This window comes from Gracilinanus agilis, chromosome 4 (assembly GCF_016433145.1).
Source record: "Gracilinanus agilis isolate LMUSP501 chromosome 4, AgileGrace, whole genome shotgun sequence".
Classification (NCBI taxonomy): domain Eukaryota; kingdom Metazoa; phylum Chordata; class Mammalia; order Didelphimorphia; family Didelphidae; genus Gracilinanus; species Gracilinanus agilis.
In genome coordinates, this window is record NC_058133.1 from 274,125,308 (window position 1) to 274,197,396 (window position 72,089).

The following is a 72,089-nucleotide window of genomic DNA, read 5'->3' on the forward strand; positions in this document are numbered from 1 at the left end:
GATGTACATAGGGCTGATAAAGTGCATCACTTTTTTACATTTGCCTTTTAATACACCAATTTGGGAAGGGCAGCTAGGTAGCCCAAAGAATGGAGAACCAAGCCTGGAGTCAGGAGGCTCAAATCTCTCCTCAGACACTTCCTAGTTGTGTGACCCCAAGCAAGTCATTTAACCCAATTGCCTAGCCCTTACCATCCTTCTGTCTTGGAATTGAAACTTTATTTGGACATTAAGAAACAATCAATTTGGGAAGTGTAATAATGAGATTAAATCTACCCTGCCCATCTTTAGATTTAATCACCAGAGGTGAAAGCATCTCTACTTAACTCACAAGTTGGGAGGTCTATAACCCATGTGTGTTAGAATGAGTGACAAATCAGAATTTACTGACTGCCTCCTGGGCAGTCCTAAGAAAAGTGTCTGTTGTGATTGGACACCCACAGGAAGTGATACAAAAGAGGCCCCTTTAAAAAGAGACCTCAGTGAGCTGGGATCTCTCTGCTGATTCATGAACAGGACCTGAAAGAGGTTTCTGGTTCGTGACCTGGACCTGGGACCCTGAGACCTTGGTGAGACTGTTCTTAAATCTCTCTCTTAGAACTACACGTGGTGGGTGAAGAATACTCACTCCTTTAACCTCCCAGGAGGTACTAGCCTCTGGGAGGCTCCCTTGATTGGGAGAAGCCCTTGTGGCAAAAACCCTTGTTAATTGACTTTTAGACTCTGGCTGGACCTCTGGAGCCCTGCCAAAGTAAAGCCCAGAGTTGAATACAAATCTCTTATTCTATCCTCTTCTCATCTCTCTACTTCCACTCTCTCCTATATTTTGTAAATAAATTTCCATAAGTCATTTTGATTTGAGGTTATTCTTAATTGGGAATTGATAATTAGTCAATCCCCTAGCGACCAACTTTTTAATATTTACCCAATCAAAACCCCTTTTTACCCCTTTCAGAAGTAAATTCCTTCAACCTATTTAGACTTTCAGCTTATACCAGCTCTCATGGTAATGCCATAAATTCACTCTTTTTCAGTTTCCTAAAACTTGTAATCTGGCTTTGAACCCCACCTCTCAACTTGAAATGGTACCCCAAGGCTGCCAACAATTTCTCAATGGCTAAATCTAAAAGCCTCTTCTCAGTTCCCATTCTCCTTGACCTCTAGACTGCTTTTAGTCAAACATACCTCCTTTAAACTGCTCTGTACCATGGTTTTCATTAGATCGCTACAAGTCACCTTTGCTAAATTGCCATCTACCTTCTGCCTTTAGGTGAAGTGCACTTATAGGCTCTGTCCTCGGTATTAAAAACTTTTACTTTCCTTTCACTTCCCTCTTCCACATACACTAAAGACAACTGAACTTCCCTTATAAGAAAGCATACTTAAGCAAAAAGAACCAAAACACTGGTCGAGTCTGACAATGTGTCTGGCTCAGTCCATACCCGTCTGATGAGAGGAAAAATGTCCATTTCTGAAAGAGGACCACTGGTCCAGTGCAGTCAATCGATCGCTTTTGACGCTGTTCTCTTTTACATTACGGTCATTGTGTAAACCATTACTAGATCTGTTGCTTTGCCGTGCATTGGTTCATACAAGTCGTTCTAAGTTTCTTTGCATTCTTCCTCATCTTTGTTTAAGTAGCACCATGTTCCATTACATTCATATATACCAGAATTTGTCCAACCACTCCGTAATCAATGGACCCATACTTTGCTTCCAGATTTTTGTTAGTGCTTACGTATATATCTTTGTATATCTAGGATGTTTCCCTCATTCCCTGACCTTGGTATGTTCAAAAGTGGTATGGTCGGGTCAAATGATATCTATAATTAGTGTCTTTTCTAGTTTAACTCCAAACTGTTTTCAAGTCAAAAAATTACTTATTAAGTAACTACTATGTGCCGGGCTTTGTGCTAAGTGCCAAAGATACAAAGAAAGCCAAAATAGCTCCTGCACTCAAGGAGCTCACAATCTAATTTGGGAGACATGTAAGCAACTATATGCAAATGAAATATATAGGGAAAATTAGGAGCAATTACAGAAAAAATACTAGTCAACTGGCATTTATTAAGTACCTACCATGTATCAGACACTGTCCTAAGTGCTGCAGGTATAAAGTAAGGCAAGACAGTCCCTGTTCTTAAGGAACTTAGTTTAATTTGAGTATAATGTCATCCAATGTCTTCTAATGTTAGCTTTAAGGGGTACTGAGAAAAGTTTCTTGCAGGAGATTTTAGCTTCAGACTTGAAGGAAACCAGAGAAGCCAAAAGGCAAGAATGAGGAGAAAAAATTCCAGGCATAGGAGATAGCCAGTTGAAAATGAATAGGATCTGAGGAAGTTGGGTGGCCCAGTGGATAGAAAGCCAGACCTAGAGATGGAAGGACCTGGATTCAAATCTGAACTTGGCCACTTCCACGCTGTGACCCTGGAAAAAGCACTGACTCCCATTTGCTAGCCCTTGCCCTTCTGTGTTAGAGTTGTTACTAAGATAGAAAATAAGGGATGAAAAAAAGAGAAAGGAAAATTAATGCAATCAGGAAATAATGCAAGGAGGCCAGTGATACTGGATCATGGAATATGTGGAGGAGAGTAAAGTATAAGAAGATCAGAGGGCTTTAAAATCCAAATTGTTTTCCAGAACACTTGAACCAATTCAAACTCCAACAACAGCGCATTAGTGTTCCTGCTTTCCCACAGGCTCTAACATTTGCTATCTTCCCTTTTGTGTCATCTTTGCCAATCTGATAGATGTGAGGTAAAAACCACAGAACTGCTTTAATCTACTGAGGAATGAGTCTTGTTCTCAATCTTCTTCTAGTTTTCTCCCTTAGTATTCTTAGCAGCTCCCACAGAAGTATCCTCTCTCCCCAGATGACAGGCCTACTAACTAAATATAAATCCAGGCCTAATTTCTCTGCTGAACTTTAGTTCCACAATATCAACTGCCTTCTAGGAATCTCCACGTGGATATCACACTGGCATCTCAAGATCAGAATGTCAAAATGGAACTCATCATCATTCCCCCTTACACCTAATCCTCCCCATTTCTGTGTTGTCATCACAGATTTGTAACTCTGGAATCACCCTTGACTTCCCTCTCTCTCTCAGAACCACCCACTGTCCAAGTCTTATTGATCTACCTCTGTAACTTTTCTCACATTCATCACCCTTTTCTTCATTCATCTCTATAGCCTCCTCTTACACCACATCCCCCCCAAGAAACTAGAATGGCACATAGTATTTAATAAACATTTTTTTAAATTAATGAATATCTGACAACACTGAAGGCATGGTTATTCTCAAAATTTTACAGTTAATTTTTATTCAAGAATTTATTCAGGCAATACATTTAAGAACACTTTAAAAATAAAAAATATGATTTTTAAAGGTCAAAACTAAAAAAAGAAATTTAGAAAACATGACATTACTAAAAGAATGATGATACTCTTAATAAATTAACCTCTAAAATTCTCATGGAGCCAGAGTTTTTACATAAAGTACCTAGCTGATGGAATACATTCAAAACAAGCTACAAATGAAAAGTCACAGATATCAGGCAAAATTTTTGATGAACATAAACATCAGCTTCATTCTTTCAGAGGATGGAAACCAGCATGTAGTTTTTTTCTAAGATGAAATGAAAAAAGAGTCTCAGTATTTTGACTTTAAAGTCTCTTTCTCCAATAGCAAATCTGCATATCTTTGCTGAAGTTCCTTTTCTCTTTCTTGCTGTCGCTGGACATCTTCTTTTAGACACTTGGGGAAATAAAAGTATGAAATAATTATTTAAAATTAAACGTCTTGTGAAATATTCAAAAATGCCACCCAATCTCAAATAATAGTTCATATATTTGAACAATTTACAAAGGAAGGAACACAAATTAATAATCACTCATTAAAAGGCTGAGCCTCACTAATAACCCAAGAAACATACTACCTTTGTGACTCTGAACATTCAATTTCAATCATTTAACTTCTAAGTCCATATCTCCAAATGTCTCTGGGCCACTATTCCATACCAAGAAATAAGAAGAAAGAAGAGGGAGGAGTAGATAGAGGAGGGAGAGGGGGAAGGGAAAAAAGGGGAAGAGTAGAAAGATATAGGAGGAAGATTTGCCAAAACTGGAAATAACTCAATGTCCAATAAGGGAATGGCCAGATAAATTGTGGCACATTAATATAGTTGAATACTGTATGATATATGAATAATTTGGAGGCATTTGAGAAGGCATCTAAGAAACATTACAAAACAAAAAAGCAGAATCAGAAGAAACACATTAACCATAATTGTTTGAAAGGAAAGGTGGACAGAATAAGTGGGCAAGGAAAGTTGACAGAGGCTCAGAATATCTGGTTATTAAAGAAATTTAACAGGCTGAAATTAATTTACTCCACTATAAACAACTGTATTACAAGTTTAATTGGTTTCAATATTATTTAATATTAAGATAATAATAATGAAATGACCACTGGGCAGAACAATATTACCTCCAGCCTCCTTGGAATAGCAGAATCCTCATGTTTCTTTAACTCCTCAAAAGTACGAAGCTCTAAGTGAGCTTGCTCTATTTGGTCCCATAAATCATTCAACTGTTTCATTAGTCCCATTGCTCGAGACTGGTAGCCACCAAGCAAAATTTTCATCTTTTTTTCCATTTTTGCAGCTCTCTTCGCTTCTGTTGTCATGTGACCCCTATTTATCTGAAAAGAGACCATGAGAACAACATCTGAAAATGACTGACTAGAATGGACCATGAGATTACACAATTTTAGTCCATCCAAGATTTCCTATCAACCATGGAAGTTGATAACATAGGTTTTAAATAATTTTATTTCGACCATTCCATTTACCTGCAAAGTTTTAGGAGAAGGGAGCAGCTGGGTAGCTCAGTGGATTGAGAGCCAAGCCTAGAGACGGGAGGTCCTAGGTTCAAATCAGGCCTCAGACACTTCCCAGCTGTGTGACCCTGGGCAAGTCACTTAACCCCCATTGCCTACCCTTACCACTCTTCTGCCTTGGAGCCAATACACAGACATTAAAAAAAAAAAATGTTATAGGAGATCCAATATACATGAAAATCTCTTGGACAAAGAAGTACCAGTCCTTTACTATAAAGACTCCTCCCTGCTGATGATATTCTTTTTTTTTTTTTTAATTAAACCCTTACCTTCCATCTTGGAATCAATACTGTGTATTGGCTCCAAGGCAGAAAGAGTTTAGGTAAGGGCTAGGCAATGGGGGTTAAGTGGCTTGCCCAGGGGTCACCCAGCTAAGAAGTGTCTGAGGCCAGATTTGAACCTAGGACCTCCTGTCTCTAGGCCTGGCTCTCAATCCACTGAGCTAACCAGCTGCGCCCCCTGCTGATGATATTCTAAAACCTATGTAACTGACAACAATCTATTCAAGACACCTATCTCTAATGAGTACTGCCAAACTATGGATTTATTCAATATGTTCTCACTTCATAACCAGGTTTCAAGAGCTCTGCTATTGTCTCACTTTGGCTCTAAGCTCTAGATTAAGGGTCTTCTCTACTGGTAAGAGTAACCAACAGGTGAAAGTATTAAGGACATTATCAGCAATCTCTCAAACAATAAATAGCTAAGCTAAAAACCATCTGTCAATTTTTGTAGTTACAAATTTTCTTATTCCTTGGCTTGGGAGAAAATGGTAGAAGACTAGAGACACATTGCTCAACGAAATTATTTTAAAGTGAGTTTTTTCACCCAAAAATGAAGATATCATCTGCCATTCTTATATCACAAGCTTGCTATGATGATCAAATAGCTGAGATGTGACTATAAAAGTAATGAAAACAATTTTTGCATGCCAGGATTTTTACACACCCAAATAAGTGCTGTCCACTTCAAAGTTCCACTCATTCACTCTAATAATAGTATCATAATTCAAAACATTTTGAAACTTTTTTAGAATTACTTTCAGAGCACAGGACACATTATTTTGAAGACTATCATTAATGGCAAATCTGCGGGAGGATTTCATTTCTAGAACCAAACAAAGCTATTTGCAAGTAAGTCTTGTGAATAAGAAAGCTAGGCAATACTACTAGGAGTCAAGAAAGGAGGTAGTTACATCATAAGTGGCTCCGAAGATAATTCCTAAAGAAGAAATCAAACCAAGTCCTGAGCAGTAGTAGCAGCATCACCAGAATAAGTACAGGTATTCCTTCCACATTGTGAGCATTAGGAGGATTTCCCTGCAAACTGGAAAATCCATGTAAAATTTTTGGCACACCCTTTGTACCAGAAAAGAAGTCTGAATTTTTTTTTTCCTTTTATGGGGTGTTTACAGTACTTTATAGTGCATTTATGAGCTAAACTTTTAAAGATATCTCTACATTTCTAGCCTTTGTGGGTCATCTGCTGGCTTTCATGTACTTTATGCAAACTTTAATTTTTTTACTTCTTTTAACTTTTAAAAAGAAACTGAATATGGTATTAAAAGATAAAATATGCTGATAATACAATATTATACATATATTTTATTCACTTCTGAGTTTCTAAACTTTTTCTGTGCTGTCTGCTAACCTTCATGTATTATTTGTGGCTTCCACAAAACTCTCCAATATCCCATTTAATTGCTTAAGCCAACTCATGATACAGCGGAACTAGGATGGGGAAAGTTTAGCAACGTGGAAGAAATATCTGCAAAGTGCATACGGAGACAGTCATCGTATTTGTATGTATAACTCTGGTATATTTGTCAGAAAATCTAATCCTATGAACAATAAAAATATTCTACAAAAACTAGAACATTACTACAAGGAATAGATCCTCAGTCATCTAGTTGCAGCCCATCCTATCCCAGGATATCACAACAATGCTTGGATTAAACACTAAAATGAAAGTCAGAAATTAGCCGGCAAAGGAGAGGCCTAGAAGAGTGAGTGTGAGAATATACATAAATGTCAAAGAACAGTTACAGAACTATGGTTACAATCATGAATTTATCTAAACCAGGTACTCTTAACCTTGAATCTATAAACTTGCTGGGGTTTTTAAATATTTTGATAACTGTATTTCAATACGATTTGTTCCTCTGGAATCTAATGTATTTTTTGTATTTAAAAATAGTCCGAGGAGTCCACAGATTTCAACAGACTCTCAAAGGAGTCCATGACACAAAACAAGCCTCTGATTTAAATTCTCTTTTTTAGCTATTTTTTTGGCAATAACACATATCGGATAACAAAATTACCTTTTATTTATATCAATTTTACTTCAAGCTTATTGAAATCCCTGAATAGTGTCACCTTTGATTTATGGATGACAGAAATTTAAAGGCCATATAGAGGATTCACTACATGGCAATACTTTGCCTCCATAAAGTGATTAATAAAAATGACACTATTAGAAATATAATGATGTCTTATTTTAGTGTGAATCAATTCAATTGAACTGAACAACAATTAATTAAGTTCTAGGTACTATGCAAAATCCTGGGGATACAAAGATAGAAATAAATTGGTCCCTGCCTTCAAGGGGCTTACATTCTACAGAAAAGGAACAATATGTACTTGGATAGGTAAATTTAAAAATGTACATAAAATAAATACAAAGTAATTGGGGGAATCAGAAAAAGACATATGAAGGATGGTGGCATTTGAGCAGAAAAAGGGAGAATTGGGGGCATAGGGGATGACAATAAAGGCATAGAAAGAGACAGAGAGAGAAATGGGGAAGAAAGAGACTGAGAAAGACACTGTGAGGGGCAGAGCACCAAGCCTGGAATGGGGAGTTCAAATACAGCCACAGACATTTCCTAGCCATGTGACCCTGGGCAAGCCATTTAATCCCATTTGTATAGCCCTAGTCCTATCTTAGAGCCACTAAGACCAAAAGTAAGGGTTAAAAAAAAGGATTCTATATATAGGTGGAAAGTGTGGCAAAGGGGTGGGGAATAATCAGTCTGGAAAGACAGACTGAATTCCTATTGTGAAGGCTTTAAAATGCCAAAGAATGGAGTTTGCATTTTAGTCTTGAAGCAACAGGGAAACAGTGAATTTCTTAAGCAGAAGAAAAGCATAATCCAAAACTCTATCCACAGCCAAAAAGGAACTGTTGGAATATGACTGCAGATCAAAACATGTCATCTTCCACTTTATTTCCTTCATGCTTGTTTTAGTATATATGAGATATATGTCTTCTGTCATGGCATAAGCAATGTGGAAACACCTATTTCATGAAAGCACTGATATGACCTACATCAGACTATTTACCGCCACAGGGAAGGGGGTACAGGGAGGGAGGGAGAAAATCTGAACCCTAAAATGTTAGAAAACAAATTATCAAAAACTGTTTCTACATGTAACCCAAAAATTTAATTAATAATAATAACATTAGGCCTCAATTTGGCAGCCATGGAAGATCTAGTGGAAAGAAATCAAAGATGCGGAAGACCAATTAGAAAGCTACTCAAGCAATATCAATTTGGCAAAAATCATTAATGGGGGTTGAACCAAAATGTTTCTTTTAAGGTTTTGACTAATATCAAGAGATTTGTAGGTGTTGACTCTACAACTTGACCAACCTATGTTCGGTACCATGAAATGATCTTAGAAAACTCTTTTTTAATACTTGAGCCCACAGAAGAGGCTTTCTTTGTGCTCTTTTCCCTTAGTACAGTGTGAAATAAGGCAGCAAAGGGAATCTGCTTGTTTTTGTAATACTAGAAGTCAAAACTGTTTGGAAAATTATGATTGGTAAGTCCAATTCAGGCCACCCTGATCCCCAAACCACTGCAATATGATGACAACAAACTGAATTATGCTTTTTTTAAAATTCCCTTACTCTCAGATATCCTATGACTTAGATAGGTGTAGCATTTAACATGCTGATGTATCTGTTTTAGTGGACATATGGATTTGCTTGTTGTTTTAGGCTATTTTCATGGAAAATGTCAAGGAGTGTTTTCTCAGAGAGCATAGTACAACAGAAGCCAAATTAAATAAAGGGTAAAAGTTCACCTCCCCAGAATCTGGCTTTTCAATACTAAAGGTATATTAGAAGGTGGAGAGCCTGGAATAAATGCTCCATCATAGCTGGCAAGACAACTCAGTGGTGCTCAATTACAACCATTGCCACCTCCATTTTAGAACAGTTAGAAACCAGTAGGGTGTATTTTCTTTTGAGTAATCAAGTGCTTAATCAAGCAAAAGTACAAACATCTACTAAAACCCAAGGCTTGGTTTGCAAAGGACAAGGGAGTGCTGTGTTAACCAAGAGCTAAATTTGTAAAGTGGGCTAGATTTCCCTCTACATAATCACTTGATCTATTTAGTTAAAATATTTTAAGCTTTGAAAAATAAGGGTTTTTAAGAAAAAAATGATCATGTCTGCCAAAAAAAATTACTAAATCTATTAAACAAAATGATGAATTCTATAAAGGATAGCAAACAGATGAAAAAATACATAGGCAATTAAGACTGGCTACATGTTTAAATGTTTTTTTTTTCAGCATTTTGAAATAATTTTGTGAATCAATTCCACCCAAACAAAAGCCACTTCTAGAAATAGTAGTAGTAGGTAAAAGTCAGCCTCTGATGCATAGTTACAGAAATCTGTTGCTAAAGCAAAACACGTCTGACTTTTGGCCATGCTACATTTATAGAATTCCTCATTTGCTAACATTCAGAAGCATATATGTGTGTGTATGTTCCTATAAGCAGGGACAACACACATCAAATAGAAGAACCTGTATATGATTTTAGAGGCAATCAAGATCTGTTGAAGCTGCTTGAGAGCAGGAAAGTAGCATAGTAAGACCTAAGCTTTAAGAATCTCAACTTAGCAGCTGTGTTGAAAATGGACCAGAAAAGGGACACATGCTAGATGTCATTGCTGGATGCAGGAAGACCAATTAGGCTTGGGCTTCTCAAGAAATACTAATTCAGCAGAGTTCACTAATGTGGTAGGATATAAGAGCAAACACATGACAAAGTCTTTCTTTCAATATCTGAACTATGTTTAGAACCACGAAATGTCCTTGGAATAATACTTTTCAATACCATCAGTCCATAGAAGAGGTTTTTCCTTGTGAAATGGAACAAAGGGACTCTCTCTGATACCATCTGTCTGTCTGTCTGTCTGACTCTTACTTACACAAACACACGCGCACACACACACACACACACACACACACACACACACACACACACACAGCTTGCCCAAGAGGGTTTTTCACAAGCTCCAAAGCTTACTTCAGAATATATACAAATATATGAACAAACCTGAAATCTCTGAACCTATTACAGCATAGTCTCTGAGAATCCAGGGCATCCTCCATGCCACAATAATGCTCAAGGGACTGGCTTCAGTGGAGAACACATAAGCTATTCCATTTTCTCTCCCAGAATGGAGGGCATTACACAACTTACAAGCAAATCAGGGGAAGGCTCTTACAGTTAAGGTTGCAGAATGATATATGAGAGAAAGATAATGACTAGAAAGGGTTTGAGTAAGGGTGGCTTGCTTTGACCTGAGTCAAGTATTCAACTCTGAGTTGAAATTCAACAAGTATTCAACCTGAGGCTTGACCTGAGTCAAGTATTCAAAATGTGCTCAATTATTCCACCTAAAGAACAGCTAGCTCCTTTTTAAAGTGAATACCATGATAAAAGGGGTCCATATTATGAAACTCTTTTCCTATTCTGGACAGTCCACGGCAAGTTACAACAAATTCTTTACAACAGCTAATATCATACAAATGCTTTCTATAATCCCTTATCAACAACTCTCTCTTTAGTGGTTTTGTGAACTGTATATTCCACTGAGGGCAAAGATGTATCCATTTAAAAACATATGGACCATCATTGGTTTTAAGGGGTAGCCTAACTCACAAATCAAAATTTTAAATGTTTTCCATAATTCATATTTATAAATTATTTCTGTAGTATGTCAAAAAAAATTGCTTCAAATTACTTAACTACTTCTAAAATTATAACCTAAGGCAAATACAAAATTCTTTGAGCTAAAAGAGAGTTTACAATTAATGAACACATAAGTAAAGATTCAACCAGAACCTCTAAAATTTTGGTCATGTTGGATACCTTTTCCAACACCCCTTTTACAAACCAAACTATTTTTGTTACATTTCAATCATTTCAGGTCTGAGTCTGAATGTATGTTATAGATAAGCATAATTCAAAAAACACTGCACTACTACCCTAACCAATGTCATTTTGCAAAAACATTCATAATATATTATCACCAAACCTCACCACAAGGGGGCTGCTGGCTAGAATAAATTCCTGGTTGGTGCACTATATACTTGGCAAAAATAAAAAACAAAGCGAAAACACCAGGAAACAAACCCATATCTAAGCAAGAATAAGTTCTGATTAACCAGAAACATTTCAGAATAAATTTTTTAAAATAATGACAACTGATAGATCAACTGAATCTTCATAACCAGAGACAAGGCTGCCCCAATATGGAAAAGTCAGAAAAATCTACCTGTGGTGTTCAGTCAAGTGCCCTAAATGCAATCTTTCCCATATATTTTCATTTGTAAAACAAGATGGTTGGACCAGATGGTCCCTAAGGTGCCTATCTCATAATCTATGTTGATGTACCCAAAACCGTATTCCCACAAGCAACAAACATTATGTGAAGTTGTGCCTCTGCTTTCCTTGCCTTTGTAAAAAGAGAATTTCATTTTTTCTCCATGACTACAGGAAACTGTTATGAATACCAACTATTAGACTATCCTTTACCATCCAGGGCTATTTGGATCACCATTAAATAGGCCCAGACTACTATGCTTTGGGTGACCGTATGCCAGCATTTTGAACTTTGCCCAACTCTTAGCTGCTATCAGCATGCCTTGTCAGTCAATAGAAGCAATAGTTTTGCTTCTATTGTTGGCAATGTGGAGAAAAATTATCATTGTTTTTATTCTGCCAAAGAGCATCCTTGCAATCCTTGAATGTCCAACCTTCATTCTTCCCAAGTCAAATGTCTCAACCTCCAAAAACAAAGTCTTTAAAATATTCCAAAAAATATAATATACATATATAAGATTTCTTTCTTAAACTGAGAAGATTAAAGGAAGAAAAGACTAGGCACATGATCTTTCTTTTCCTCACTTATCTAGGGAGATTCTGAAGTTATTATAGACTCCATCTCATTAATAGTTCCTCTACCTCAGAAGCATGATTTCTCATGAAGTATTCATTCATTATGCCCAGTTACAAGTCAAATTCAGACGTGTCAAATTAGCCATTTGGCTGCAAAACTCCTCAGCAGAAGAACCAGACTAAAATATAACTGGGAAATGTTTAACAAAATAAATAAAATGATAATATTGTATTTTGTACTTTTCTGAGTAAATCTGTAGCCACAGGGATTTGCTTCTATTTGAATTTGACACCAATGATTGATACCTCAAACTGGATGCCATACAGAGATTCTGCAAGTAAACCTGCACTGTGAAGAAATTATAATTAAAATTCTTAGATATCACTTCCAAAATATTTATATATTACTATTTTTATATTCAAAATACAAATAAGCACTTCTAGATTGAATCTAGATCTGTAATATGTTTCACAGTAAATCAGTTTCCAAGAAATGTACAATTCCATCCTATTCCAAGCCATCATCACCTCACACATTAAGTATACAGATTTACTGAATACCAAATTCAATGACTGTGTACTTACAAACTTGTCATTATTTATTGCATTCAGAATGGATGTGCCCACTAAATAGTCTACAGCAGGTTCTGGTTACTGGATCTCAGTTGTGGATTCTTTTTAGAGGTTCTCCTCCTTACTCTTCCAACCTGTTCAGGAAAAAGGTCCATAGGAAGGGGGTTGCGAGGCCTCTTGGCACAGCAGTTTCCATGAGCACTGAACAGAGCACAATATCACTGACTCAGTCATATAAGAGGAAAACCTGGGACTTACTAAATAATGTTAAGGATACTCATGCTTAGTAATTATTCATGAGTAATTATGGAAGCTTTTTATATTCTAGTAACCTCTACATATAAGAGTTAACTAGCCACATACTGTTGAATCATTTAACAATCCTCAAATCACCAAAGATTTTAATAATTTCTAAATTACTAGCATCCATTTAATGCCAAAAATTACACCTAATTTAGCTTGAGCTTTGTAAAAATCTGGCTCAAAACAATGGGCTATAGATTCCAAGAAACTATGAAAATAATTTATAGAAGATAAATTTTAAGGAAGAAAAAATAAGAGTCAAATACAAGGAAGGAAGAACAAATTAGCTTTAAGGGTAAATTTCAAAAGTTCTTTCATTATCTTCCTGTTTGTCCAATTTTATTACAATATAAATTTCTAGGCAATCTTAGGTATTTCTATGTAATGCCTGTCCCACTGTGGATGCTCATGTCATAATGAAAAGCAATGCAGGGGGGAAAAAAAAAGAATCAAGAAAATCTGCTAAATACAAGTTGCGGGACATTAAAACATTTGCTGCATGTTATTATTATCAATGCTGGGCAGCTAAGTGGTGCAGTAGATAGAATGCTAGACTTGAAGTCAAGAAGACTTATCTTCCCGAGTTCAAATCTGGCCTCAAACACTTACTTGCTATGTGACCCTGGGCAAATCCTCAGTTTCTTCATCTGTAAAATGAGCTGGAAAAGGAAATGGCAAACCATGCCAGTATCTTTGCCAAGAATACCTCAATTGGGGTCACAAAGAGTCAGACACGATTGAAAACAACTAAACGACATTATCAATGCAGCTACACTAAAGGTACCTTAAGAGATAACACAAATGGCAAGTGATATAGAACATTATTTTTTGTAAAAATAGCTCTAAGCAGCACATCATGAAGCTAACAACCATTTAAATACTTTCCCTATGATTTCAATTGTTTAAAGGAACTTTATCTGAGAATGGTTCTGTCTTTATAATGGAAGTCAGGAGAGAAATGCAATTCTTTAGACAGCTAATTTTGCCAGAGGAATTCCATAAAGCAAGAAGTATCCATACAACTCTAGGACACCACATCAGATTGCTGACTGAATTATCTGCAGCCTCTTAAGGTCACACTCTGTTTCTATGAACTCAACACTACATACTTCTTCTATAAATTGACCTTGCCAATAAAATTCTGGGAGAGGTATTACTTCTGAACCTACTTCCCATCTCTAAGGAATGACTTTCCATTTTTATAACATGGCAAAATTTACTTTTCAGCCAAACTTCCTCAAACAACAGTTTCGACACTCTTTCAAATCCTATTAAATTTAAGGGCCAGACCTGAATTCTGACTATTAATCTCATTTTAGCACCTACTGGAAATGATTATGTCCAATGACTCTTGGAGTCTTACTTCCACTTAAATTGAACTTTAGACGGAAACTTTTTTCCAGCTTCCTTTCTAATAAGGTTAACAACTGAGAAAGTGTTCAATGTGAAAGGACTGACCTAAAGCATTTACTCAATTTGATAGAAAACCTTTAGAAATGCATGATACAGGGATTAAATTACTCAGATTAAAACAGGCCATCCAAAGTGTCCAGGGAATTAATAATATTTAAGATTCTCCAAGACACAAATGGCAAAAATGTCATTTGTTTTTATAAAATGAGTAAAATATAAAAGTGGAAAGTGACTAAGTTTTCAAAAAGACAAAATGCAAACTTTGAGTCACCATCTGTAAAAGTTCACAAAATCACAAACAATTAGAAAAATGCCTTTCAACAGCTCTCAAGTTATCACCTGACACCTACCAAATTAGCAAAGCTGAGAAAAGTTTGTGTTGGAAGGGCTCTGGGAAAACTTGCTGCTGGACCTAAGAACTGATTAAACTATTCTGTAAGACAACTTGAAATTACATAACAAAAGCTACTGTGCTTTTCAAACCCTTGGACTTGGAGAACTTACCATGGTGATGAGGCCCATAACTTAAGCAATAAACGCTCCTGGAACTACAACACTCATAGCAGCATAACAAAATGGTATGACCAAAAGAAACAATGAATGTGAATATGTGAACATTTCAGAGAAATAAGAGAAAAATCTAAACGGAGAGGTGCAGCAATGTGGCTCAGTAGAGGCCTAGAGACAGGAGGTCCTGGGTTCAAATATGCCCTCAGACACTTCCTAGCTCTGTAACCATACGCAAGTCTCAACCCCAACTGCCCAGCCCTTAAGGCTCTTCTGCCTTGGAATAAAGATATGTAGAGTGAAGAACAAGCTAAATTAACAATATACACACTTACAACAACAACAACCAAAAAAAAAACCCTAAAAGGAGCAGTTAAATAATATGAACAATGATTATGCCATATTTTTCAAACTAGAATACACATGCTTTCTGATAAAAATCATGAAATACAAAAGTAGAAAGGGACATGAACTACAATCACCATATTAAGTGACATGACTTTCAGTGACAGGTTTCAGGGGATATACTTTGAGGGTGAAGAGTTCATTTGGGTATTCATCTGAGTGATCTGACGTCAAAATAAAACATATCAATTGAACTGAAGTGAAATAGAAAAAATGAATAAATAAATCGCATGACATACTTTCACTTAGCTTCCTCAACCAGAGAATTCTGAAACAAATGTCAGAATGACCCTGGGTTATCAAGAGAACAGGCTAACACAAAAGATAAGAACACTGAACTACAATGCAAATTCAGGATCCCAGGACATGGAGTGGGAATATCTACCACAAAATTAGAGATGAGGAAACTAAAAAGACCTCAGCATTAGAAAGGTTCTCATTTCTTTGTTCATTATCAAAGAATCTTCTAGTGTGGAAATTACTTCCACTGAGACAGACACAAAACTTCTTTATAATTTACAAATTTAGAGAATGTTTGGATCACTAAGAGGTTAAGTTAGTTAGTAACTATTTATGGCACTATGCTTAGAGGATTCACAAGCCAAGTAGTATATACCAGAGATGAAACTTGGAGCCAGAATTACCCAACTATAAAGTCATCTCTCTACCCATTACACCATGCTGCAACATTCAAAAACAATAAGCTCTTGGACAAATTACTCGGCTCCAGATTCTTCATCTGTAAAATAGGAGTAATGCCATCTATCCAGCCTACTTTACAGGGATATTATATGAGTTAAATGAGATATGAGGGGACAACTAGGTAGCACAAGGATAAAGTTGGAGTTGGGAGGATCTGGGTTGGCCTCTGTGTGACCCTTGGCAAGTCATTTAACACTAATTATCTAGGCCTTGCCACTCTTCTGCTTTAGAAGTGATACTAAGACAGAAGGGTAAAGGTTTAGAAAAAGAGATATGAGATAATATGTGAAAGTGCTATACAAATATCACTACAAATAAAAACTCTGCCATAATACAGTGATGGTCTCAGAAGCTTAGGAGATTTGCAAAACTGTGTGTTCTAATAATGCTAACTGATCCCAGAATACTCGGGTTTTAATATTTAGTGTTTACAAATCTGACCACATAGTATAGATAACTCAAGTATGGCACTTCGTTCACAAGGCAATACCTCTACCCTTAGACTCTGAAAAACAATGCAATTTAATAATGAACTTAAAATGACAAAAATTACCATAATTAAAATATTTATAAACTACAAATTAGCATAACTTTCTTCAAAATGCAAATATAGAGAGTAGCTAAGAGCCTCAGCAGATAGAGAGCAAGGCCTGGAGTCAGAAGTTCTAGGTTCAAATCTGATCTCAGTCACATACTAGCTGGGTAACCCTGAGAAAGTCACAACTCCAATTGCCTAGCCCTTACCACTCTTATGCCTTGGAACCAATACAAAGTATTGATTCTAATATGGAAGGTATGGATTTAAAAAAAAAAAAAACCTTAAGTATGCTGACAAAAAACTATTTTGTGCTCAGCTAGAGGATATAATTAAGTTGTCTTTTTTTTTAAATTTCCTCTAATATTCATTTAAAATTCATGTATTTTATATTACTGTTCCACAAAATACAAATATGAAAAATTCAAAGAAACTGAGAAAAACTTACATAAACTTATGCAGTAAAAGTAAGCAGAGCCAGGAAAAAGAATATAAATATGACACAATGTAAATGAAAACCCAAAAAACTGAACAGTGATATAAAATTATAATAGCCAAGTTTAATTCTGATGAAAAGAATGAGAAAGTACATTTTCCTCTTCTTTGCTGAGGTGGGATTTGAATAAATGTATAGAATAGATCATATACTGTCATGCTCAGGTGTTTCTGCTGAACTGCATCTTTTTCCTTAAAAAAAATATTTTTTTAAACCATGGCTAGAAGAGACAATTGGCTTATCAGGAAGTATGGGATAGGTATATATATTCAGAAGTCAGTATGTCAGTACTGAATATCAAAATAAGATTTAAAAAGTGAATTGTTTTATTAGATCAAAGAATTTAATTTTAAAGAAATATGGATGGAAAAATAGAATTTATTCAAAAGTCAAGAAAAGGTCTTTTCCTGGGAATATTTTTTTTTTTAAACCCTTGTACTTCGGTGTATTTTCTCATAGGTGGAAGAATGGTAAGGTTGGACAATCGGGGTCAAGTGACTTGCCCAGGGTCACACAGCTGGAAGTGGCTGAGGCCGGGTTTGAACCTAGGACCTCCTGTCTCTAGGCCTGATTCTCACTCCACTGAGCTACCCAGCTGGCCCTCCTGGGAATATTTTAAATAGAATGCTCCTCCAAACTGATTAATTCTTTATCAGTAGCACGGTAATGAGGAATTTTAGTTTCTATAAATATTATCTTTTAGGATTACCCACAAATGCCCATCCAAATGAACTTTGGTGATTCTGTGTCTTCCCTTCAAGACTGAAGAGTCACATAGAAGAAAAACTTTATGTTTAAAACTGTGCCACTCATTATTTGAGATACTTATTTACTATTATCAAAACAAATCAAATAAAGACGAAGGTTATCTAGCTAATTGCTCTTGCATCACAAAATTACTTTTACAGTTCATATTAGGAGAAAAAATTGGCAAATAAAGAGACAGAGTGAGACAAAGTCCTTTAAAAGTTACATGATAGGGGGCAGCTAGGTAGCTCAGTGGATTGAGAGCCAGGCCTAGAGACGGGAAGTCCTAGGTTCAAATCTGGCCTCAGACACTTCTCAGCTGTGTGACCCTGGGCAAGTCACTTGACCCCCATTGCCTACCTTTACCACTCTTCTGCCTTGGAGCCAATATACAGTATTGACTCCAAGACGGAAGGTATGGTTTTAAAAAAAAAAGAAGTTACATGATATAAAATTGTGCATACCCTTTGATCCTATAATACCACTACTAGGTCTATATTCCAAAGAGATCACAAAAAAGGGGGAAAGATCTACTTGTACAAAAATATTTATAGTAGCTCTTTTGGTGGTGGCAAAGAAATGGAAACTAAGATGTCCAACAACTGGGGAATGTGATATATGATGAAGATGGAATGCTACTGTGCTATAAGAAATAAGCAGGATAATTTCAGAAAAAGGTGAACTGATGCAGAGCAAAATAAGCAGAACCAGGAGAACTTTGTACAGAGTAAAAGCAATATTGCATAATCATCAACTGCCAATTATAAATATTAAAAATTATAAAGGCTGCTATAATAATATAAATTAGTATTTTAATTAAAGCCATGCTGATAGATAAAGTTATTAGACCACGCACTTGTAAGAATTCAAAACCGCCGCCCTCGCCATTACTGCCTCCTGTCTCCTCCCGAGTCTGCTGGCCAAGAGGCCACTCCCTCCTAACCCAGGAGATTTAAACTCTTCTCTGCCTAGGCCTCCCCACGCCCAAAGAACTGGAACCGGAAACCCATTGGACCACGGGAAATGTAGTTTGATAATTTCCCCGTGTCCAAAAAATACATATATATATATACTTAAAGATGGCATCTCCCAAATTTAACTTTTACACTACTCTCACCAAAGCAATGATCTGGGAGAATACTGAAGGACTTATGATGAGAAAAAGAATGCTTTCCACCTCCAAAGAAAGAACTGTTGGATGCAAATCAAAGCATATTATCTTTTACATCAGTTTATTTATACTTTTATCTTGGGGTTTGGGTTTTGCATGAATGTGCTCTTACAATAGTGACCAATATGAAAGTGTATTTTGCACAATAACACATATATGGTCCAGATCAAATTGCTTACCATCTCCAAGTAAGAAGAGGGAAGGGAAGGGGAGAGACAGTTTGGATCCTATAATTTTGGAAAATGTTATGTTGAAAATTATTACTACATGTAATTGGGAAAATAAAAATATCTTTGAATGAAAAAAAGTTACATGATAGCTAAATAAGTGTAACCACACAACTGCCAAGTTTACATGTAAACTACCTTAATGCATCCCACTTAACAATAAAATGAAGTCTATGGGGATAGATTTCCAATAACTATGGGAATGAAGCAAAGATGTTTATTATTATTTTATTAAGCTCTAAAAATGCTAGCATCAGCAAAATAAGAGAGGGAAATTAAAGGTATAAAGATAGGCAAAGAAAGGATAAAACTATCCCTATTTGCTGATTATATGATGGTATACCTGAAAATCTAAGGAAGCAGCAAACATACAATTAACAGCTTTAGCAAAGTGGCAAGTAACAAAATAAGCCCTCAAAAATCAAGAGCATTTCTATATAACAATAACAAAAGGCAATTTCATTCCAAATAACCACAAAATACAAAAATATCTACAGACTGCACCTACCCAAACACACAAAAGACTTATACAGATTCATTTACAAAGTTCCTTAAGGAAATAAAGTTCAACTTAAAAAGCTGAAGAATATTACGTGCTCATGGCTAGGCTGTACCAATATAATAAAAGTGACAATAGTATCAAAATTGAATTATACTTTTAAATGATATAATTACCAAGAAGAAATTTTATAGATCTTGATAAAATGATGGCATAATTCATTTGGATAAACAAAAGATGTAGACTATCAAGGGAAATTATTGAAAAGAAATAGGGATAAGGGGGAAATAGCACTTCCAGGCCTCAAACCATTTTATAGAGCAACAGTCATCAAAATGATCTGGCATTGGTTAAAGAACAGAGATAGATCAATGGTATAGACTTAGAAATGGGAGAATCGAAAACAATGGATCATATATCTCTCCTACATAAAGGAAGATGTATTTCTAAACCATCCTAGAGATAGAGGCAATTACAAAAGAGAAAAATAACTTTAAGCATATGAAATTGAAAACTTCCATACTGGCAACATCAAAGCATCTCAGATAAGAAGAGAAGTGGTGAACTGGGGGGAAAAATGTGTATCAAATTTCTCTGATAAGGGTTTAATATCCAATATAGTTAAACAATTAATAAATGCATATGACTAATAATCATCCAAGGACTTGAATAATACTCAAAAGAATTGCAAAATATTCATAAATATATGAAACAATGCTCCAAATCCACAAATTAATAATACAGTCAAGATTGGAGCATTTGGGGAATAATAAATACACTTAATACTTTGTAGAGCTCTGAAATGCTACAACCATTTTGGAAAAAAATTTTGAATTATACAAATAAAGTGATTAAAATGTCTAGAATCTTATGCCTCCAGGAAGTTATTGATAAGAAGTCAGTCTCCATATACAACAAAAACTTGATAGCAACACTCTTTGTAGTAGAAAAAAATTGGAAATAATATTGACCGCCCCCCCCACAGGGGAATGGCTAAACAATTTGTTGCACATGAATGTTATGAAATGTTATATTATGTGCTATATAAAATTCTTTATGTAATAAATACAGAGAAGTCTAGAAAGATCTATATAAGCTGATGCAAAGTAAAGTAAGCAGAGTCAAGTAAACAATATACACAATGACTACAGCAATGTTAATGCAAAGACCTGCTTCTACATATCAAAAAATCAAAAGTAAATGCAGCAAAATTACAATGAAAAGATGAAGAGATATGAGAGGGTATCCCCAATCTACACCTCTGTAGAGGTGGGAGATTCACAGGTATTAACATGCTGCACATATTTTCAGCCTTTTTTGATAAGTTGTGTTTTTTTTTTTTTCTCTTTAAAAAATACAATTTGTATCTGGGATGGTTCTCTGGGAAGGGAAGGAGGGGAGGAAAACTGGGGACAACTATGATGACCTAAGGAATAATTAATATCACTAAAAATTTGGTTTTTTTTAATAATGAAGTCCAAATAATAGAAAATGACAGTTCACAAATCAACCAACATTCTAGTATCCCTCTTATTATAAAGTATAAACATAGAGCAACAATACACCCTACTGGAAGATATTTAGTACAACTTGAGTATTCAGTTAACCAAGCAATAAAGACCTATAAAGTTTGTTCTGAAAAGGACTGCTTCAGGAAGAAATCAAACTCATCCCCAAGATTTTATTCCCAAGAAATAAAACTGTTAAACTTGCCCAGTGGAAAAAATAATAATAATAATCTTAGCCCAAAGAAGTAAATCTTGGGATTCTAATTGTGGAATACTTATCCCTTCCTGTAACCAGTCTCCAACTTTGAGGTTATCAGGAAAGCCCACCACCACGAACCTCACAAGCAGCCAGTCTGCTGTACCACAGCTGGCACACCATTGGCAAAAAGCCTACACAGCTTCCGGAATTCAAAACATTCAGCTTATATAAAGAAACCACATGCTGTGAAATTCCAGTTGATGCATTCCAACTTATTTCACAGACATGTAAAATCATTAAACCATAACCCAGGTAAAGCCACTACCACTATACCCTAGAGTTTGCATAAACTACTACTAGCAAGCAAAGGAAGCAGTTTTCCATTTTGCTCAATTGCTCTGTTTGCTCTATAAGGAAGCAAGCCCCCTAAGCACAGCCATTTCCTGTAAGAGGAAGTGCATGATCCTTGATCCTGGAAGAGAGCTTTACATTGGCCCTGAGAGTGTCCAGAATAAATTCCTCTCAAACCTAAATGCTACAGACTTACAGTGGATCTGGGTAATACCCCAAAGTCCCATCAATTTCTCTGTATAATTACTGAGTAAGGCCAAGGAAGATTAGGAAACTATGCTGCTTATTTCTCTTTGGCAGCTATTAGCATATGGGCATGATAACCTGTTCTAAATTTAAAGCATACTAAAGTTCTCTTATTCTAACTCAATTACACTAAGACTTGGCTTACCAGGTAATTAACATTATAAAGAACTCACATTTGGAGGCAGTTAAGTAGCTCAATGGATTGAGAGCCAGGACCAGAGATGGGTGGTCCTGAGTTCAAATGTGGTCTCAGACACTTCCTAGCTGTGTGATCTTGTGCAAGTCACTTACCCTCATGCCTAGTCCCAAGCTGGCAAAGGTGTGGCACAGATGACAGGGTGGCATGAAGGGGGCTGTTCCATTCCCCCTCTCCACAATGCCTGAGGACATTTTTAATATGCCCTGTTCCTCTATCTGGCCACCCAATGTGAACACTTCCACCCTCCACTGTCTGAAGTAATGCAGGAGGTTCATAGGCAACCTGAAGGTGCAATTTGGGCAAGCAATCTTGAAAAGGTTCAGCAAATGCTAGCCTAGTTCTTATACAGTATTGATTCTAAGACAGAAGGTAAGGGTTTTAAAAAAAAAAATAGAGATCACATTTAAACAAGAAGAGAAAAGGGATACCAACCTCAAGTCTCTTTTCAAGAGATTCAATCCTGTCCTTTTTGCTAGCCAAGTTGGCTCGTGTGTATCGGCTCTGACCAGGTAGATATAAAACTTGGCTGTAACATTCTTCCCACACCTGGTTATAAGCCTCATTTGACAGCTCACCATGGCTCATTCCTTGCTTTACAACTTCCATCTCCTGTGTCAAAAGGTCTTGAGCCTGTTTGTGGTAATAATTTAAATAAGTAAGAACACTATGAATACCTACCATCATCAAGTTTATAATGAAAACTTTATTGAAAATTAAGTTTCCAAGGCAAGGCAAAATTTGGTAGAAGAATAGAAGAAGAAACTACGTAGTTAACAACATAAACTATGAGTTCTATGAGGTCAAAAAGCTTAATCAAATGTCAGATACTATACATGTTCCCTTTCCTTCTTCTATCTCCCAAATCCTTTCCTTTCATTTATGTCTCACAGACTCCAATAAATACTGTGAATCAGGGCTAAGTGCTGGCCTTTTTGTTACTGAAATACTTCTCTTCTCCTTTAGGAATGTCCTCTAGGTTATCAGGGCATAGAACTGGGGACACAGAACCAATTTTACTAAGCTCAGGATCTCTTATCAACTGTTCAGAGAGATTGGGGAAATCTGCCCAATCCCATCAGGATGCACTGCCAAAACTACAGTACTGATATGTGAAAGTCTACCTTTGCCTAAGAGTCTTTTGCCAGAATGGCATATTGCCAATAATAAACTGGCAACTATCCTTTGAATCACTTCTAGTAATGTAGGAAAATAAATGCAAGCCAAAAAGATTTTGGTTCAGGGGAAGGTGATCATCACATAAAACTCGCTTTTAAAGCAAAATAATAGAACATATTCAGATTATGTCATTATTTAAAACATGGCATATTTAATTTTTCTAAAAGCCTTTTCTCATTCTCCTGATTATACTAGCTAAAAATTTTGCCACTATATTTTACATGGCAAGTTTCCCTCATCTGGAAAGTGAGGGAAGAAACCTGGATTCAATGATCTTAAAGCCTTCCAGATTTAAAATCCATGCAGCTAAAATTAGAAGAGAAGCAGCTAAGTAGAGAAAAATCTTTGCATCTCTGAGAAAGTCCATTTCCAAGATATACAAGAATTGATATTTTAGAATAAGAGTCATTCCCCAGCTGCTAAATGGTTAAAGAATATGAAGGGGGCAGCTGGGTGGCTCAGTGGATTGAGAGCCAGGCCTAGAGACAGGAGGTCCTAGGTTCAAATCTGACCTCAGACACTACCCAGCTGTGTGACCCTGGGCAAGTCACTTGACCCCCATTGCCTAGCCCTTACCATTCTTCTGCCTTGGAGCCAATACACCATATTGACTCCAAGATGGAAAGTAAGAGTTTAAAATAAATAAATAAAATAAAATAACTATTAAAAAAAAAAAGAATATGAAGAGGTAGTTTTCAAAGAAAGCAATCTAAACTATCAATAGCCACATTTTTAAAATGTTCCAAATAACTAATACAGAAAAATGCAAATTAGCAACTTTGAGGTTCCACCTCATATATATCAGACTAGCCAAGTTAGCAAAAAACAGAAAATAACAAATGTTGGGGGGCTGTGGGAAAACAGGTGCATTAATACACTGTTGATAAAACTGAATTAATCCAGACATTCTAGAAAACAATTTGGAATTAACCCCCAAAAAAGTCACTCAAGAATGTATTCCCTTTGATTCTTCAATATCCATTATTAGGCCCATACCAAAACAGATTAACAAAAGAGGAAAAGAACCTGCATATTCAAAAATATTTATAGCAGCCTTTTCCTTCATAAGAAAGAACTAGACAAAGAACTAGAAACTAGGAGGGTACTCATGAGTAAGAGAAGTATGGTATGGAATTCTAGTATGCCATAAGATATGATGAAAGAGATGGTTTTGGTGAAATCTGGGAAGATTTCATGAACTAATGAAGAGGGAAGTAAAGAATAAAAAGAATGATTTATGCAATCACATCAGCACTCTAAAAACAACTTCAAAAGAACAGTAACTCTGAACAACATAATCACCAGCCATGATATTGGTGAAGCAGAATATCCACCCTCCTGACACAAAGGTTCAGAATGGGACATATATTTTTGGAAATGGTCAAAAGGGAAATGTTTTGCTTGATTATGCATATCTATTATAAAGATTTTGGGTTTTTTTCTTTTTGCAATTAGGGATAAGAATCAATTTTTGTTCATTTTTTAAAATAAAATTTAACATAAAAAAAGGACATAAAAAGAAAAAAATTATTTCATTTTTAAGAGGTTTTTCCAGATTTAACTATTTTATAACAATGTGATAAGCGATGTAGAGCTCTTAAGACGTTAAGCCAAAAAGACCTTTAGAGATCATCCAATTCCAAACTTTCATTTTATTCAAAAGGAAAGGTCCAGAGTGACACAGCTTGCCCAAAGTCACACAATGAAAAATAGAGCAAGCCAGGATTCACAATGAAGTTTTCTGACTAGCCTACCTACTATTTACCCAGACATGATATTATTCATTCCATTTCTTTCCACAGCTCTCCCCACTGTATTTACTCATTCTCTTTTTTTTTTTCTAATTAAAAAAAAAACAAACAATCCTTACCTTCCATCTTGGAATCAACACTATATACTGGCTCCAAGGAAGAGCAATAAGGATTAGGCATTTGGGATTAAGTGGCTTGCCCACTATCACACAACTAGGAAGTACCTGAGGCCAGATTTGAACTCAGGTCCTCCCGGCTCTCATTATACTGAGCCACCTAGCTGCCCTCCCCACCTTACCCATTCTTTAAAAGCCCTGCTCAAATACCATCTTTGCCAAAAGGTTCACCTGATCCCTCCATATTAAAGTCATTATTCTCTTTTGAATTCACATAGCACTTTATATAACTCTCTCATGAATAAAACTTCCTCTCATTTTATACCACAGTTTTCTGTGCTTATGATATAGTGAAAAGAACATTAGCTCTGGAATCAGAAAAGCTGAATTCAAATCACAGCCCTGATCCTTACTATCATATGACCTTGGACAAGTCTCAAGTTGTCTCATCTATAAATTAAGGATATGAAGGTATGCTGGGAAAAGGTTAGACTAAATGATCTCAGAGGGACTTTTGAGTTCTACATCTATGAGACTATGTCTTTTCCATCCAATTACATTTTACAGCTTCACAAAGGCATGAACTATTTATCATTATCTCCCACTATACTCTTAGTGGATTACGCATAGTAGATGCTAAATAAATATGCTGAATTTGTTTAACTAAATTAGATAAAGAAACAATGCAATTTATGCTATGTTTTGTCATATAAGTATTACAGGGGTTCAGAAATGGACGAGATCAAAGTAGCCAAGAGAAAATTTTTTCCCTTTGTTTTGCATTATACTAGATTAGTGGACTATGGAACTGCCACAGACACTTGAAAAATCTCATAAAATCCCTGTGGACAAAATGGAGAGGTGTGAGCTAAAGGATAATACAGTTTGGTAGTCTAGAAACTGAACAATAAAATGATGCTTATAGACTAATGTTTTCAAAAGAATTTCTATTCAGGCTGGGCTATGAGGTGCTTTTTCCATGATTTTGTGTTGAAATTGTCCCTAATATTATATGTGTTTTTTTTTAGTTTTTTTGTTTTTTTTTTTTGTATATATGGTTTAAAAAAAAAGAAAACTCAGCATTTAGCTTTTCTGCTAACTAGCACAGAGGCTCAAATTTACCACATAATCTATAAAGATTAAGATTACTAAAGAAGTACAAAGAAAAATGATCTAAGCTACTCTGAAAACAAATAGTCTCAGAAACACTAGAGAAGTAATGTGGGGGGGGGGATGGGAGTGGGGGTGGGGGGAAGGAATCATAGGATTCCAAGTAGTTAGAAGAAGTCAGTTCTAGCAGCAACAGTTCTAAACAGCAGCAGGTTCTAGTCCTTGCTGTGTCTCTTAAGAAGCTGCGTGAATGGAGCAGTCACAACCTTTCAAAACTTCAGCTCCCTTACCTAGAAAACTGGTAGGTTGGACTAGATAATTTTAATATTCTATTTTCACTAAAACATATTATATCATAACTAATTATACTATTGAAAAGTGTGTAAAAGATATAACTCCTTCTCCCTAAAAACCTCTACTATTCAACACTATTAGCCAAAGTTATATTGGTCTACATAATTTATTTCTTCTCTTCCCTTTTTATGACTCCCACACTAAAATGAGGGGAAATTAAGTAAGCACTGGATTTCTGATCCAAATCTCATCCCCATTTACCAAAAATAAGGGAATCAAAGTAAAATGACATTAAAGGCAAAATTAACTAGACTAATTCTCATAAGGTTTCTCCCTTCCTTGGTCTAAATCTATACTTAGAATGCCACTTAAACCTTTTCACTTTAAGTAATTATAAGGAAAGATTCTGTGACAAGATGTTTGTAACTAAAGAGAGAAAGAAAAGAAAGCTTATCTGCAGGGTGATTGAAAGGAAGTGTTTAAAATTTAGAATTTCTTTCCGAGGTACAAATAGCACCTAAAGCTTAAATACTCCAGGCCTAGAGAAAGAAGGTTCAATATAAATGTAGCATGAGCTATATGGTCCACTGTTTCACCACAGATTTGGGGAGTATTTTCAAAGGTAACTAGCATTAACAATCAGCAAACTACCAGTAAACAATAAACATTAGGGGAAATGCTTTTTTGGCTAGTATCGTCTTTCTTCAGCTATGAAACTGATTGAATTTTCTTAGTCACTTTGAAAAGCTGCTACTCCTAATAATGGCTACTATCTCAAATCAGAAAAAAAAAGATTAAGGAAAAAATATATAATTAGGGGAAAGGGAAAAATAGACAAGATTTATACAAGAAAGACAATGTTCTGGTCTTTAATTTTCTCTTCAAAATGGATAGAGAAATTTGAATTGGTTAAATTACAAAACCTCTGAATTAGTAAGGAATGAGCTAAAGAATATTTTTCTATGCTTACCTTCCCCATCACTATGATTTAGTGAGGTCTTATTAAGTAAGAATTAAAAGGTAGCTAAGTGGCTCAGTGGATTGAGAGCCAGACCTAGAGACAGGAGGTCCTTGGTTCAAATGGGACCTCAAACATTTCCTAGCTGTATGACTCTGGGCAAGTCACCTAACCCCCATTGCCTAGCCCTTCCTGCTCTTCTGTCTTAGAACCAATACATAATATTGATTCTAAGATGGAAGGTAAGGATTTATAAAAAGGAAAAAAGTAATTTTTTAAAAATTTTAAAGAAAAAAGAAAATCAAGAAGTAGCATCATTAAAGCCCAATAACCAATGGTAGCCATGAAGGAAAACACAGCTATGCCATCATGGCAATCTCTTAGTCACCAGATTAGCAAGGTCCAAAATTTGAAAATCATGCCAACCTAGTCATTTTTTTATCTACTAAAAATGTTATTCTCAAAGACAGCAGGTTTTCTTACATTTTGTGAGAACATCTAAGTTTCCTCATCTCCTCAACCATTAGAACTTAGTGTAAAAAAAAAAAGGTTTAAGGAACATGGGCCCAATTCTGTAGCCCTCTTTTATTTTAACAAGGAATAGGATAATAACAATCAGACAAAAAAAGTTCCCAAATATAATCATGACTAACAAACAACCTAAAACAACTTTCTCTTAATGCTTATAAAAACACATAAGGTATGAATGAATTCTTCCATTATTGGTCAGTGTGGGGAAATGACCAAAATTCATCCATGAGACACAAAATAGAATATGTATCCCTAATATTAAAATATTCTAGTTAAACCATACCTTCTTTAGTTCATCTTTGGAGAATTTTTCATAGGGGTTGTGTTCTAGGTAAGTTATATGCTCAGTACTATTACTTCCAAATCCTAGAGGTTTTCCTTTTTTATTTCCAGCTTGTTCTCCATAAGGATGATGCAGAAGATCATAATGAAGCATAGTGATCATTTCTTTTTTAATTAGTTCTTCACTTTTCTGTAGGTCTGTTAGTGGTGGTTCTACATTTAAAGGTCTTAGAATAGTTTCATTTACCTAAAAGTTAAAGTTAAAGGAATAAAATCACTAAACAAAGTCAAATCCCAAATACTGAGCAATTTTATAAAGGAATATTAATCTGCTACTGTTCTAGTATAAATCAAGCAACAAATGCTTTCAAATGTGAAAGCATTTCTTTACTTGAATGAATAATTTCTAAACACCACTGAAACATTATAAAACTAAGCTGATGAGCACCTAAAATACAAAAATTCAAAGATGCAATAACATATATGAAAATAGATAAAACCATATGGGCCATGTAAAAGCTTAAATTGTGTAAAAGGGGTCGACATTTCCATTAAAACTTATTATTAATTCATTCGACAAGTGTTAAGCATCTACTGTTCATTAAGTACTGTGTAAGCACTAGAGTTATAAAGACATAGGATGAAATACTGTCTTACCCTCAAGGAACTTATACTCTCTTGGGAGAAAACGACATGTATATAGAATATTTAATACAAAATAAATATCAACAAGGGCAGCTAGGTGGCTTAATAAATAGAGAGCCAGGCCTAGAGACCTAGAGGTCCTGGGTTCAAATCTGCCCTTGGACACTTCCTAGCTATGTGACCCTGGGCAAGTCATTTAACCCTCATTGCCCAGCCCTAACTTCTCTTCTACCTTGGAACCAATACACAGTGTTGATTCTAAGACAGATGGTATAGATTAGGGGGGAAAAAAAGACAGAAGGTAAGGGTCAAAATAAATAGAAAAGATAAGTAAATATCAAGTTTTTTCTAGAGCTTATATTCTCTTGGAGGAAAATATGTACAACGAAAATTTATTACAAAATATATTCAAATTAAATACCAAGTAATTTCCTAGGGAGGACAGAGAGTAGCAATTACAGCAATCCCATGAAAGTCAGCATCAGAAATGAGTTTTGAAAGAAATAAGGATTCTACAAGGCACAGGTGAGGAAGGTCAATATGCACAAGGGAAAAGAGATGAGAGCTGGAAGGCTGTGCACAAGGAGCAGCACCTAGGTCAGTGTGGCTAAAAAGGCAGCACTGTGCAACAAGCCTGGAAGGGTAGGCCTGTGAGGGGGTCTTCAAAGACAGAGGAGTCTATATTTGGTCCTAGAGACAAGAAGGAACCATTGTAGCGGCCTGTACTTAAAGAATATCCAGCTGGTAGTTGGGTAGAGGAAGGATTAGAAAGGAGACTGGATTTAGAGAGACTAATTAGGAGGCTCTAGCAATAGCTCGGGAGAGCCATGAAAGCCTGAACTCAGATTGTTATAGTGTGAGAGGAAAGAAGGAGAAAGACTTAAAATTTATTGAGGAAAAAAAATCACAACTTGGCAACTGACTAGATATGAGATGTAAGAGAAAGGAAGAGAGTCAAGGATGGTTCCAAAGTTGAGAAACCTGGATAATTCAAAAAATGATGGATATGTATCCTCAAAAGAAATAGGAAAATTAGGAAGAAAGAAAGATTCAAGTACTTTGAAATTCTTACTTCTGAAGGTCTTGGCAGATCCTTCTGAACAGCTTTGTGCATTCGTTTTAATTCTTTTACACGTTCTGCATCTCGGATAGCCTAGAATATTTTTAAATGCCCATTAATTCAAATACACAATAATCTGACATTTCCTAATAAATGTGAATTGAAAAGTATCGCCTGTTAAAGAGATATATTTACTTTTGCTTCCAATCTCTAAAGATGTAGAAAATATTCTAAATTTGAAGTAAGGAAATCCCTACCATTTTTCTTGAGATAACAAAGCAAATAACAACTCATATATGTTCCACATTTTTGACACTAAGAATGTGTTTCCATTGCCTAGAACATTTCCTAAACTACACTGAGTCTTCCATCTATTAAACATGCTTTCCTTTCCTGAAAAGGGGGGGGAGGGAAAGAAACGACCCTATTCTTCCAGGAAATAGACTCAATCATTTCCATTGTCCTCTTCTCTTTCACCTCAAAAAAATCTTCAAATAAATCAGCATTTTCTCTTGAAACAATAAAGTCACAAGAATTAAGCCACATCTCCAATGCCAACTCAAATCGAAATGCCATTCCTTAAGAGAGAAAGTGTGAACAAAATACCACTGAAATAAATTCATTTCAGTTTCTAAAATGAGAGAATATACATCAAAGTAAATAAAGAAATTCATTATAGAACTAGACCATCTGAAATCCCATAAAACAAAGACAAGGTATGATTTTCTATTATTTTCACTCCCTTCCAAACTTCCTGCAGAAAAGGATAAAACCCAGTTATCTAACAAGGTTGAAGGGATTTCCTAACCTAGGGAATGTAAGCCACAAGCTCTGTTTTCTTAAATATTACCTGCTTTCGAGCATCTACATCAGCAGCATCTTCTACATAAGTTTCATCAATCTCTCGGTCTTCTAGTTCCTTCTCAGCATTTTCTGGTAGAACAATCTCAAAGTCATTCTTAGGAGCTGGAAGGCCCATCAACCCTAAACGGAGATGCTCACGAGATTCTCTTTCCTGTAGAAAATAAATGAGGCCTTTGAAGTCACACATGGATCAATAACAATCAGATTCAAAGTGAGTTTCTCCAAACAGAATTATTAGCTCAATGTTTACTCAATGAGTAGGAATTTCCAATATCTTAGTAAAGAGATCCTTAGTTAAGTTGTCCTTGTTTTTGTATTTCTTCTCCTCTAAAAGTGCTACACAGTTCATAATCAGATTTTAAGATATATTTAAGTCAACACTGTTAAACTCACAACAACTGAAGGCATACATAGTATGAAGTATTTTTATTATCATTTTATACAAGAAATAATAAGACTAAGAAATGTCAACAGATTTGTCCATAACCAAAAAATACTAAAAGTTGGAACTGGGATTAGAGTCCCATGTCTCCTGATTTCAAATTAGACATTCTTGCCACTATTAATGAAGGAAATTAATGAAGATACCCTAGAGTACTGTACTATAAAGGCTGGAAATAACTATTCTATAAAAAGGTAAAAAAAAAAACTTCAAGACCAATATATTTTAAGCTGTAGAACATAGTTCAGATTCTTTTTTTTTTTTAACCCTTATCTTCTATCTTGCAATCAATACTGGGTATTGGTTCTAAGGCAGAAGAGTGGGAGGGGCTAGGCAATGGGGATTAAGTGACTTGCCCAGGGTCACACAACTAATAAGTATCTGAGGCCAAATTTGAACCCAGGACCTCCCATCTCTGGGCCTGACTCTCAATCCACTGAGCCACCCAGCTGTCCCCACATATTTCAGATTCAAAAACAACCAAAAGTCAAACGTGGCAGTTAAATATTTGGAAGGGAACAAGGATCACATACAAATAAAATTTACAAATACTAGTATTAAATAAATATTAATTTGTAAATACTAATAAGTGACAAATGCAACAAAATAGTAAATAATTGCTTGATCAATGAAAAGTTAAGATTAATTAGCACTGTCAATCAATAAGCTTTTTTTTTTCCAATTTTAAACCTTTAACTTCTGTGTATTGACTTACAGGTGGAAGAGTGGTAAGGGTAAGCAATGGGGGTCAAGTGACTTGCCCAGGGTCACACAGCTGGGAAGTGTCTGAGGCCGGATTTGAACCTAGGACCTCCCGTCTCTAGGCATGGCTCTCAATCCACTGAGCTACCCAGCTGCCCCCAATCAATAAGCTTTTATTAAGCACCTACTAATATCTGGCCTGGTGTTAAAGATAAAAAACAAAAATGAAACAGTCCACAAGTATACATTTTATCAAGAGAAACAATGTGTATATGTGTGTATACACAAAAATAAATATAAATACAAAGTAATTTGGGAAGACATTTACCAGCAGCCTAGGAAATTAATAAAGACCGCATGTAAAAGGCAGCACCTGAACTGAGTTTCGAAGAAAATTAGAAATTGAAAATTGAAGAAAATTACTAAAAGGCAAGGCGAAAGGTCATTCCAGACTGGGGTCAGGGAGGTGGTGAAGCAGGGGAGGCACAGAAGGAAACCACTATTTTAAAGGCACAGTCATCTCAGATATGTATCAAAAAACATCAATAAGGACAATTTGGTTCAACTAAGGAAGGAGTGTACGAAAGGAAACAATGTATTTGTTGTTGGTCATTGATTTCACTTATGTCCAACAATTTTGTGACCCCACTTGAGGTTTCTTAGTGAAGATACTGGAGTGGTTTGCCATTTCCTTCTCCAGCTCATTTTAGAGATGAGGAAACTAAAGCAAACAAGGTTAAATGTCTTGTCCAGGATCAAACAGCTTGTGTCTGAGGTCAGATTTGTACTCAGGAAGATGAGTCTTCCTGATTCCAAGTCCGACACACTATCCATCCACTGTACCACCTACCTACCCCAATTAAAACTCAAAAGAGAGGTGAAGACCAGGTGGTAAAAAGCTTACATTCCAGACAAAGGAGGTATATTTGATCTTAATGCAACAAAAAGCCATTAGTTTACTAGGGAGGGAGCTAACATGATCAGACTCAATATTTAGGAATGATACTTTGGCAGCTGTTCAGGCCCCTATCACCGGAACAACAACAGCCTCCTAAAAGGCCTCACTGTTTAAAGTCTTTCCATACTCTCCTATAATATAAAATCAAGTGACTCCCTAGTGCCTGTAACATAATAAATGCTTGCTTCATTGGAAGATAAACTAGAGAAAACAGACTTATACGGTAGAAAGAAGAATTAGGAGTGACTCCAATAGCAAGGGGAGAAGTGGTAAAGGTAAAGGCCTAAAATAGGATGGTGGCTATGTTAGTAGAAAGAAGACAAATGTGAGCGATGGCGTGGAGATAAAATAGACAAGACTTGGCAACTGACAGGCTACACAAGATGAAGAAGAGTAAAGAGTCGAGGATGATTAAAAGATTGCAAACTTGTTTGAAAGATTATAGTGCCCTCAACAGATATCACAAAATTCTAAAAAGGAATAGATTTGGGGGGGGGGGGGATTATAAGTTCTGTTGTTTGAGGTACCTAAGAGACATCCAGTTCAAAATGCTCAACTGGCTGTTGATGATGGCTCAGGGAAGAGGCTGGGACTGGATGTCATCTGTAAGGAGATAATAATGGAACCCTTGGGAGCTAAAGAGGTCACCAAATGAAACTATCAGAGAGAGGAAAAAGGGAAGGAGACAAGAGGGAGTCCAAGACAGCTTTGGGGTACAATCACAGTTCAGGGGCAGCATATAGTGCAAAGAATACAATAGAGCATTGTCTTCTACAGTACTATCATGCTATACAGGGGGACCTGTCAATTGTGAAACATATCAGAGGGGCAGCTAGATGGCTCAGTGGATTGAGAGCCAGGCCTAGAGACAGGAGGTCCTGAGTTCGAATGTGGCCTCAGACACTTCTCAGCTGTGTGATCCTGGGCAAGTCACTTAACCCCCATTACCTAGCTCTTACTGCTCTACTGCCTTAAAACCAATATACAGTAATGATGCTAAAAGGGAAGGCATGGTTTTAAAAAAAAGTGAAACCTTTGAATTTTGAATCTGATATTACTAGAAGGAGCTTATAATCTAACAGGGGAGACAACGCACAAGCTACTATGTACAAACAAGCTATACACAGGAAAAGCTGGAAATAACTGACAAGTTTAAGAAACTAGAATTAAAAGGGGATTGTAGGTGGGAGAATCTAAGGAAGCCAGGATGCCTAGATGAGAAGGAAGAGCATTCCCACAGACAATGAAAATGCTTGGAGTGGGGAAGTGGAGTTTTGTGAGAAATAACATGGAAGCCAATGTCATAGGATCACTGGGGGGGAGAGAGAGGGATGTTTAAGAGGGGTAAAGTGGGGCAGCTGGGTAGCTCAGTAGATTGAGAACCAAGCCTAGAGATGGGAGGTCCTAGGTTCAAATCTGGTCTCAGACACTTCTCAGCTGTGTGACCCTGGGCAAGTCACTTGACCCCCATTGCCTACCCTGGCCACTCTTCTGCCTAGGAGCCAATACACAGAAGTTAAGGGTTTAAAATTAAAAAAAAAAAAAAAAAAAAAAAAAAAAAGAAGGGTAAAGGTTTGGGGAGGAAGTTTAAGAAAGGTGGGGAGTTAGAGAGGTATGCCAGGATATGAAGGCCATTGAATGCCAAAGAGAGGACTTATATTTGATCCTAGGAGTTTATTCTGGAGTTTACTCACCACTTTGACATCTAAGTAGATGGACAAGACTGGGGAGAGACTTGAGGCAGGCAGGCCCACTAGTAGGCTATTATAATAGTCCAGATGTAAGGTAAGTGAGGACCTGTGCCACAATGGTGGCCAGAGTCAAGAGTAGAGAAGATACACTTGAGTAATATTACAAAGGCCTTAGCAACAGATTGAATATAAGAAGTGAAAGAGAGTGAGAAATCAAAGATGATTCCAAGGCTGTGAGCTTGAGGGACTAAGAACATAGAGGTAACCTCAACAGTAATCAGGAAATTAGGAAGAGGGGAGGATTTGGGGTTTCCATAAGTTAATTTTTTTTTCCAGATAAGTTCAGTTTTGGATATTATCAGTTTCTTTTAAAATGTCCAATACGCAGTTAGAGGTACAAGAATGGAAGTCAACAGAGAGATTAGGACTGGATAAGCAGATTTGAGAATCAACTATATAGAATGATCATTAAATGCGTAGAAATTGATGAGATTACCAAGTGAAATAATATAGAGGAAAAGAGGGTCCAGAATAGCAGCCTGTGGGACACCCATGGTTAGCAGACTGACCTGGATGAAGAGCCAGCAAAGGAGACCAAGAAGGAATAATCAGATAGGTAGGAAGAGAACCAGGAGAGAATGATGTCCCAAAAACCTAGAGGGAAAAAAAGAGTATCAAGAAAAGAGTGATCAACAGGGTCAAAGGCTACAGAGAAGATTACAGCTGGCAATTAAAAGATCATTAATAATGTTGAAGAGAACATTTCAGTTGAATCAGGTCAGAAGCTAGATTGTCCAGTTAATGAGAGAGCAACCTGAAGAAGATGGGATGGAATGAAATCACCTGTGCATGTAGAAAATTTGGCTTGGCAAGGAAAAGGGTACCTCTTAATATGAAATGGGTAAATGAGAAGAGAAGGTATCTTGGTGATGTGAAATGAGATGAGGGGAGAAAAGGGAACTCTTATTGAATGGCCGCAAATAGAAATATGGGCAATATTCTCAGCTGAGAGGGGAAGGAGAGGAGAGCTATGGAAAGACTGAGGAGAGATGAAAAGGTTTGGAAGAGCTCCTGTGGCAAATGGGATCATAAATTAACTAGGGATGTATAAAAGGATTGCCTAGCCAGTTGAATGCCCAGTTGAAGTGATGTAACATAAATTTGAAGTGAATACAGTCATCAGCATTTCATGATTTTCTCCAGCTTTGATCAGCAGGACATGTGTAGGAGTGAAAGCAGAGGATGGTAATAGTAATCCAAGGCTGAGGCTTGGCAGAACAAGTTGGCAATAAGAGAACAAGGAATGCAAAAGATGAGAGATGAGATATGAGATATGAAATATGAAATAGGTTATTCTGCATCCCCAAAACAGAGCCTCTAGCTTTTAAAATTTCTGCACAGCATTTCACAAAGCAACCAAAAATACATCAAAGATCTTGTCAGTAAATATTAAGATAATACAACCCATCATTTGGGATAAAATCATATCAAGATTGGGTCTCTTCCTAAAAGTATTAAAAACCAAGAAAAACAACAAATATATAACAGAAATAAGAAGACAAGAATACAAATTTAAACAAAACTATCAGTCAAGAATATCATGGACAAGTAGGGGCTTTGGGGTCGGGGGAGTGGGGGTGGAGGCAGCTAGGTGGTACAATAGGTAGAGCCGCAGGCCTGGAGTCAGGGTAGCCTGGATTCAAATTTAACCTTAGACACTTCCTAGCTGTGTGACTCTGGGCAAGTTACTTGCTCCCACTGCTTAGACCTTCCCACTCTTCTGCCTTGGAACCAATACACAGTACTGATTCTAAGATGAAAGAGTTAAAAAAAAAAAAAATGGACAAAAGGCAGAGTGAAATCCAACCAAGAAGAAGGTATATCATTATCCAGAAGCATTTGTTGTACTACTGAAGTTAAAAAAAAAATTAGTATGTCCATGGTTCACTAACTACTTTTTTCTGATTTCTAAATGTAGATTTTGAAATCTATTTAACAAGATTTGGGGAAAAGAAAAAGGTTCTATTTTACAAGCTTATCCAAAATCTTAAACTTTACAAACAGCAGATGATAAAAGATGACAGAAAAGATGGAAGAAGTAAAATTTTTAAAAGTTGAAAATGGAATCTATGTTTGTTTCTTACCATCTGTTTCACATATGAGGGGTCATTGTAATCTGCCAGTCCCTCTTCAGGATTTATGTTTAGTTTGTCCCTTAGAGGGGTTCTTCCTGGAGTAGTGCCAACAACTGGTTTAGGAGTCATCCCACCTCGAGGAGTCAACCCTTCAGCTCCATGAGAAGGAGTCCTGGCAAAATTTAAAAACACAAGTAATACCACAACCTCACATTTGTAGTGCTTTCAAAGTTCTTTTCCCATATATACTATTTCATAAGGAAAAGGAGAGAAGAGAGAAACATCAAGATGTACAAAATTCAAGTTTTCCTTCTCAGGGACAATCCAGACTTACAGAAAAATAAAGGAAATAAAGACTTGAATTACATGATTAAAATTACTATTTCCATCTTTAAACTTTATTATCATTAGTAAAGTCTTGACATTAACAACATGCTAATTATGAAACAAAGAGAAAGGAAGATTTATGCTAACAGTTACCCCCAAAATACAACTTTACAGGTCTCTGGCAGCAAACTTCACATTCCCTAAAGATGAGGCTATTATTACTGCCTTACAATCTTTAGCTGGGGAGACAAAACATTCATATATGAAAGGAGGGATTTTTTTTCTTCCAAATCTTTCATAAAAAGTTGATGCAAGTTATCTAAGAGGCAGCATAATATAATCAAAAGAGAGCTGGCTTAGAGACATTACAAAGAACTGAATTCAAGTACTATTTCTGATACCTATGGTTTGCATGGCAAGGCCAAGTCATTTAAACCCTCAAGGTTCTAAGCAACAACCTAAGAATATAAAGAAAAGAAAAGATGCTGATCTTAATTAGTGGGAGTTCCCTGATTAATGAAATCATAGGTCTGATCCTTAAACCTAGGGTTAGGATACAATTGTGTGTTTGTAAAATTTGATTATCTTACTAAGTTAATTTTCTTACATCAAGCAGCTGGTAGTGTGGCAAATATTCAGAATGGTCAAACCAATTCTTAAAAGCAACTTTAATGAACATTAGGTTCAAACTCCTTTTAAAAGTACACAAACTGGGGGCAGCTGGGTAGCTCAGTGGATTGAGACCCAGGCTAGAGACAGGAGGTCCTAGGTTCAAATCTGGCCTCAGACACTTCCCAGCTATGTGACCCTGGGCAAGTCACTTAACCCCCATTGCCTACCCTTATCACTCTTCTGCCTTGGAGCCAATACACAGTATTGATTCCAAGACGGAAGGTAAGGGCTTTCCATAAATAAATAAATGAAAGAACACAAACTTAGCTCTACAATCTTTCCCTGAATTTTTCCTCTCTTAAAAGAATAACTCATGTTCTCAGAAATGTGCTACTTACTCTAACATTAAGTAGCTACATGATCATAGACAACTCACCCCTCTGAGTTTCAGAATTCCCAATCTAGGGGCAACTAAGTAGCTAAGTAGATAAAGAGCTAAGCCTGGGTTCAAATCTGGTCTCAGATACTTTCTAGCTATGTGACCCTGAGCAAGTCACTTGACCCCAATTGCCTAGACCTTACTACTCTTCTGCCTTGGAACCAATATTCAGTATTGATTCTAAGACAGAAAATACGGGTTCAAAAAAAAGAATTCCCAATCTGTAAAATGGGAGCAAGGATCCTTGCACTACCCACCTCCCAGTATTGTTGTTAGAGAAGCATTTCAATCTATGATAAAGCTCCAGAGATGTGTGTTTTTTTGGTGTAATTCACCAAACAATTCCTCCACTTTAGAAAAAGAAAGTAGTTCAAGAGCAGGAAAAAAATATTCTGGAACTAAACTCTGGGGAATTGTTTATGCATTCCAGTAAATACAGAAAACAGGGAAGATGGAAGCTAAATGGAGTCCTTTTCATTCTCAATAAATTAACAAACAAATCTACTGTCCAGGATACAAGGATTTTTTTCCCATTACAAACTCGTCCAGTAGTGTGTTTACTGTACCTGAATGGGGTGGACAGGACTGTGTTTGGCGTCTGAATGACCTGTCGTTGTGGAGTCACACCAGAGAAGTCACTCTCATGCAATGGTGTATTAAGACCACCTTTCAGTGGGGTGTCAACATTGGTAAGAGCCATCAAGTTCTGTGCTTCCTATTTAATGAGAAGTTTAAATAAGAATGTTTCAGACAGACATTTTAGGCAATATGAAGACCCATTAGAAAAGGGATGCTTATATGCTGCAGCCTACCATGTTAATACTGTTATTGAAATGAACAATTCCATCAAACTCTTCTTACCTGAAACAAAGAGAAATTAAGAATCCTGGAGTGTGGCAGTGTTGGCTATTTCAGTATTTTCTTTCAATCTACTACATATCTCTTCAGAAATGTATCCTTCAAGTCATGCTTTTGTGACCTAATATATAACAACTATTAACCAAAACCTTATGCCTGCTGCAAGTCCACTTTGTAAAGATGTAAACATATTAAGAATTCAAGTGTCCTCACGAATTTAGACTAAGTCAGAAGATATACCTTTTATTCTTGGTTCTGGCTTTGTTTGTGATACTACTCCTTGTCTCATCTGTCAAACAGGTGATATACTTACTACCACATGAATTCTACAGCCCAGTCAAAGTGGCCTTCTTTATGTTACTCAACAGTCCTCATCCAGAAGCCTTTGTTCTGGCTGTTCCCACTTTCTGGAAAGCACTTCCCTATCACCTCTACCTCTCAAAATCCCTTCTTTCCTTCAAGACCAGCCTAGACATAAAGTCATTTCTGAATCATCCAGCAATTAGTATGCCCTCTCTCCCAAAATGACTTCCCACTTATTTTGCATAGATTCTTCATATACTTATAGGCATGTCTACAGGAAGGCAACTCCTTGAAAGTAAAGAACATCATTTCTGTCTTTGTAACCCCATACCAATTAATGACTGGCATTGAGTAAAATCTTTTTTTTTTTAAACCCTTACTTTCTGTCTTAAAAGTGATACTAAGCATTGATTCCAATGTAGAAGAAAGGATAGGCAATGGGGATTAAGTGACTTGCCTAGAGTCACATAGCTAGGAGGGGTCTGAAGCCAGATTTAAACCCAGGACCTCCCATATCCAGGTCTGCCTCTCTAATCACTGAATTACCTAGCTGCTCTTCCCTCCCCAAAAGATTCTTAATAAATGCTGATGGATTGATAGATTTTTAAGAGTTTTGTCAAGCCTAATAATTCTCTACCCACTCTCACTTTATAGATAACCATGCTTGATATAAATTTGCAATCTGTATAAGTTGCTTAATCGATTCAAATCAATATGTATTTACTATTTACTCTATACTAGCTACCATGCAGATACCAAAACAAAAACAAATCTGTGCCTATGCTTTAAGAAGTTTCTTTTTAATTAGGGGAAACAACATATATATAAAAAAGTAAACATAAAAAATGTACAAAGTAATGTCTGGACAGAGGGCACTAACAAATACAAGGATTGAGAGAGGTTTTCAACAAGAGGTAGCACTTGAGCTAAAGTTTAAGGGAAGTTCAAGAGTCTATGAGGTTAAAACCAATGGAAATGCGCATAAGCTATGGCAGGGGAGGTAGGGGAGTGAAGGGGAAAGTAAGAGCATGAATCATGTAACCATGTTAACTTTTCTAAAAAATAAAAATTATTAAATGTTAAAAAAAAGTCTATGGGGTTTGCAAACATAAGAATCCCTAAGCTCTTCATTATACCTTTCATTTTGTAAAAATAACACAAATTCAATAAAGCCACCAAAATGAAGGAAATATATATACATTCTTTTTCCACTTGAGTTTCCTATGTTGATTGGTAAACCCATCTCTTTTTGAGAGGACATGGATCTCATTAACAATTCAATATAATAGGGCAGGTGTAAGGCTCAGTGGATAGAGAGCCAGGCCTGGAATCACAAGGACCTGGGTTCAAATCTGGCCTCAAGCCACTTCCTAGCTGGGTGACTCCAGGCAAATAATTTAACCCCATTGCTTAGCCCTTACTTCTTTTCTGCCTTAGAACTAATACTAGTATTTATTCTAAGATAAAAGGTAAGGGTTTAAAAAAAAAGTAAAAATAATTCAATGTAGTAATTCAAAATTCACTGAAATCAGCATGAAATCATCTACAAATAGAAACATGATCACAGCACAAGTAGATGAGTTGCTTGGCTGCAGTTACATCTCTAAGGATAGAATCTGTTCTAAGTCTTGTTCTCAATTAAATGCTTATTTTTAATAATAATAATTTTTAACATATTCTCTACACCTCTTATTCAATATGGCTAAATGACTCAACATGACAATATGACTGAAGATAGGATCTGCTATAAAGTATCATTTATGAAACAATGATTTTTTTCTTCTCACATTTCTATCAATGTACACATACCAATTCATCACAATAACTAAAAGAAATTTTACCCCCAACTTTACAGATGTTTCTAAGATTCAATGGCTAAGTAACTTCACAGAGGGTCATCCCACTAAAAAAAAAAAAAAATGGAAAAGAATTGAATGTAAGGTTCCTAACTCCTGGCCCATGTTCCCAACACTATTGCCCCTCCTCTGCAAAGCCACAAACTCTACAAATGGTCAGCCAAAACTACTGGATAAAATACAGTATGGATATTTTTAAAGTATTAAAATAAGTGTAATCATTTCAAAGATACCGTTAACCAAAGGCTTAGCTGATATACTTTTTAAGTAAAATGGATAAAAGGAACAGTTTCTCTTTTAGAAACTGAATTTGAAATTAAAATATATGATCTTCTTTTCCCTTTAATTAGACAAGAGGCAAATGTCTATTAAATTGCAATGTCAAAAAACCAACCTCAAGTCATCTATCTGCCCTAACAGATTAAAAAAACAACACTAAGATATATTCTATTTCATATCATAAAACTACATATCCTGTATTGTTACCCTACAGAGTATACGGTAAATATTTGTTCAATGTATTCCAACAACTCACCTGCAGGATTCGATCTTGGGCAGCTGGAGTTTTGGGTGTCCTCAAAGCAATACTATTATTAGTGACATTATACTCAGACAAAAGAGTACTGGAAGCAGAATTCATTATGCCAGATTCCTCTGCTGTTTGACGTGCAATTTCGCTTGCCTGGCCAACTTTCACAACTTCCTGAAGTTCTGCATCTGAAATCTGAAATGAAGTAATCAACAAACTAAGCACTGTTCTAGTCCCAAAATTGACACAGCTTGAAATTTGCAAGGATTAGTTCTAGAAGCTGCTGTGGAAGTAAACTATTTTGTTACCAATTTATCATTATGCTTTTTTTAAAAAATTGTAAATAATTTTAAATTTATGAGTTTATGTGAATTTTTTAATATAAATTTTACTGAGTTACTAAACTTAATATGGGTTTTTTTATGTTTAGTTCTAAAAATGTTCGAATCATAATGTCCTCAAAATGCTTAATATACTTAGACTCAAAAATAAAATTTTAAAATTGGAAGGGATTCAAAAAACATCTAGTTCACCAATTCTTTCATCTCACAGATGGGAAAATTAAGACTGAGAGAAATAAGATGACTTGGCCAATTATCCAAGTAGCTAAGACAGCATTAAAATCCAGATGTCTTTACAATTAACTTAAGTAAGAAAAGGTAGCCTGGAATGATGGAAAGAGAACTAAAGTATTATTAATTTGTCAATATAGGATTTTTTTAAATCCTAATCAAATGAAAAAAAATATATACAAAAACCAGGCCATATTAGGTTAAAAAAATCTTTAGAAATAGAAGTCCATTTTTCACTACCAGAAATCATACATCAAAACTAAAATTTGCATGTATTAGAAGAAAAGAACTACAGGTAAAGGCTCATTATTATGAATAACATTACTAAGAGTAACTCACTTTGGATACTGCCTTAAGAAGGAACACAGGATCATAGATTTAGACTTGGATGGAACTTCAGAAGACAGAAAGCTTAAAGAATTTGTCCCCTGTGTGGGGAGGGGGTGGGGGGAAGAGAGGGTGTTTCCCCCACTTGATTCTCAAGATTTAAAAGAAAATCTTGCAATGGCAAATTAATAATACTTTAGTTCTCTTTCCAGTATTCCAAACTATCTTGAAGTATTCAGGCTTCTGCTAATCTATTTACCCTAGACACACCAATCACAATTTTAATAAATTAACAAAATATCCAAAAAGTAAAGACAAGTAAAATTCAGGGAGCTTCCACTTTAGATAGCTATCATAAAGACTGCAAATATACCAAGATTACTACAATGAAAAATCATTTTGCAATTTACCTGAGGAACAGGAGGTACTAATTTACTTCTCTTTTTGGTAAATTTTGATACTCCACTGGTTTGAAGAATAGCTGATGGCAAATCAGACTCCCAGCCCCCTTTGCCTCATTCTAAACTGGCTTTATAAAAAAGGAATTTTATCCTTAATCACAAAATAACAACACATCTTCAGTTTCCTTATCAGATGAAGGCAGAAGAAAGGCAAAATATTTTCTCAAGGATGAGAATCTTATTCTAAGTCTCCTTCATGTCATAGGTTTAGCCATGCTCCATGCATCAACCAAGTCCACTTGGAAGTACCTGAAGCCAACACAGATACTGTCCTTTCCAGGGATCTTAGCTAGAAACAAACAAATATCGTACAATGTTTCTAGGGCTCATCAGACACCACAAGATTATGTAGCACAGCATATCACAGGAAGTTCCACAATCCCTTTCCAGGAACTTCCAAATTTAATAAAATATCCAATAATTAAAGAAAAATAGGTAAAATTCAAGGAGCATCCACTTTGGATATTTATCATTAAGGCTGCAAATATGCAAAAGTTAACATAATGAAAAAATCATTTTGCAATTTACCTGAGGGGCAGGAAGTACTAATTTGCTTCTCTTTTTGGTAAATTCTGACACTCCACTGGTTTGAAGAATAGCTGACGGCAAATCAGACTCCTTTTTTCTTTTCAAATGTTGTTTGTCTTTCTTCCTATCTCTACTTTCCTTTTCACTGTCATGAAGTATGGGAGAGAAAACAAGAGGGAGGAAAGGGAGTTATGGAATTTCCCAAATGAATGGTGATACCAAAAGTTTGGCAGACTTGTCAAAAAGCCAGGAACAACTCCTCCATCCTGAAATGAATCATTCTCAAACATCTAGTCAAATAAAGTCAACAAGCATTTCTTAAGCACCTGTGCTAAGAGCTAAAGATACCAGGGCAAGAAACAGTTTTCTCTTCTCAAAGACCTCACAGTCTAATCCAGAAAGATAAGCTCTCCTACCTATTTTGGAAAACAAAAATTAACCAAAACAGAAAATGTACAAAATTTTAAAAAGTTGCCACCAAAAAAACTTTTTTTATATTATAAAGTAACTCAAAAAGCTAAAATTCCACAAGGCAAGAATAGTCCCAAAAAAATATGTTCAAATGGATTTTTTTAGAAGGGAGGAGAGTTTAGAGATATAATTTAGTTGGTGAAGATGACTGACTCCTGAGGAGAAAAATCCATTTACGAATACATTTCAACAACTATTCTGCAACATATGGACTTAAAAGAGTGGCCCAGGAGTCACATATCAGCAACAAATGTCAGAAGTAGGACGTGAACCAAAATTAGAAGGAAAGCAACAAACTGGGAGAACATTTTTAACAAAACTCTCTGACAAAGGTTTAATTTCCCAAATATATAAGGAACTAAGTCAAAACTACAAAAAGTCAAGCCATTCCCCAATCAACAAATGGTTAAGGGACATGAATAGGCGGTTTTCACAGGATGAAATCGAAACTATCAATAACACATGAAAAAAGTGTTCTCAGTCGCTTCTGATTAGAAAAATGCAAATTAAAACAATTCTGAGGTATTACCTCACACCCAGCAGACTGGCCAATATGACAGCAAAGGAAAGTGATAATTGTTGGAGGAGATGTGGTAAAATTGGGACACTAATATATTGCTGGTGGAGTTATGAATTGATCCAACCATTCTGGAGGGCAATTTGGAACTATGTGCAAAGGGCTTTAAATGAATGCCTACCCTTTGACCCAGCTATACAATTGCTGGGTTTGTACTCCAGAGAGAATAAGGAAAAAGACTTATGCAAAAATATTTATAGCCATGCTCTTTGTGGTGGCAAAAGATGGGAAAATAAGGGGGTGTCCATCAATTGAGGAATAGCTGAATAAATGGTGGTATCTGTTGATGATGGAATACTATTGGGCTGAAAGGAATAAAGAAATGGAGGAATTCCATGTGAGCTAGAATGACCTCCAGGAAGTGATGCAGAGTGAAAGGAGCAGAACCAGGAGAACATTGTACACAGAGACTGATACACTGTGGTAAAATCGAATGTAATGGACTTCTCTAATAGAAGCAATGCAATGATCCAGGACAATTCTGAGGGACTTATGAGAAAGAAAACTAGCCACATCCAGAGAAAGAACTGTGGCACCAGAAATGCATTAGAAAAATATATGCTGGGGGGCAGCTGGGTAGCTCAGTGGATTGAGAGCCAGGCCTAGAGATAGGAGGTTCTAGGTTCAAATCTGGCCTCAGACACTTCCCAGCTGGGTGACCCTGGGCAAGTCACTTGACCCCCCATTGCCTAGCCCTTACCATTCTTCTGCCTTGGAACCAATACACAGTATTGACTCCAAGATGGAAAGTAAGGGTTTAAAAAAAAAAAAAGAAAGAAAAAGAAAAATATATCCTGGGTCACATAGTGAGATAGGGATGTGATTAAGGTTTTGATGTTAAAGGATCACTATTGCAAATATGAATAACATAGAAATAGGTTTTGAACAATGATACACGTATAACCCAGTAGAACTGCCTGTCAGCCTTAGGATGCAGGAGGGAATCATGAATCATGGAACCATGGAAAAATATTCTAAATAGAATTTTTTAAAAATAAAAAAACAAAAGTAGGACTTGAACCTAGGTTTTCTTGGCTCCTAGGCCAGTTTTCCAACCATTATGCAACGCTGTCTTTAAATGTATTGTTTTAAGCAAGAATTAACCATGACAAGAAAATTCACAAGACCAAATAAAAATAATGCTTGAAAAAAAGAAATCAGAAGAAGAAATTCAAGCTGGAACTAAGAGATACTTTAAAAAAAGATCAGGAGGTTATGGGATATAGGAGATCACAAAAGATAAAACTGACAACTCTAATTATAGAAAAATGAAATGCTTTTGCAGAAATAAAATCAGTATAGCTAGACTGTAAGGAAAACTATCAAAAACTTGAAAAACAGAAAAACCTTTTCATCAAATATCTCTGAAGGAAGGTCTATCCAATGTATACATTTACCAGTATAAATATGCATATACACATATTTGTGTGCATATCACAAATATAAAAGAGAAATTCCCCAACTGATAAGTAGTAGGATATGAACAAATAGTTCTCAAAAGAATTGAAAATTATTAACAACCATATGAAAGACTTATCCAAATCACTAATAATGACAATTATAACTATTATAATAGGTTGCAGGTTGATCTCCCTGCTTCAAGTCTATCCCCTCTTCAATCCATCCTCTATTCATTTGACTAAATGATTCTCCTAAAGCACGGGCCTGAGACCATGTTATTCCCCACTACCACTGGCTTATTATCTCCATAATTAAATATAAAATGTCCAACATGGCATCTGAAACCACTCACACAACCTGGCAGATTTCTATCCTTTCAGTGTTCTTACACTTAACTCTCCTCAATGTACTGCATAATCCAGCTCCAGGCGCCTATTTGTTGTTGCTCAGAGAATACACTTCATCTCTCATATGCAAGCCTTTTCACTGGCAGTGTCTCTCATGCATGAAATGCTTTTCTTCCTAACAACTGCCTGATTTCCTGTAAGTCAGTTCAAATACCAACTTCTGAGGAGGCCTATCTCAATCAGATCTCTCTCAATACTAATGACTCTGAGCTTAACTTCTATTTACATTGTTTTATATATCCTGTATACACATAATTAGTTGCATATTGTCTCTCTCATTAGAAAAGTGAGCCCTTGACATCCAAATTTTTGCCTTTTTTTTTGTATCACCAACATTGCCACACCTGTTTTACTGACTTCCTGACTGAATGCACATTAAAACAAATCTGATTTTCTACCTCACACTCAGCAAATTGGCAAAGATGACAAAAGATTAAAAATAGCCAGCACTAGAAGGGCTATGGAAAGAGGCACCCTAACGTACTAATGGATGTGGCTGCAAATTGGTACATTCTAAAAAGCAATTTGGAAAACAGAAATAAAGTGAATAAAATACCCAAGTCCTTCAACACAAGCATACCTCAAGTCATCACTGATGAAAAGAACCATAAACACCAACATATTGTGAACAGTATTTTTTGTGCAAGGAAAAAAAAAAGAAAACAAAATGGGTAAACCATAAATTGGAGAATGATTAAGCTGTGATACAGAAATATAATGTGGTGGCATAAGAAATGATGACTATGAAGAATTCAGAGAATGGGAAGACTTAGTGAAGTAAGCAGAACCAGAAAAACATACATGAGCACATTAATGCAAATGGAAAGAATAAAAAACAAAATTGAATGTATACCCCTCTCTTGATTGCAGAGGTTAGAGAGAGGGGATATAGAATACTACCTATGCAGTTAGGGCCAGGTGATGTGTTGGTTAGTTTTGCTGAACTGCTTTTGTATTCCTCTTTCTTTTATTCTTTGTTACAAAGAATGGCTGGCTAGATAAAGGAGCAGGGAAGAGATGTTTATAAATGAGAGTAATATAATGACAAAAGATAATGATAATTTTTTTATAAAGAAAAAGGAGAGGGCACAGCTAGATAGCTTCCTGGATTGAGAGCCAGACCTAGAGAGAGTGTAGGTTCAAATCTGGTCTCAAGATACTTCTTAACTGTGGGACCCTGGGCAAGTCACATTGCCTAGCCCTAGCCCTTACTACTCTTCTGCCTTATAACCAGTGCACAATATTGATTCTAAAAAGGAAGGTAAAGGTTAAAAAAAAAAGAAAGAGAGAAAAGAAAGTGGAGAAGTACATAACTGTGGATGTAGATTATTGCATATGTTTTCAAACATGATTGATTAAATTTGGAAAGGACACAGAAAGAATGCTTTCTTTTTGTTGCTGAATTCATTTGGTTCTGATTTATTAAATGGTTCATGGTTTTATGTAAGGTTTTGCTCCTTATATCTGACTCCTTTTTGTATGGTTCTGTTTAAAATAAAAATGTAAAAAAAAAAAAGAAAGGTTACTCACGATCTTAACTCTCCATCAAGATCTTGCTGTCGTAACTTCCTAAAGTCAGCATCAAGTGCTTGATAATTTTCTTCAGATGTGTCATAAAAACCTGGCGCAGGCTTTTTTTCAAATGGAATTTCTGCATTATAATCTACTCCTCTCTTCTTTTTCCTTTTCTTCTGAATTTCTATGCCAGCTGCTCGAAGTTCTCTTCTCTTTTGGAGGGCAGCAAGACGCCTGAGGAATAGGAAAATGATAAAAATTAGAAAATGGAAAGTGAGCTGTAACTTTGTAAGATAGAATGACTAGCTTTCTATTTACATTTACATCAGGGTATATAACTTATGGCAAAAACAAATGGACAAATATTTTTTTCATGTAACTACTTTGCCTTTTCTTTAAAAAAATAAGAATCATTAAAACATTAATTTTGAAATACTAATATCGTGCATGAGAAGGGATTAATGAAGAAGTTTTAAAACACTCTTAAATTTGGGACCATTAAGGATGGCTGTATAATCAGGAAGCTGATACTCAACTACCTGAGCCCAAAGAACAAATTAAATGAGTAAGCCTGTACAACAAATACTTTCTCTTAAGTAACCAGACAACTAGGATAGATAATAGCCATGGATATAAGCAAAAGAAATCCACTAAGTGAAGAAAAGAAAAGATTTACTGGGATATAATCTGAAACCCTCACTTGGTCCCAAACAAAAAAATTAAGAGCAAATACTTTTCCTTCTAGAATTAAAAGGAAAGGCTTTTCCATAAAATTCAAGGAAAAATCTAAAATTTGGTTAGAGTAGACTATAGTAGAAGAGTTCCCCTACATGTCAATGGTGCCTCATACTAATCAGTTAATTAGCAGTCATGTCAAAACATTATATATCAATGATCTCCTAGTCATAAAGCCATGAGTTATAAATTATCTTCTTATCTGTTTATGAAACAATGTTAGGATATTATATGAATAGCTAGTAAAAAGTAAATTCTAAGCAATAAAAACCATTATTTATGCTATACCCTCCAAAACCCACCATTTCTGTAACTATATTGTTTACTTAATAGGAAAAAACTAGGAAACCTTCAAATTATTAGGACGATGAGACTAGAAAACAACAATGAGAAATTATTATAAACAGTTCTTGATTATTCATCAAACAATGAAAAGAAACACAATATTTTCATTGGATTTGTGACTCTTGGTTAACAAAAGACTTTCAGTGTGAAGAAAACCAGACCTTGCTTCTTCCAATTGTTTCTCTCTTGCTTTTCTCTTGGCCTTCTTTCCCTGTGTGTTTGCCAGACGGGCTCTAGCTTCTGAGAGCATTTCAAGTTCATCTGCAGAAGAAAAAAAAAAAACATTCATGACACTCCCTCAAAAAAAGAAGATACTATGAATTCATGTGGTACAAAGAATTATTTCCTCTTGGCATGAAATTTATTGAACTCTCCTATAGGATTAGTCCTTTCTAAATAAACTTTTTTTAAAAAGACAAATTAAATACCTAATACTCATATAGAGAAGCAAAAAACTTAAAACTTTTTAGTTTCATCATCAATTCAGCATGGCTAGTGAAAATAAAGAACATGATACAATTATCTTTTTCCCCTCAAGTATAATTTTCCCTTTAAAATTATCATCCCTTTCTTTATAGGACTGCCCTCAAAGTAAAACAGCACTACTCGTGTGAACTGCTATTGAGTAAATTTAAGGATTCATATATTTGTGAAGAGTTAAGTGCAGTTGTGTAACATTTTAATTTTTTCAAAGTATTTTCATATCTATCCTCTCATTTGACTCTCACAATAACCTTGTGATGTAATAATAATAGCTAGTATTTATATATCACTATGTTCCACGCACTGTGCTAAGTATTTGCAAATACTATTTCATCTGATTCTCACAAGAACCCAGGGGTAAATGAGGTATTCTGAATGTCAAATACACATGCAAATAGAGGCCCAGAAAAATTAAGCTTCCCCAAGGGTAACCTAAGTCATTGATAGTAGAATTAGGAACAAAATACAACTATTCTGGCTCCCCATGATAATTTCTTCCCCACAACCACTACAAAGGTATTTTGTACTATCCATTTGAAGACAATTGGATAAGTCACTAATTTGTGAAAGAAAACAAAAAAGAGGAACAATTAAGGAAAGTTATTAAAGAAGAAAGAGAAAGAATAATTGCCAACGGTTCTAAAAGTTAGGAAAAAACCCCAAAGAGGAAAGATAAAGAAGTGTCTGAACAATTTAAAGTTAAACTGATTTCCTCACAATAAAACTCTTACCCTCGTCCATATCAATCGGATCAGGTCGAGCTGGTTTTGTTTCCGGATTTGGATCAATCTCTCCAGGTTTAAGTTTTCGTGGATCATCTGCTGTCTCTTCTTCATTGTCTCTTTGGGCAGCTTTATCCCTGGAAAAAGGGCATCAAGTTACCTATATTATAAGAAATGTAAACCTACCCCAGATTTAGGGTTCTTTCTATGAAATAGTCAAAATTAAGTCTATGGAGGAAAAATTATCTCTCTTCATTGGTCTTAGTGCTTTTACTAAATAAAAGCAGAAAAAATTGGAATACAAAACATTTTACTTCAAAGCTGAGATCTTTAACATCTTCTGTCTCCTGTGCCACATTTGCTCCAAAAATGTCAGGTCCCTGTATTATTTGGATTATCGGACCTCTCTGTCTATGAAAGGCTCCAAATATTTTCCAGTTTCTCTTATAATCCTGTTTTCATTGATTTTATACAGGTAAAGGTTTTTTAAATTTTTTGAGGTCAAGATTTTCTAGTTTATCTTTTATGTTCTCTCTCCCTTGTTTAGATGAAAATTTGCCCTTCCCATTTTGAACTACCCCTGATCTCTTTCTCTAAAATTTTCAAGATGTAACCTTTTATATTGTGGTCCTATGGCCATTTTGAACTAGTAACAGTTACACCTGCAAGATACTCTTAATAGAAAGAAAGAGAATCTTATACAAATGGCCCTCAAAATCCTGGGCAGACTCATTTCATTCCTGCAGAAATGGTTGTAGATGGGCAGAAAACAAAGTAGAATGTGCTAAGAATCATACAGTTTTCAGAATATCATTAAACTTTAATTTGCCTATTGATATCCTAAAATGTGAGATCTTTGTTCAATGACCAACCAATGGCCATATTCCTAGAGAAACTGAATCATATCAATCTTGGGATTGTTGCTGTAAATGAAACTAGAAAAAGGAATTTGCAGCTAAATAGACAGATAAAGAAAGGAGCTGGCAGAGTAAGTTTTTTCATATGCCTGCAAGTCAACAAGAATCATTACTTCATGGTATAGTCATCAAATATTACAATACTAATAAGAAAAAAAGGATCACCATATGCACTTTACTTCATGGTATATTTAGTCATCAGATATTACAATACTAATGAGAAAAAAGGATCACCATATGCACTAACATTAATTGAGAAGATTAAGTGATAGATAAATTCTACAAAGAACTTGGTAAAATCCTCCAAATCAAATCAACATTCACACTAGCACTTGGAAACTTAAATGTAAATATGGGAAAAGGTGAAGATGGGACCAATAAATGCAAAAGCACAGTTTAAGAAGAGGGAATGAGAGGGACCAGAGAATTAAAATTTGCAGAAATGTCTCATGCCTCTATATTATGAATACTCTCTTCAAACAATTAGTCAACAGGCATTGGATTTGGCAAGCAATGAATTACACCAGAAAGAACAAAATAAATTACATTTCAAAGGAAAAAATGTCTTATTGATGTAAATCAGTTTCCATCAGAGTTGAGTCATCTATCTTGATAGTCAGATCATGAACTTGCCGGCTAAGATCAAAAGTAGTTTTAAAAAAACTTCAAGAAAAATAATGAAAAATATATATTTTTTATGACTGATAACCCTGGAACTATTTAGATAAGTTGTTTAAAATGAAAAAAAAAAGAAATGGACAACAAATAATATGGAAATCAAATATAATTATTTTAAACAAGTTCAATCAATGTAAAACAAGTGCCACGACAAAAATATTTTTTAAAAGCCCAGAAATCTCTGACTTATTTGCCAAACAGAAAGACAGTTACCAAAGGTAATACTACATAAGAATATATAAAGAGGTAAAAAAGCTTGCAAAAAAAATGATGGATAATTATCATATGGTCAATCAACAGATTATATTAAGCCCCAGAATACTTTGGAACCTTCTAGAAAGCTATAATCCCTCAAAGAAATCTGGCCTGTCTATCCAGGTAGGAAAGACCAATTATGGGCCCCCTGAATGTTCTATCCTGCCACTTGACATTATTCCTAATCTGACGAATACAATGAGTAGGATACAATACAATGAAACTTCGAAAGAGTTGCCTTAGAAACAGACAAATGAGCATTTCCTTTCCTTTGGCCCCCTCTTTAAACAGTTTGCCCATCACTGTTCTAATCTGTCAAGATCCTTTTGAATTCTGATTGTCATCCAATGTGAGCTATTCCTAACAGCTTTGTGTCATCTACAAATCTGATCATCACACATCCCTTTTTCCAAATAACTGATGAAAAAGTTGAACAGGCCAGAGTAAAAACACATGCCAGGAACACTTCATGCCTTCTGCCATGTTGGTAATGAATCATTAACAATAATTCCTTTCAGCCATATAGCTAGTTCTGAATCTTAGATTTAATTAAATGATCATATAATCCATATCTCTCCATCTTCTCTATAAAAATAATGTATTTTGCTAAATCTTTGCTAAAGTCTACATAACTTATATTCATAGTATTTTCCTCTCTACTACATTAGAAATAGTAAAAATACACATTTTTTTTCATAGTAAAAAAAATTCTTCTCCACACCCAAGTCTTTTAGGGTATTTAAAATGTTATGTTTTGTTTTTGGTTTTTTGGTTGTTTTTTTTTTTAAACCCTTAACTTCTGTGTATTGGCTCCAAGGCAGAAGAGTGGTAAGGGCTAGGCAATGGGGGTCAAGTGACTTGCCCAGGGTCACACAGCTCAGAAGTGTCTGAGGCCAGATTTGAACCTAGGTCTCTAGGCCTGACTCTCAATCCATTGAACCACCCAGCTGCCCCCAAAATGCTGTAAAAGGCTTTTTCTGCATCTACTGGAAAAAAAAACAACACAGTTTTTGTTATCTTTATTTTGTAGGCAATGAATTATGCTAATTATCTTCCTAATGTTGAACCATTCTTGCATTATTAGCACGAATTCATCTGGTTCTTAATGAATTATTTTCTGGATATGTTTCTTTAGCCCCTTAAAAAGATTTTATCCTTGTCCTTGAGAGAAATCAGAGATTTTAACATATATGCTATTATAGAAATCAAGTTGCATTTCAACTAACAAAACAATTTTGCATTGACACTCATTAGTGAGATTAATCTAAAGTTTTCTTTCTCTGTAGCCATTAGTTTTTTGGGTTTGTTTTTTTTCTCTAAAACCTTTACCTTCTATCTTAGAATCAATATTATATATTGGTTCTAAGGCAGAAGAGTGGTAAGGGCTAGGCAATAAGGGTTAAGTGACCTGTGTGGTCATTAGATTTTAAAGTAAAAATCCTTTTGTAGTCATAGTATCCCTCTTTCAAGAGGATCAAGGACACATTGTTAGGAGCTTCAAATAGTTTAAAAGGCCATTTGGCCCAATTCCACATATGGACAAATCATGAAGAGATTACTTAACCTAGCCAGTTACATTTTGGAAAAGTAGTAGGAAAATAAGGTTTGAAATGATAAACTGTATGACAGAACATTGTTATAACCTAAAGTTCAGCCTCAAAATTATTTTGTTGTTTACAACTTCCTTCTCTCCCCTTATCAGAGGATATCACCTTTATGATTCTAAGGTATCCATTCAGAGTTAACGGATTCCTAAAATAAGAATTAAAATAGAATATGGGGGGGGGGGGGGCAGCTGGGTAGCTCAGTGGATTGAGAGCCAAGCCTAGAGACAGGAGATCCTAGGTTCAAATCTGGCCTCAGACACCTCCCAGCTGTGTGACCCTGGGCAAGTCACTTGACCCCCATTGCCTACCCTTACCACTCTTCCACACAGTAATGACTCCAAGATGGAAGGTAAGGGTTTAAAAAAAAATAGAATATATGCACTTAAAAAATGGATAGAATCCTACTATCGCCAAAGAAATTTTGAGGAGAAATTTATTTTCATTCATATGCTTAAAAAAATACTGCCATGTTAAGTATTCATAGCTTTGAAAATCTGGTTCTATAAAACTCATTAGAGATTGAGATGTCCTTAAGAGAAGTTAGAGATTTGCACATATATATGTTACTACAGAAATCAAGTTGGATTTCAACTAATAAAGTAAATAATAAAGAACTTCAAAGAACTAGTTTAAGGACCAATGGAAAACACACTTCATAGGCTATTTTTTCCTGTTTAATTTTTATTCAATCTAATTAAAATTTGAGACAATTCATATTCCTGATCAATTCATGTTTGTAGACAACAGGTTTAAACCTAAACACTATAAGGCTACTGATATTGATTTTAACCATTTAGGAACTTTCTTTTAACTAGTTCTTTTATTTTTATTCAGTTTTTAAACTGTTTAAAATCAAAAGAAATAATCCAAAGTTTTCTTCAACATTAGTTGTGTATAATTTGAATGTTCTTTTCAAAGACTCACTCACAGGAGAAATTCATAGTGTTCCAAGCACTGCGCAGCTGTTCGTCCAATGATTGGGGCAATGGTTCTCCACTGGGTCGGCATCAATTTGGCCAGGTGCAAAAGCTTCTCTTCCTCCTCCCTGGACCATTCTGTTTTTTTAATGCTTGGATCCAGCCATTCATACCTGACACAAAAGAAACAGTGTTACCCCATAACTAGTAACTTGGACTGATACTTTTGTACCCTTCATGGACCCCTTATTGGTTTTCCTGTCCTAAAAGCATGCTACAGACTATCTTGTTCACACTCCTTCAAAGGTACCTTCCTCCTCTTTTTTTTTTTTTTTTTTTGGTAATGGTAGTGCCCCTGATCCTTATCTGCTGTAAAACCTGATAAAGTTCTCCCTTCCCTTTACCATTACTAATTACCATATTATACAGCATATACCATGCTGAAGCCACTCTGCCCATAAAGTCTATTTCCACTTAGTGTCAGGTTTCTCCATTCCTAAACACTCCCAGATGTACTTAGGATAAGAGTATGAGATATTTTTGTTTAAAATGCATTTTTATGTAGTTAAACATATACAATATTAAATAGGTAATTCCAGAGTTTAGAGATTGGGATTGGTTTGTTTTTCCTATTTCCTAAAGAGACACTTCTGGAATGGTATAGGTTAAATCAATTTTTGCAAGATGATCTGGCAGTATAACCATGATAGAACATTACCTATATCAAGAAACTATGTGAACTTCCTTTAAAACACCCTATTTACTCTTAGAAAGTTGCCTGAGGAATGGAAAGACTAAGTGATTTGCCCATAATTAAACAACTTCCAAATATCAGAGGCAACATTCACATCAATCAATCAATCAAGTGTTTATTAAGACCTGAGATCAAATCCTATCTTAGACCAGTTATGGTGAATCTATGGCAAAGGTACCAAAGATAGCACGCAGGGTGCTCTCCGTGGGCACCCAGTCACCCTCCCTCCCTCTATCCCCAACCCAGTTTGTTTACTAGAAAGGCAGAGGGACTTGGGCGGAGCTGCTCCCCTTTCCATCTCCACTACGCCTGATACATTTTTTCACTTCACCTGCCCCTCTGCCCAGCTTTCTCCCTCCCCTGTGTGGGGTAAGGGTGGGGGGCATGCCCAGCACTCAGTGGTAGGGAGGGGCATGGCACATGGACTCTGGGGGGGTGTGGAGAGTGAAGTGGGGGTGGGCTGGCACTCCATCTCTAAAAGGTTCAACATCATTGCCTTAGACACTTACCAAGATGACCCAAAGCAAACCACTTAACATCTCTTATCTTTAATATCCTCTTCTGTAAAATGGGGATAAGATAAACAACTACTTCACAGGGTTGTGAGCGTCACAAGATAATATATGTGAAACACTCTGCAAACCTTAAAGCATTACACTTTAAAAATAACATGATATTATCGTTATTAAGCATCTACTACATATCAAGCACTATATTATGTGCTGGGGATATAAATACAATGAATGAAACCACACCTACTTCATCCATGACACCATACTACCTCTCTAACTCTAAGAATGATGACAATGAAAATCAATGATATATATATTGCACTTCAAGGCATGCAAAGCACTATATATACACATATTATTTCATTTGATATTCATCTACCATAGGTATAACAAATATTACCTTTATTTTATTGATGAGAAAACCTCACAGAGGTTCAGGGACATAAGTGCTCATGATCACAGAACAATATAGCAAGTTTCAATTCAGCTGGACCTAACTCAAAGTCCACCATTCTTTCTATACACCCTTTTTCAGGGAGACAATTGGAATGGAGAGCAAATTTTTTCACTGTCAAGCATAAGCTTTTAACTCAGAATCTATTCCTAAGCTCCCTATGACTCTCCCTTTATGTGGTATGATTTCCAAAATCCTGATGCAGTCATCCTATCTTGCCAGTTCTGTGCCAGAGGGCATGTATCCTTATTCCAATTTGCCAGGAAAACTGAGACCCAAAGGTATGAAGTAACTTACCCATAGTCAATAGTTAATGAAGAGAACCAACTAGAATCCCGTTTTCCTGACTCTCAGATCCTTACAACACTCCAATTCCTATTCTCTCCTTAATCAAATTCAAATAACTGCCATGTTTCCCCCATTAATATTAAGTTCACATTAAATTTTTCCCAGGTTCCCCTCAATGACTTGCACATACCATCTGGCTTTGCACTGCTTTGCTGATTTCCTATGCAACAGTGAAGCAATCCGAGACCATTGGTTCTTCCCATATTTCATCACCGCTGCTTTGAGAATTTCATCCTAAGGAAGTGAACAAGAAAGTGTTTAACAATAAAAATTACTTTTTACTAGAAAAGAATCAATTTAACTTAGTTCTGATAAGATTTCAATGATCTTTCCAAGGAAGATTAGAGTTCATCCCAAAAAAAGGATGGGGAATTGGAGAGCTGGAAGAGACCTTAAAAAAAAATCTTGTGATTAATGGTTTCATTCTACTGATAAGTAAACTGAGACCAACAGAAGTGATGTGATTTCCAAGGTCACATGACTAAGTCCTGGCAGATGTGGAACTTACTCTTCTGACTCTCTATCCAGTCCTTTCCACTGTACCAGACTAGACAGAAAGCTGGATGTGTAGTCCAGAAGGCTTAGATTTGAATTCTACCACTTATGTTCACTCATGTGTTAATATCAACAAGAAATTGGACTTCTTTACACTTCATTCTCTTCATCAGTAAAACAGGGATAACTAATGTAGTACCCACCTCACAGATGAGCAAATATATGTAAAACATGATATAAAGTTTACTTATTATTATTAGTATTACAACATGGGCAGATATAAAGCATTGGAATACTCCAGTGTTGACAGTACAACCTTAACTATCAAAAATGTTTAAATAGGCACCCCTAATATGAAATATCTTTTTAAGTTATGTATATGTGTTAATGTGTTAATAATGATACATGTACTATAAAATTTACACAATAACATTTCATAAAGATGATAAAGATTTAATAATATTTGATCCTAGAGTAAATAAGGGAGCCACTCGTGTATCAAGTAGAGGAGTGACATAGTCAGACCTACACTTTTAGACTGATCAAACTGGATGTCCCCTAAATATCTCAACTCAACAAATCCAAAACATTATCTTTTCCTGCCCCAAACTCCATCCCCTCTTCTCGGTCTCCTCCTTATTACTCTCAGAGGATCCACTCGTCACCCAAGCTGGCAACTTCCCGTCATTCTGGGTCTCCTCATTCTCACTCAGTCTACAGAGCCAATTCATCACAAAATTTTACTGCTTCTACATCTCTTACAAAGAATTCTTTCTTTCCATTCAAAAAAAATCACAAAACCTACTTTCTCAACATCTCTAAACCAAATCCTACTAAACTGCTGAAGTAAGTTTTCTAAGGGTATTGTAACCTTGTCATGTCCCTGTTCAAGAAGTTCTAGCTGCTCCCTATTACCACCAGGATCAAATATAAACTTCTGTTTGGCATTTAAAGTTCTTGATAAGCTGGAGGATTCCTCCCTTTCTATCTTTTTATAATTTGTTTTCCTTGATGAAAGACCAGAGGTGGGTAGAAACTTTTCTGTTCAAACACAGGAGTTAAGAGAAATATAAAAAGGTAAACACAAATGAACAATTCTAAAGGGACTAAATAAGAACAAACTCTGGAGATGGCATGTGTCCCCTCTTGCATCCTATCATTATCTCAAGTCATTGAGAGCCCAATTAGAAAAGACAAGGGAATGGTTCTGTTGTGTCTTGATGATCTTAAGAGAAGAATGGAAAGAAAGGGAAAGAGGAATTGGGGGAGGGGAGGTTCCTCTCACATGATCACACAGGATGTACAAGCAGACATTTATATAGAAGAGAAGACCTCTGCTTCAGAGGCTAGGCATAGAGGAGCAGGACAGCTTTGAAACTAACAAAATGAATTTATTACATACGCTTAAAAGCAAGCTATACGCAATATTTGTAATTTTACACAATCTTTTTTCTGTTCATTGGATATGGAAATGTTTATATTTATTGGTATTTGTCAAGTTCAGAGTAACAAAAAATAAAAATTACTTAAGGACAAAAAAGGCCCATCATTTGGAAGAATTAGATTTGTTCAGAAAAGTACACTAAGCACAAATACAAGAGACTAGAATGCTGGATTTGAAGTCAGAAAGATCTAAATTCAAATCCTGCCTCAGACCTTAGTACCTGTGCGGCTATGAGTAAGTAAATCACTGCCTCAATTTTCTAATCTATTAAACAGGAATAACAACAGCACCTTCCTCCTAAGGTGGTAGTGAGGATCAAATGAGATATGTAAAGCATTTTGCAAACCCTAAAGAGGTTTATTATCATATATTATATATAATTATAATATAGACTTTTGTTATTATTGAGTTGGCAGAAGACAAATTTAGGATTGACATAAAGAAAAACTCCCTAGTTTGATCTCGGTAAAAGCACTTAGCAGTTTCCTCATTTGCAAAATGAAGGGTTGGATTTCATGACTCTGGAGTCTCTCCCAGCTCTAAAATCTAGGATTTATGTTGCAGTAAGAATTCTTTTTTCAGGTCATGCATAGGGCCAGGGTGACTGAGAATCTTTCCAATTCTGAGAAACTATGATTCTGTAAAAGGCTTCCTGAAGGAAGTGTCACCTAAACTGGGATTTAAAGGATAAAGAGAAATTCATTATAAGGCAGGTAGGAAGAGCATTCCCGAAGCAAAGGTAGCAGGAGTAGGAGAATGGAGGCAGGACGTTCTGGATGAAAACCTGTCCAGGTGTCCAGCCTTGGCTGAATCACAGAAGGCGGGGAAGCTTAAGTAAAGATAACCCTGGAAAAGCAGGGTGGTGCCAAATTATTAATGGCAAGAGGAAGAGGAAAAGTTCACGGGGAGCCCTACAAAAGGGGTTGGCCTGGGTAATCCCAAAGGTCCCTTCCAACTCTACCCATTCTAAGATTCTAACCACCCCTCCTCACTGCTAACGGGAGATAGCGCATGCGCACAAACCACCTCAGGGGGCCAGAGAGTGTGACAGGAAGACGGCACTCACCTCCGTATTCCTCCACACACCCCCTTTGATCATAATCCGAGGCATCTCGGCGAAGGGGCGAGCGATTCGGCAATTAGCCGAGGCGAAAGGACGAACACTGTAATGGCGTAGCGGCCTCCGAACCCAAAGGCGACCCTTCTTCCCAGCACGACCTTCGGCTTCAGAATGCTCTGCGCAGGCGCAGAGAGGAGGTTAGTCACGCGAGATTACCGGGTCGCGGGGAGTAACCCAAACAAGGTAGAAGGATTCCCGGTCAAAGCGCCCGCCTTCACTCGACCTAACGCTAGTCGCAGGCGCATAAAAAACTGGAAGAAGCGTCGTCGTTCTCAGGTCGATCTGCGATTGCGTCAATTGATGGGGGGCGGGGACGGGGAAAGCGGAGGAGAGGTATGAAGGGGCGTGGCATTGGTAGTGCTATCTGTAGGCTAGAGGTGCTTCATATATTAGTTGTAAGTGCTGGATGTAGACTTGTTAGGCTCGTGCTTTGGAATGGAGCTTTAGAGATTCGATTCCATTCCATTCAATAAACATTAGGCACGTGCAATGCCATTGGCTCGGCCCCATGCTAGGTTTGAGATTCAAAGGTAAAAAGAAAAGGAGGGAGAAAAAAAGAAAGAAATCATCCCTGCCCTCGGACCTTATATACTCTCCTAGGGTAGTGCAACTAATAAGTAAATATAACAAAGCAAACGTAGATAGACACGAAGAATGCATAGGACCGTAGACTGAGAGCTGGAAGGGACTTAAAGGCTTTCTAGTCCAATCCCTTTATTTTACAGGGCTGGCCAGGAAGCTGTTCTAGGACCCAGCAATGTCCTCTGAATATGAGGTTTACCCACAACCCTTCCCTCCCCAACTCCCTACGCGTCGTTAAAGAATTCATTGTCATTCACCAATTGGCTTGGAAGTATGGGGAGTGGAGAGTGGGAGAGAATTGTGTTTTGTTTTTTCATGAGTAGTTAAAGAATTTTGTTGCAGGGTTTTTTTTTCTTGCTATATTTTGTTTATATGTTTCAGTTAACTGCTTTATTTTATTTTTTATGTTTTGTCTGGTCAGTGAGTGGAATCTCAGTCAATAAGCATTGTTTATAGAATAAAATATTTATTATGATTATGTGTTGTTTTATAATAATATATTGTATTATTTACAAAATACAAAAAAAAACAGAGGCACCAGAACGTAAGAATCCAAATAACTAGTCCCTCAACGTCACAGTGAATATTTAGCCAATAAATAGAATGAAGCTATTTCTCCAGGCATAATATCATTTATTAGTAGTATGCTATCTCTTAATAAATGACTGGTCAATGGTGAGCCTTCAGTTGAGGGAAAGAGCCAGGGCCAACAGCATCTTTTATAACTTGGTGTGTCTTCCTTATGGTTGATCTGACAATAATCATTTGGGCCTCTCCTGGCAAAAGCAAGGCCACCTTTCTGATTGGTGAACATTTTAATGAGGAAGTGTGCTAAGAGTTCTTAGTTCCTCTCTATGACCTCATGGAAAAGAGACAGGTTAGAAGAAGTAAGTACATCCTCTTGTCTCATCTACTTTGAGCTTTAGCTTAAACTGGCTTCTGTTTATAGGGCAAACAGAATCAATAGGCCCTGATCAAACTAATTAACAGTTGCTTTAAGGGGATAAGAGTAATTATCTTGCTCAGTTGTCCTGTAGAAACTGTCTGACCTTCAAAAATTGGAGGCTGAGGAAATGGATGGATTCACATAAAAAATAATACAATCCAACATTAATTTTCCTCCTCAAAAGGACAAAGGTTACATAAGATAGTGTTGGAGTAGTTCAAGAACAGTTACACTAATATAACAACAACAAAGTCATGAAACTATTTATACTTTTACCCCTGTAGTTGGTTACTTACTCTCAAGACTAACAAAGACAGAAAGAAAAATCTGGTGTATACCAGAACATAGATGGCATCTCTTTTTGTAGTAGCCAAAAAAACTGAATGCCCATTAACTAAAGAAAAGCTGAACAGGTTGTGGCATGTGAATGCAATGGAATGCGATTGAAATGTAAGAAGACTGAAAGATGAGGAATTCAGAGCAGCATGAGAAAACTTTAATTAACTGATACAAAGTATAGTAAGTATAAAGCAGTAAAATAGGTTGGTTTGGGGAATGTTCATTAATTGCCTGACCTTCAAGAAGTTGTAAGGAAGATTTAGGTATATATTGGTGTCAGTCACTCACTAGCCCTATCTCCTACTTTATATAGGCATATCTATTTTATTTTATTGTGCTTCATTATGTTTTGCAATATTGTGTTTTTTACAAATTGAAGGTTTGTGGCAGTCCTGCATCAAGCAAGTCAGTCAGCATCATTTTTTTTCAACAGTATGTGCTCACATCATGTCTCTGTGTCATATTTTGGTAATTCTAGCAAAATTTCAAATTTTTCAATATTATTATATCTATTATGGTAATCAGTGAACGGTGATCTTTGATGTTACTATTGGAATTGTTTTGGAGCACCAGGTACATTGCCCATTTAATCAATACATTTTGTGTGTTTTAACTCCTCCACTGACCTACCATACCCCTCCGTCTCTCTCTCCTTTGGTCTCCCTATTCTCTGAGACACAACAATGTTGAAATTAGGCCAATTTAATAACCCTACTAAGAGTTCGTGTGTCATTCAATGTAGTTTTGCTTTTTTTTTTTAACACTTACCTCCATCTTAGAATCAATACCATGTATTGGTTCTAAGGCAAAAGAGCAGTAAGGACGAGGCAATAAGGGTTAAGTGACTTGACCAGGGTCACACAGCTAGGAAGGGTCTGAGGTCAAATTTGAACCTAGGACTTTCTGACTCTAGGCCTGAATCTCAATCCACTGAGCCACCCAGCTACCCCCTTTGATATAGTTTTAAACTTCATTGTTATTTTAAGAAATTGCCACAGCCACCCCAACTTTCAGCAGTGACCATCCTGATCAATCACTGAGACAAGACCCAGCACCAGCAAAAAGATTATGACTTGCTAAAGACTCAGGTGATAGGTAGCATCTTTTAATACTAAGGCATTTTTAAAATTAAAGTATATAGGTTTTTTAGACATAATACTATTGCAGACTTAGTAGACTACCAGTATGGTGTAAACATAACTTTTATATACACTGGAAATCCAAAAAATCCATGTGACTGGCTTTATTGTGATATTCACTTTATTGCACTGGTCTAAAACTTTACCACACTATCTCCAAGGAATGCCTGTATCTCCTCAACACTGACCTCATCTGGAAGTAGAAGCATAAAGCTGGCCACTCTCCTTCACTTCTGGACAAGGGGAAAGTCTCAGTGACTCAAAGTTACTATACATAGTTGGAGGAGGGTGGTGGCTGTAATTGCATTAGTAAAAGCACAATAAACCAGGAATTGATGAGAGTTACTATTAACTCTCTTTATTCAATCAAATAACTACTAAATTTAATCTCCCAACTAGCAGCCTCGTTCCCCTCAAGTCCTCCAGCATAAACAGAAGACTGTAACTGTAGCCAGAACATTGAGAAATACCCCAGCATTGAGAAATGCATGATGGGAAATACTGAATCTTCCTGGTCTCTTTACCTTGCCACAACGACTTGACTTTCTATGGCCTAATGTGGTGATTCCCAAAGTGGGCACCACCGCCCCCTGGTGGGTGCTGCAGCGATGGGGGGAAGGGGTGATGGCCACAGGTGCATTTATCTTTCCTATTAATTGCTATTAAAATTAAAAAAAAATTTTATTTCCAGGGGGCTAAGTAATATTTTTTCTGGAAAGGGGGTGGTAGGCCAAAAAAGTTTAGGAACCACTGGCCTAAAGCTGGTGTCCATGTGGAATCTAGAGGTCTGATGACCCCCCCAGTTTAGTTAGCTTGAAGGGGAAGACCTCAAGTTTGACCTTGTCACATAAGTTTCCTCCTAAGGGAAAAACCCTACTTCACAAATCCTATCAGGTGTTAAGTACCCTTTTTGTCCCAGTGGTTTCTCCCCTTAGGCCAAAGTCCTTCACCCAGGTAGCCCAGCCCTTGGCTGGATCTTTCTTTTTTGTGTCCATTGTAAAGCTTCAGCCTTTCCCTGATAATCCCATCTAGGATTCCTCATTTTCTTTGTAACTGTTGTAAAGCCAATCAATTATACTCTCCCATCCTCAATCCCCAGTTCCTCGCAGAGTATATAAGCTTCCCAATTTTCATGGCTCTTTGGAGTTGTCATTTAGCTTGGTGGCCCTCCTATGTGTCACCCTCTGGGGCCTGAGAAGAACTTGCTGAACCCCTCTTCTTAAAGATGTGGTTTTTCTGACTACTTAATAGTTCTGTGTTTTTTCCAGTTTAACATTTGGAGGTTCCATCGAGATCTGAAGTCGTAGCTGCTCAAGCGTTCTGTTGATGGACTTCCAGACAGCAAGGTACCTGCAGGACCCAGTTAGGGTCAGAATGGGAGGTCACTTAACAGCGTGAATGAGCAAGCAATCGTACTCTTGGAGAAAGGACTTGGTCTCATGTATTGGGGAACGTGACCCACTCTTTAATTAAGGAGGCTTGGGAAGTTTCTGTGGTTGCACAGAGGATCCACAAGCCCAGAGCCAAACCCAGGGGTCTGCTGGGTAGCCCAGGGTTTTATAGACGCCACTGTGGAGCTGAGGGCCTTTTTAATAAGGCTGCTACAGAATGGGAAGCTGCAAATCTGTGGTCCAAGTCAAGGGTTCCCTAAAAGGAAACACTATGGAAGATGGGGGCAGCCAAAATTCTAAGAGGCAGCCCAAGGAACCTCCTTCACACTTGAGGTCTTCACCTTCAAGCTAACTAAACTGGGGAGGGGGGAGGTATCATACCTCGAAAGGCTATAAGTTCGGAGGTTGCTAGATTTCACATCGATACTTGCCAAGCTTCTTCAGTTCTTGGCTCAGGTGACTACATTCTCTGCCTGGATTGTGTCACTGACCAAAAAGCCGCAGCTGTTCAGATCTCAGGATGGGTAAGTGACTAGAGAGAACAGGTAGGTTGGCTCTACTCTTGACCACTAAGTTAAAAATTATCTGAGGATTAATTGATTAGCTATTGCTGTCAATCACCAACTCAATTACACAGATATATTTTTGTAGTGGTGACCTGCTCAGAGGGTCAGAGAGCAGACTGCGCTGGATACAACAGTGAGGTCAAATCTTTAGTTTCAGCAACCTTATATAGAATGTAGAACCCAAAAGCAAATATAGAACCCAAAGCATCAGGACAATGATGAAATGTTATGGAAAGATAAGGGTATATGTGTTTGGAAGCAAGTAGCAGAAGGGAATGTCTGCATCAAAAAGGTCAAGAAACCAACTGGCTGAATCAGGAGCTGAAATTTTATGTCCCAACTTTGATTTCTGCCATCTTCAGTCCCTGAGATGACCCTATAGCTTCTAGCAACCATGTCACAGGGTTGGTGAACCTTCTCCCAGCTCGGGTGCCCAGAGGGCAAACTCAAGCTGTCTGTGAGCCCCACTCACCCATTATGGGAGGGAGCTAAGGGAGGAAGTCCTTGCTTTGGGTGGCTGGACAGAGGGGTGGGGCATGCAAAAATGCCCTCAGACACTGGGAAGAGGGGGACCTGAGTGAGGAATGCTGGCTAACTGCATTCGTGCCTTGGCTTTGCCAAGAGGGTCTAGAATTTCAAGGGAGCACCTAGGACAGTGTTTCTCCCTTAGTACAGTGGTGGCAAGAAGCCTGAGCCAAAATTCTCTGCCTTCATCACCGTATTCCTCTCTTCTCCTGTTCACCTTCAAATGGCCCCAAGGTTCTCTGCAATTTCTAGTCCTTTCCCTGCAACCACCACCCACCTCTGGACACAAACCAGGTTAAGTGAAACTGAAGCCAGGAAACTGAAGAGCAGGAGTTCTAGCTGGGGCATTATATCCTCCCCACTCGCATGGGATACATTTGAACATCTACAAACATCCCAAGCTTCATAATTTAGCACAAAACGTAGACAGATAATCATTCTAATTATATAATACAATATACATGCCATCGACGTATGAATTGTGTCACCAGCTATAGTACATGTAAATCATTACCTAGCTCAAAAGCAACAAGCACAAACCTTATGCAACCTATGATATAGAATGAATTAAAAAGTATCCTGTGCTTACAGTGTGCTAAGCACTACACTGAGTACTGGAAACACAATTTTGTTTTAAAGTAGATATCCACTGATTGGGGGGAACCAATCCATCAAAAGGAGTACAGATGTTGGGCAGAAGCAAAGTCTTAGAAGTCCTTGGGAGGCATGTGGTCCAAAAGCTCCTAGGGAGTTCATGCCATCAGATGACAAGCTTTAGAAGCAGGGCACATGATAGGAAGGCCTGGAGGACCTCAGGATGAGGATGAGGCAGAGTATCCTGTCAGAAGGAATGGTTGTCAGGACTTCCTTCTCCTTCAAAGCCCATGAGCAGCCAGCAGCCCAGGTAAGAGGGTAGAGTGTCTGTTGGCGGTAGCCTTCTTCCTGCCCACCTATGCCAGGTGGGCTCTGGGAAAGAGGTGGTAAAGTAAAGCTGCTCTTTCCACCTTCTGGCTGCCCCATATTTTATATATATTAGATTTGTGTGCAGTAACCAAATGTAAAGAGGCCATGAGGCATAAGAGACATCCAACTGGACTCGGGGTCTGAAAAACCTGATTCAAGTACTGCCTCTGACCTATCCTGGCTCTGATCCTGGAAGTCACTTAACTTTTCAATGCTCCCTAGTCATTCTCTTAAGACTACACACTGTAGCACAGATGCTGATCTGCGTTGGTAGAGAGAAATTTCTTACTGGAAGTTCCCTGTACCAGTGAAATCGACAGTCTAATCCAAAAAGATAAGATGGAAGTACTTTGGAAACTTTTTTTTTAACCATTATTTTCTGTTTTAGAATCATTACTAAATATTGGTTCCAAGGCAGAAGAGGAGTAAGGGCTAAGCAAAGGGGGTGAAAAGTGACTTGCCCAGGAACGCAGAACTAGGAAGTGTCTGAGGCCAGATTTGATACTTTGAAAACTCATATGAATTTTTATTCTACCAATTTTTTTAAACCCCTTACCTTCTTACTATCAGTTCTAAGAAGAGTAGCAAGGGCTAGGTAATCGGGGTTAAGTGCTTGTTCCAGGGTTGCATGGCTAGGAAGTATCTGAGGTCAGATTTGAACCTAGGTCCCCAACTCTAGACTTGGCATTCTATCTACTGTGCTGCCTAGCTGTCCCTGGTCTGTCAAATTGTTTTGTTTTGTTTTGTTTTGTTTTTAAACCTTTACTTTCCATCTTAGAATCAGTACTATGTATTGATTCTAAGGCAGAAGAGTGGTAAGGGCTAGGCAATGGGGATTAAGTGACTTGCGTAAGGTCACATAACTAGGAAGTATCAGATTAGAACCTAGGACCTCCTATATATAGGCCTGGCTCTCAATCCACTGAGCCACCCAGCTGCCCCCTATTCTGCCAATTTTTGAAGAAAAAAATGGAACATGACCTAACACAGAGAGAGCACCGGAGGGGCAGAGTCCTTTTTCAGGTCTGCTGCATAGATGGCTCTCCCTGGCCAGTTGTCTTTGACTTGACACACTTCTAAACAAAAATGGAAAGAAGGGTTCATAGAACCAGTCCAGAAACCTCCAAATATGTATCTTTCATCAGTGGATCCACTGGAGTCAGGGAAAAGAACACCAGAAGGGGACCTGTACCAAGGAAGGAGGTAAGTCCATGGGGGAAGGGAAGGGAACAAGCATTTATCCAGCATGTGCCAGGCGCTATGCTGAGTGCTTTATAAATATCTCATTTGACTGCCCAGATGGAAATGGAAGGGCCTCAGCCCCAGAGTTGCTCAATGATGTCTATCTGGAGCTGATAATGATTATAGAGTATATATTTCTCATCCAGGCCCAGAGGCCTAACCCAAACAAGGATGATAAGAGCTATGTTTGCAAATGTTTTTTAAAAAATGAACAGTTGTCACTTGAGATCTTATTGTCCAGCAGAAGAAGACACTTTATCCTTAACCCTTATAATCACTGCTATATGAGGACCTATGGGTCCAGGTAGAACAAATTCAGGAACTGATCATTCAATGTACTAAGTACCTAATAAGTGCCAGACAGTGTGGTAGGCCCCAGGGGTACAAATACAAAAAATGAGTCTCTACTCTGAATTTATAGTCTAGTGAAGGAAAAAATATGTACAATATCTAAATAGATAACAGAATCAGTACAGTTATCCCTTGATATTGTGAGGTGGTTTCACATTCATGGCTTTTGTCATTTGAGGGTTTGGCCATCAATGATTAAATGGCAATTTTTGGAGATTTGTATCGTGCTACAGAAAATCACAGATGACACATAGGTAAAAATAATCAAGATTTACTAAGTCACAAATGCATAATTACTATTATTCATCAATTTTGCCATTTGCTGTCATAGATAACATATACAAGTATACATTATGAATTGTTGGAGATTTACAACTTGGGGAAAATCACAGATGGCACCTGTATGTAAAAAAACACAATATTTAGAGTTATAAATGCTATATTCATCAATTTTATCATTTGCTACCATATATAGTATGCATACATAAATATATATAACAAGTATGCATACATAAATATTATTACACCTTGTTAAAAGTTTCAGAGCATTAAAAAAACTGGGCTACACCGTCTCAGCGGGAATCTCCACTCTTTGTCTCTCTACCATTCAGACTCGGTCATATGACTTTCTCCTGCAGTGATTGTTGTATCTTGAACTTTTTAAAGTAGAAGAAAATCCGAGAAGCAGTTGCCGCAGCTATTCTGGTGACTGGGAAGACTCCTCATACCGTGCAAGATACTAATCTCTCTCGAGTAGAAACTGCAACTTTTTTATGGGTACACGGTGTTGTATTCCTTAAATAAATATGATCAAAATTATTAAAAAGGAAAGTTTGGGGTAGGGCACAGAATTATTCATGGTTTTTCACAAGGGCCCTGCTCTCCTAACCCCTAGAATGCCAAGGGATAACTGTATATACAACTAGAAGGGCACTAGGACCTACTCTTTGGGTCCTTCGGGAAATTCAGTCAAGGCTTCATGTAGAAAGTGATACTCAAGCGGAGTTTTGAAGGAAATGGAAAACTCTATGAATTGAATGTAAAAGGTAGGCCTAGAAGGCAGCCAGTGCTAAGTCATATAAAAATGGGAGATAGTATGCCATGTGAAAATAAGAAAAGGAAAGCCATTTTGGCTGGAGCGTAGAATTTGGAAAGGTCAGTAATATAAAATGAGACTGGAAAGATAGGTTAGGGCCAGCTTATGAAGGGCTTTAAAAGCCACAGGAAGGAGTTCAACATATTTACTCCTAGAAGCAGTGGGGAGCCATTGGAGTTTCTTGAGAAGGAGAAGTCATATGTCCATATCTTTAGGGGAAATCATTTCATCTGTGTGGAGGATGGATTGAAAGTGGAAAGAGACTAGAGAAAGTGAGCCCAGGTAAGAGGCTATTTGTAGTAGTCTGAACAAAAGTCGATTAAGGTCTGAACTGAGATGGTGGTGAGTAATCTGTCTGGGTCAGTCCCTGCCTGAAAAATGTTTGAGCTGTCACTTTCCCCCATCCCCCAAAAAGAAAAATTTCAGCCTAAATGAAACTCCCTAGACTGAACTAAAAGAGATTCATAAGAACTACATTCCCTCCAACAAGCTTCCTTGTGTAATCACTAGGTGGCACAGTGGGAATGTATAGAGTGACACCAATCATCAGCAGGACCCAGATGTATGTGCATTGTCAGTCACTCGCTGGCTCTGCCATCTACATTATATCTTGTGGACCCTTTTGACATCAATAGATATATATTGGCTCTGCCCTCAACAGCTGACCACCCCTTTTCTGTTCAATGTACTTTTCCTAATTACTCAAGCCTCCCATATGGAGCTAGAACAAACATTTAATAAAAGCAAAGCAAAATGATTCAAGTCATGCAGTCAATATTAAGTGCCTGCTCTGTTCCGGGCACTATGCTAAGCTCTGGAGATACTAAGAAAGGTAAAAGTCATCTGGGGTGACTCTGGATAGAGAGCCAGGCCTAGATATAGGAGGTCCTAGGTTCTAATCTGGTCTCGGACACTTCCTAGCTGTGTCACACTGGTCAAGTCATTACCCACCTCCCTTCCCCTGCCTAGCCCTTACTGCTCTTTTGCCTTGGAATTGGTACCTGTTATTTATTCTAAGACAGAAGGTTTTTAGGGTTTTAGAAATAAAATGAAAGCTATTCACTTTCATTTGCCTGTTCACATAATCACAAACTTCATTCTGCCAGCTTAAACCTGAGTACATATGATAGATGGGAGGACATGACTACAGCCAGAATATGTGGAGATGTAATTGCCCCATCTCTATAGGAAACATTGCATCTACCTACATGGTGTGGAAGGCATTTTACCTCGTCATAAGAATTTTCTATTTGGAGTTCATATGCTTTAATCCTTACAATCACCGATGCAGGAGAATCTACCTGTCTAGATAGAACAAATTCAGGAACCCACTGGTCAATGAGCATTAATTAAGCAACTAATATGTGCCAGGAACTGTGCTAAGCAAAAAAAAAAAAAAAAAATGTGTACTCTAAGCAGACTACAACTATTGAACCTTCTCTGTAGTTGATTTGATTCCTAATCAATGGACCCTTGGATAATTTTTATTGTACTGCACCTGCTGCTTCCCCAGATGGCTAAGTCGACTCGGCTCTTTGCCTAGTTCACCAACCACTCTTGGTTTCTCAAGCCCAAAACAATGGTCCTAGCACAGAAAAAATGTCAAGGAAGGGTAGAAGAGGGGAAAGGGAGCAAAAAAGAGATGGAGGAGGAAGAGGGAGAGAAAGACAAGAGGAGAGATGGAGGAAGAGGAGAGAGAAGGGGGGAGGGGGAGGGGGGAGAGAGGGAAGGAAGATAAAAGATGGAGGAAGAGAAGGGGAGAGGGGGAGAGAGGAAAGGAAGAAAAAAGATGGAGGGTGAGGAGGGGTGGAAGAAGAGAAGGGGAAAAAAAAGATGGAGCGGGAGGAAGGAGAGAAAGACAAGGGGGGAGAGAGGGAGAAAGGGAGAGGAAGGGAGGGGGAGGAAGAGAGAGCAGGTGGGTTAGCTCTGATTCAAACATCATACTCTCTAAAAGATACCATACTCCCCTGGTACCTCTAGTCCCCTCCCTTTGTCCACCATCCATTGTCCTCTGGACAAACTAGGCAAGTGAAACAAATCAGAACCAAGAAAAATAATATATAATTATGACTGCAAGAATGTAAATAAAAACAACCCTACAACATAGCTGAGCTCTAATTCGTTGTAATGACCAGCCTCTAAAACAAGTAACAAATACTTCCCTGCTCTTGGTAAAGAGGCAGGGGACTTTGGAATGGTGCAGATGATCCACTGTGATAGAGTAATAGAGTAGGAAAGGATGGAGAAAGGGAAGGAAAAGAATATGTGGGTAAATGACTGTGGAATGGAAACCAAAGATAAAAAGAGTAATTTTTTTTTAATGAAACCCATGTTTTAAAAAAGTCAACTCAACTATAAAAACTGGGTAACTCTGTGTATACCCTATATCTTATGGCCACAATTATTTACATAACCTCCCAAGAAGCTTTATTCTTATAGGATCCAAAGGTTTTCAAATTACTACCACTCTTTTCTGTACTGGAAGTGGGGGGAATAACCAGGTCATCATGGGAACTGCTGGGCTCCATGAATCAAGCTTCTCCACTTCCATTATTTCATTCAGTTTTTGCTTTCTCTTCTCCCTTACAGAAAAAGGCAAGCTGCAGAAAGAACAACCCACATGTTATTTGAGAGCAAAATGTATCTGTACAATTATAAAGAGGTGTCAAAATAGGGAATAGCCCTGGACTTGAAGTCAGAAGATCTAAATTTGAGTCCCAGTTTTGCTACTTACTAGTGACATGACTCTGGGCAGGTCATTTTCACTCCTCAAATGCCTCATTTGCACACTTTTGAAATGGGGCTAATAATACTTGGATTACAGTCAGGTCCCTGATTAATGCAAATAATGAATCTCTGAAAGGTGGCTCCATGTATTGGAATTCTTGCCATTGCAAGCAGGTCTGAGATGCAGTGGCTGCCACTGTCCAAGTCCTGTTTGGATAGGTGCCTTTACCATCCCACACAGTTTTGTGGGATCTTCTTTGCTCCCAATTGGCCCCAATCCTGTTTCATGCTTCTGGGTACATGTCACATTCTGTACCCTCTACCCCTGTAGAATGTAGATACCAAGGGAGCAGGGAC

At 36.9% G+C, this 72,089-nt stretch overlaps 1 protein-coding gene across 1 annotated transcript; it reads right to left on the minus strand.

The window, feature by feature from the left end:
* Positions 1-3,317: 3,317 nt before the first annotated feature.
* Positions 3,318-59,981, minus strand: CDC5L (cell division cycle 5 like). The gene is made up of 16 exons (XM_044674582.1): positions 59,812-59,981; positions 56,937-57,040; positions 54,750-54,911; positions 50,374-50,501; positions 49,321-49,420; positions 48,095-48,313; positions 43,709-43,853; positions 41,827-42,015; positions 38,841-38,989; positions 36,906-37,068; positions 30,955-31,119; positions 30,117-30,197; positions 28,401-28,646; positions 22,614-22,811; positions 4,491-4,703; positions 3,318-3,758 (listed from the first exon to the last, which is right to left on the minus strand). The coding sequence occupies exons 1-16, from the start codon at positions 59,854-59,856 to the stop codon at positions 3,654-3,656; spliced, it is 2,412 nt and encodes an 803-aa protein (XP_044530517.1). The 5' UTR covers positions 59,857-59,981; the 3' UTR covers positions 3,318-3,653.
* Positions 59,982-72,089: the final 12,108 nt, after the last annotated feature.

Bases quoted from the DNA above. Each gene is read 5' to 3' on its own strand.
- CDC5L (XM_044674582.1), bottom strand. From the start codon at position 59,856: ATGCCTCGGATTATGATCAAAGGGGGTGTGTGGAGGAATACGGAG. The intron at 48,314-49,320 runs GTCTGGTTTTCT...CCTATTCCTCAG, and splicing joins AAACAATTGGAAGAAGCAAG to GCGTCTTGCTGCCCTCCAAA. The intron at 30,198-30,954 runs GTAATATTTAAG...AAAATATTCTAG, and splicing joins ATGTAGATGCTCGAAAGCAG to GCTATCCGAGATGCAGAACG.